The sequence below is a fragment of the Danio rerio genome, chromosome 10, assembly GCF_052040795.2.
Source record: "Danio rerio strain M-AB ecotype USA chromosome 10, GRCz13ab, whole genome shotgun sequence".
In the NCBI taxonomy this organism is placed as follows: domain Eukaryota; kingdom Metazoa; phylum Chordata; class Actinopteri; order Cypriniformes; family Danionidae; genus Danio; species Danio rerio.
Genome location: NC_141030.1, coordinates 31,650,729 through 31,722,817, shown reverse-complemented (window position 1 = coordinate 31,722,817; position 72,089 = coordinate 31,650,729). Strand labels below are relative to the sequence as shown.

Genomic DNA, 72,089 nt, shown 5'->3' with positions numbered 1-72,089 from the left:
CCTACAGACGGGGATTCTCATGCCATCACATACCCACCTGCAATCATGATCTATATCGTGGACCCATTCTCATATGAGGAGGCGGAGCCAGGGACATCACAATCAAGCAAGTGGACTCTGGGACTCCTTCGCTGCTACCTGGAGATGCTCCAGGCCCTTCCAACTCATATCCGCAACTCTGTCTTTGTACAGGTAGATATTCATTTTACTTGATGCCAAACATCCTCTATAGGTTTTTTTTCCATATTTTTGTGATTTATACCATATTTCAAAGGAGATATAAATAGAAAATATACACATATGTTGGGCATGATCCTTATATCATGAAAAGGGACGGGTTTTCTACTGAACTAAAATATATTTGCCTGTCATTGATGCGGTACATACTGTATAATTACGTTACATGAAAAATACTGTAGTAATTACTGTAGTCTTTGTAAGCATACTACAGATAATTTCTTGAATTAAACTGTCATAATAATTCTATTAATATATTGTGGTACAACACAACTGTAGTAATCAACCTCATTCAATATGCTTCAGCTTTCTACACTATAATTATACACCATGACAACAGTTTACACTAATGTTACAGTATTAATTACAGTTTATCAGTTTACTAATGTTCACAAAGAGTTGTACACATTATACACTTAACTATGTGGTTAAAAAACATGTTTAGTATAAATAACTATACTTTTCCCCATGCTGATATCTTTCAGATATCACAAAATAACAGATGAAAGCATACAAAAGTGTTTCGCATAGTCTCCATTATTGTTTATTTTTGTACAGGGGAAATGTGCTCCACAGTAATTACTGTCAAGTTTTGTTGTGAGGTTTGCATTTCTTTTTTGTTCTTTCGATGAACTTTTCATCAACATCCACCGCTGCTGCAAATCTCAATGTTCACCTTACGGTTGTTTATTCTGCCAAACTCCAGCAAAGACTTGGATTATTGCAAAACAAGACAGAGATTTCCTTGCAGCGATTACATGGCAGGGTACATTATTTGTATTCTGGATTTCGTATGTTGCTTGTTTGCATATGATTTTTATTTAGCACATTAACATATTTATACACATAGCTAGGCCTGCATATAGTGTTTAAAAAAAGTTTGTACACATGGATGTATTGAATAAATGTTGATTACATGCCGCCTTTTCTTCCAGTTTTTTAGCCAGTTTCTTGAACTTTCCCCCCTTTATGAGCTAAAACTTTTGAAAGTCTAAAGGTGTTCGCATTTCATATTTTGGCCCAATTTAAACAATTATAAACAACATAAAACAGAAATATTCTGATAGCGATTCCTATGTAGAAGAACCACTTCCTACCCTCCATTTGAATTTCGCGCATCGTCAATGACGTCATATGAAAACAACCTGTTGTAGATCTTATAACATGATGTAATATTTCAGTTTTGATGTTTTAGTGTACTGTGAATGAAATCAAGTCTAGCAGAGTGGTTCTCAACTGGGGGAGCAAAATTACTTGAATAACAAAATTGACAAAGTAATCATAGTGTTGGGCATAGAAGTGACAGTGGGAAAGGCAGAGAACCACTGTTTTAGTGTGACTTGATGTCTCCCATTACCTCCAAGTGTGTTTTGAAGTTTATAAAGACAGCTGTATAAATGTTTTTTTGTGTTTTTAGATCGTCCCCTGTCAGTATCTGCTCCAGCCTGTGAGGAGTGAAGAAAGACACCTTTACGCCCAGCACCTCAAGTCTCTGGCCTTCTCCGTATTCACCCAGTGCAGAAGACCCCTCCCAACCTCCACCAATGTGAAGTCATTGACGGGTTTCGGCCCAGGCCTCGCCCTTGACACCTCGCTCAGGAACCCAGATGTGAGTGAGAATTTTAGAAGCAAAGAAAACGAATAATTTAGACATTGTCCTACATTTTGTGATATTTGCAGTCTGTCAGTCTGCCATGTTAAAGGGCCAGTCCCAAGTGCCAACAGTGTCAAAATGAACTCTCCGATTTGAGGCTCCCAGAAGCCCATGCTTCTGACCCCTTCTTAGAGCTCTTGTACCTGCAACCCATTCAGACTCTTTAACGGCTCTCAGTGCTGTATGAGAACTCGGTGACATGTGGAGACTGTTACACTGACCTCCCTGTCCTGGAACAAAACCAAAGGGGACTCGCACAACCCAACAGTTCTCTTTCTATTATCTGCTTGGGCAGCTCTGTGAGACCTCCCTAATGGGATCCGGCTTGCATGTTTTGGCAGAGGAATCCGAAAGCTCCACTTGCTCTCCTTTCTTCACCGAGCTATTTGTAGAATCCAATTTTCTCGCTCCGCTCACTAACGCTGTTTCTCCCACCCCACTTCCTTCCCCACTCACAAAAGAGCTGTGACTACTCGGTGGGGTTTATTGATTCCATAAGAGAGGAAAAGGTTATGTTGGCATGTGCCCGGGTATGACCACCATTAGTCTGATGGCTCCACATTAGCCTTTCACATTTGTACTCTGGCCTTTGCTGTTCTTGAGTTCTCTCACCTTATTTTTCTTTAACATTTGACTTTCTTGACACAGAGACCAGAGTGTCTGCGATTGTACACGCCACCATTTATCCTGGCCCCAACGAAAGACAAGCAAACGGAGCTGGGTGAGACTTTCGGAGAGGCGTCTCAGAAGTATAACGTCCTTTTTGTTGGCTACTGCCTGTCGCATGATCAAAGGTGGCTGTTGGCAACTTGCACGGACCTGTACGGAGAGCTGCTGGAAACTTGTATCATCAGCGTAGATGTACCCAACAGGTGAATTACAACTTTCTGCATTTTCAGACATTAACTAGGATTAATTATTCACTCCACACACTTCAGGAAAAGTGTCAGGTTTACAACCGTTATTACAACTATATTTGTGACAAGTAAACGTGTAAAACTTTGTGTTTTTTGTGGTCTCAGAGCAAGAAGGAAAAAGGGATCTGCACGGAAGATGGGTCTACAGAAGCTTTGGGAGTGGTGTTTAGGTTTGGTTCAAATGACATCGTTGCCATGGAGAGTTGTGATTGGCCGGCTTGGACGGATAGGGCATGGAGAGTTGCGAGGTAATGGCTGTTTAAACGCTTTTACATTATACACAATACAGCTTGGCTTTGAGTTGCTAATTCCTCTTTTATAGTGGTTGCTGCTTGGATTTATTAATGTTTATAAAATTAAGATGTAGTTTTATTAAGAATTCATTAAGTGGCGTCCTTCCAGCCAACACACCTATCAGCATCCTGGACCAGAATGAATCAGTTTTATAATGCATATTTAAATTCACAAGATTTATTAACACTGCAGTGCAAACATGGGGAGTTTTGCCCGCAGGGAATGAATTTATGGTTTTTCTCTTCCTCTTTCTCAGACTGGAGTATTTTACTGAGCAGACGGAATCTGCAGTCGGTGTCTCGGAGGCTGAAGGAGAACTGTAAGCTGTGCGGGATCTCAGCATCTGACACTCCCAGCATTCTTAGCGCCTGCCTGGTTGCCATGGAACCCCAGGGCTCATTTGTCATCATGCCAGGTAGAATCACACTTCCTGTTTCTCTCCGTATGGTGTACATGTTCTATCCTAATTTTTATGGCTATGCTTTTATTCATTACTGTTAATGGTGTACATAGTTAACTTCTGCCCCATAGGTAGTACCAAAAATAACCGTGACAAATCTACCTGTTACCAAACAGGTTTCCCAAACACATCAAAATTGTTATTAAAATCCAAATAATAAAGCAGAATACTAAAAATTACAGCTTAAAATATATCCCCACACTGCTGTAGTCATGAGTCTTTTTTCTGTGAATGATGGCCTCAGTGTGTCATAACGCATGTGTCTGCTGTCCCAATCTGATATACACTCCTGTGTGTGCGTGTGTGTGTGTGTCGATCCAATAAAACACTTTTCCACACTCTTATTGATTCTCGTGCTGGTGTGATGATACTGAAGATCGATGGCTTTATTTGACGAAAGCTTTTCATTCTGTCATGGTATCAAGATGTATTGCATCTGATGGATTTTGCCCATCACTCACAGAGGTTTCAGAGGGGCAGCTGCGTATACAAGGATGCCTGTGCAGTGAAAAAAAACATGTTGAGCATTTTAATATAATTTTAATCAAACCCTGATTTAATGAACAATGAATCGCTTGAAACGGTGCTTATGCCCATGACTACTCATGTGTCTTTTGGCCTGGCTGAATGTTTTTATATATATATATATATATATATATATATATATATATATATATATATATATATATATATATATATATATATATATATATATATTTAAAATCTCTCTTGTTTCTTTTTCAGACTCAGTGTCAACAGGCTCGGTGTTTGGTCGCAGTACAACTCTAAACATGCAGACGTCTCAGCTGAGTACGCCGCAGGACACGTCTTGCACACACATCCTGGTGTTCCCCACCTCTGCCTTTGTGCAAGTCAACAGCTCCAACTACACACATGAGAACATTGACATTGCCTTCAATCCTGGCAATGGTGAGGGAGACCCTTTATTTTACTGTATTTTGGACTTACTGAGAGGGCGTGCATCATAAACTACCTCATTAAATATTGCAAGTAAATACAACACTAAATAAATGACTCTAAATCCTTGTCTCATCTTCAGATGGATCGGATCCAATGGGAGGCATCTTTGACTTACTGGAGCAGGAGAATGACCTGGTTGATCCAGATATCATAAACATCCTCCCTGCCTCACCCACCACATCACCAGTCCACTCACCCGGATCCCAGTACCCGCATGGAGGAGACGGGAGCAAGGTAACAGAAGCCAGTTCGTTTGTGACTAATAATATGCGAACATCAGCTTATTTTCCTCATGAGAAGCTTTCCATTTAAATGACACTAACTTTGATTATTAGGCTTCTAATGTTAAAATGATTTGTTAGAATTAAGTTACTCTTGAGCAATTGTTAGTGTAAATCGTTCATCTTCAGAATCAGTCGGGCAAATAATTTTTTGGATTTCATTCAAGTTTCAAAGGATTACTGGATGCTCTTGCAGAATAAACGGCTAAAGGCTAAAGTGCATTTTTTACTTTTGCGTTTGTGTTGCTCTGCAATAACACTTCCAAAACGCTAACTGGCAGTAGGTTTTTTGTTCCTCTGTGTTGAGTTTCTTCGCTGGTGTTTTGATTGTCTAAATGCTACCTTAATGTACAAGTGGCTAACACTTGCTCATTCTGGGGCAGGAACCTGCAAACGTGCAACAACTTTAATCATAAGGTAAACACAAAACAACAGTGTCCATCTGGAGTCCCTTCACAGGAATCAACACTTGTAAAAACTCACTCCAAATGGGTTCACATGGCTCTCACCCCCGCCCACACTTGACAGCTCAGCCAAGCCGGCCATTCATAGAGCTTGTGCTATGTGTTGTAACGTGTAGTTACATTTTTTGAGAGGTGCATGTCAGCGTCGTGTCAGCCAGGGGGAGGGCTATGTAGCCGCGTATAGGTTGCGCTGGAGCATACGCGTGTGCTTGACGTACAGATCAGCCTTAAACATATAACGCCAGAAAACTGTTTCTTCATCTTTTTTAATTTCACTTTTTATTATAATAATAATTAATAATTTAAATGTCCTACAATAAGCAGAGCAAACCATCACAAACAAATAGGAGGAAAGATCAACAAATGTGCACACAAACTAATACATGTTTGAGCACTCCATTTATAAATAATAATTGTTCAAATTATGGCTCTGACAGTTGGTAATAGCTTTTTATTTTTGTTTGAAACTCATTGCTTTATCTTTTATCTTTTTTTCAGGGTCAAAGTACAGACCGCATGGAGTCTCACGAAGAAGCTCCCAATATCCTCCAGCAGCCATTAGCTCTGGGCTATTTTGTGTCCACAGCAAAAGCAGGTCCACTGCCTGACTGGTTCTGGTCCGCGTGTCCTCAGGCACAGAACCAGTGTCCCCTTTTCTTAAAGGTAACAAACTACTCCTTGCAGACATTCTTTGGATTTCATCTCATATGTTTAGCAAAACAGGATTCATTTTTGTAAGCAAACACTAAAACCTGCAAAACATCATTTTTAACTGGCATCAAGGCCAGTCCACTGTAGGAATTACTATATTTAACATCTATTCTAGCACATCACATACAATCCTTTATTAATGTGCTCAGCTTTGTATTGAGCTGCTGTAAACGTGCAAGCTGTTTCAATTTGGATTCTGATCATGATCAATGGGGTTTCTATCATTAAACAGCTGGAAACGTGTTCTGAAAGGGACTCCAATGATTTTGTTTATGTGTGTTGTAGATGTGTAGGCTTTCTTGATGTTATTAAATCTTTAGAGTTGTAGTTTACGATAGTTTTTTGTGTGAGCTATATGCAAAGTAATTTGCTTAACAATTTTGGAGCCACAATGCTAATGCTCTTCTTGACTTGAGAAGGCAGAGGATCGCCTCCTTGTGATACTGCACCCATCTACCTGTCATGCTTTGTTCAGGTCACATGACCTTCTGATTCCTCCTCATGCAGCATTTATAGAGAATCCTGCAATGGGGGATTTTTAATAATTCAGTAAGCAGGGATTGGGCCAGACTGCTGTTGGTGTGTGTTTATAGAAGAGGAGGAGAGAAAACAGGCTGATATATATGGAGGGAATTGAGCTCACAAAATGTGTTGACATGAATTATTAAGGCAAAGCATTTGATTTGATAAGCAGCTGCTCGCTTATGGCTGACTCTTGTACACAATTAAGAAGTCGGGAGCGAAATGTTCCCTAATAAAGGAAATTGTAAACGGGGGTATGAACGTTTTTGGCGTCTTGTGTTTACTTGTTCATGGGCGTGTCAATTTAATTCATAACAGGCCTTGACAATGAGAGGAAACGCTCGGCTTTGTAGCTTGTTTTGGGTGGGCGTAGATTAATGGAGTCTGTCAACTGAACATTTCTTCTCGCCTTTCTCCCAGGCCTCTCTACACCTCCATGTGTCTTCAGTGCAATCGGATGAACTTTTGCACAGCAAACACTCTCACCCTCTGGACTCCAATCAGACCTCTGATGTTCTCAGGTAAGTGTTGAAGAAGCCATATTCTGCTAGTTGATTTCTGGTCTGTGTTATAGGATTTAATAAGGATGTGATTTTACTCAGAAGTAAGTATGTACACCCCATTTTGGAAATGAATATGTTTATCCATTTCTCAGTGAATATAGGCAATGTATTTTGGTGCATTTAAACAAAAAAAAAGTTTTATTAAACAGATACATTTATTAAAATAATATTTTAGTCAACAAACATTTAGAATTTGAAAGATAATACAATTGAATTCAAGCACAATATTGCAAAAAAATTACAACCTACAAAATTTCAGCTAAATGTTTTTTTTTTTTTTTGCTTCTCTTGATTTTTCCACCTTGTTAAATGTGTATTTAATATTTTTCTATAACATAAATTTGGCTGTACTGGTTTTGAACCGTTATTTTAAGTTATTTTGTTAGATAAGCTCCAGATTTGGCTTCAGTACTGACTAATCTAATGTACATGCACAAATATAATATTTTAAAGCTTCCTATTAAAAATATAAGTTCAAAAGATAGATTTGTGAGGGGTGTACTTAAATATACTGAGCACTGTAACTGTTTTGAAATCACAGTGAAGTACATTTTTGTGCAGAAAGTTGAAAAAAGTGCAATTTCTTGTTTTCTTTTTTCCTAACCAGTGGTTTACCATATGTGCCTTTAAATGTAGCGATATTTCGTTTTTTATTTGGGACAATATTATATATCTAGGCTAATTCTTTAAACTATGATTACTTGCACATTACTGTAATATTAAAAGCTACACTTTATAGAGCACAAACTGTTAAATTCAATTTGTGTTGGATTAACTTGAAATAAACTGTATGCATGTGAAAAAGTAGTTTTCAAACTAAAGTATAATGTAACCTAATTGTAATTTTCTACAATTCATTGTCGAATTAAAATTATTTATACAGTTGCTTTCACAACTGTTTATGACATTTATTTAAATATACATTAGATAATTGAGATTTATTTAAGAGCATCAGATCCCGTTAAGAAATTGTTTTTATAGATAAATAAGTGTAAATTTTCTGAATTTTTAGAGATGTCCTTTTTAGTTTAATTCTTGTGCAAACAAATGACCTGTGTGTGGACATAATGTTTATTGTACATGAGATTTTGAAGCTATTTTATTGATATCTGTCCAATGTTAAAACAGTGATTGTGCAATTACATGAGACATAAGCATTTGTTCATGTTTATTTTGACCGGAAGTGATACAGCAGAATAAAGAGATTTCAATCACAGGGTATCCGCGGGTTCTTAAAAAGTCAAATTCAAAAGTCAAATTCAAAAGCAAAATTTTAGGCCTTAAAGAGTCTTAAATCCACTGAAATATTATGTTGTAGGTTTTAAAACATTTTTAAAAGGTCTTAATTTTCCTCTGTCCAAGTAAAGCTACCCAATTAGTCCAACAACCATCCAATCACCAATATATATATATATATATATATATATATATATATATATATATATATATATATATATATATATATATATACACACACACACACAGTTGAAGTCAGAATTATTAGCCCCCTTTGAATTTTTTCTTTTTTAAATATTTCCCAAATGATGTTCAACAGAGCAAGGAAATTTTCACAGCATGTCTGATAATTTTTTTCTTCTGGAGAGTCTTATTTGTTTTATTTTGGGTAGAATAAAAGCAGTTAATAATTTTTTAAACACCCTTTTAAAAGCAAAATTATTAACCCCCTTTAGGCTCATTTTTTTTCGATAGTCTACAGAACAAACCATTGTTAAACAATAACTTGCCTAATTACCCTAACCTGCCTGTTTAGCCTAATTTACCTAGTTAAGCCTTTAAATGTCACTTTAAGCTCTATAGAAGTGTCATAAAAATATCAGGTAAAATATTTACTGTCATCATGGCAAAAATAAAATAAATCAGTTATTAGAAATGAGTTATTAAAACTATTATGTTTAGAAATGCATTGAAGAAATCTTCTCTCCGTTAAAGAGAAAATGGGGAAAAAATGAACAGGGGCTCTAATAATTCTGACTTCAACTATATACATATATATAAACAATTACACAATTAGGAGTTATACTCAATTAATTTGGACAAAAAGCCAACAAATATATATTTTTGATCTTTGATGTAATTGTGTCTATAATAAATATACTTTAAAAAATGTTTACTTTGTCATTTAAAAAAAGGAACATTACGTTGAAAAAGTATATGACAAATTAAAATATTTGGCTAGAAATAACTTGTATCAAATGACATTAGGAAAAGCAAGAACAAACGAGCCATTAGAAAAAATCCTTAGTGTTTAGCGCTGTATAAGTCTAAAACTTCATTCAAAATGGACTTAAAGTCTTAAATTTGACTTGTTGAAACCTGCAGAAACCCTGAATCTGTACCAATTAAGACAGAATTTGAAAGAAATGGGAGCTATTGAAAAATAACAACAACAGAAAAAGCTTACAATTATTGGATGAGAGGAGTGGTATATAACGCTTAATCACATTTTATTCCCACATTAAGACAGCAGATTAGAGGATTTTAGCATTAAGCTCCCCACGTTTATCAATAGATTAATACTGTAGTACTGTAGTTTGAATACGTGTACATTACACCTTCCAGATTAATAAGCATTAATATTTAACTGTTTCTCTTTTGTAGATTTGTGTTGGAGCAGTACAATGCCCTTTCCTGGCTGACCTGTGACCCTGCGACCCAGGACCGCCGCTCTTGCCTGCCCATCCATTTTGTGGTGCTCAATCAAATGTACAACTTCATCATGACCATGTTGTAACACTCACTGAGCAGAACTGAGAGCAGGACCTTATCAGGGAACAGAAACGAGGAGAGTGAAGAAGAAAAGGCGGATCTAAAAACAATCCAACGGAAAACTACAGTGCTGGACTTTATAAGTGCGCGAGATACGATCTGGGTAGGCAGTCACTACACCTCAGACCCAGCACTGTGGAGGAGGATCAGGCGTCTGGTGTTCATAACACTCACTCGAAGACAACGAGAGGCCTTGAAGGAGAATGCAGAGGCCAAAGAAGGAAGATGGAAGTGCTGACTGCTGGTGTTCGACATCCCAGGTTCAACGGATGCTACAAGCAATGGTAGCGCGCGGTTCCTCGGTTAGCACGGATTCGGCCAGTTCTTTAATCAACGTGTAGGGAGGAGTTATCTGTATAGAATCTGATGGAAAGGGACTTTTGATGCTCTTTAAATGAGAATGAATTCTTGGTTTTAAGACCTCTAATTCCCTGTTTCTTTTGGATGGGATTATATCCAAATGAAATGCCTGCATCTGTCTTATTTATTGTAAGTTTTTAAATGTATAATTTGTCTGATTTCTTAACCTCTTTTATATATAAAAGTTCTAGAAGGTTTGTATCGCCTTCCTGCTTTAAAGCAATTGGTCAAAAATATATGTAATCGTCTTAATTACAAAAACGAACCATCAAACGGAAAAAAACCCACTAAAAAGATGAATAAAATAAAGTTGCGGTAGGTTGCTTTTAGAGTATTATTTTTTGTAAGGGAGACACAGATTATTTGTATTGTCACGATGTACAGAGGAGACTGGATAGGGGGTTTCAGTCCGCGCCTTTGCGCGTGGACAAAATTACAGCTAAGCTTTAGCTGCACGGGACTTGTACAGCAATGAAGTTCACTGTGTTTAAAAATAAAGAGGTACATTGTCGTATATTGTATTTTATACCACACATTTAGACACAAAAACGAAAAACTGCAATATATAAATAATTATATATGAATGCCGCACCAGCATTGGGTGGCACTGCTTCTGTTTTAGGAATAAAAAGAGTCAACTTCATGTTTTTCCTGTGTTTTTTGGGTGGGGATGTTGGGATGTTTCATGAAGGCATAAAAACACCTAAAAATTTGCTTCAGCTTTCGCATCCACCCCATTGGCTCCTCCTTTTTGCACCAATTTCGAGTGATAATGAACACTTTTAGACAAGAACCAGTTTTCTTTGAGAGTGACAGAAATGTGGTGTAAACGGACTTTGATGAACGATCTGGGTGGCTGTTGGAAATGCAGTGTTTGTGCACAGAGAAAGATCAATTTCCTCTATCTTACTCTGTTCAGAATAAACTGTATGCTGATATTCAAAGACCCTGGGATTTCTCTTACTTCCCACACCAAATCTACATGCTTTCCAAATGCAAAAGTCTGATAAACAGCTTTAGGGTCAAGCACGCCAAGGCCAGACCTCACTGCATTTGTGAGGTATTCACATGAAAATCTATTTAGGGTAGGAGTATATACCAGGGGAAATGTTCATAATCATAATATGCATTATAAATGGCAATATACTCAAGTTTAACACAGATTTCGCAGATAACCACTCTAAAATGATTTGTAGGTTAATTTGCTTAATAACAATCGCATTTAGCTTTATGGACATTTTTATCTAGCCTCATGTTTGATATGGTATTGCTATGAATACATGGTTTAAACTAGATATAATGACATCTATAAAATCACAACACATACTACATTTAGATTATATATAGATTGCATTTAGACTCACTTAAAATATGAATCAAACAATTAAATGAAAATGACTTCTTGAACCTAGAACTTAGGTAACGTAATAGTTGAATGGGATAAAGCGTTCACAGAAACTGACTCCCATTAACGCTTAAATAAGTCTTTACTCTCCGTTATATACATAACGTTATATAAGTAACTTTTTGTCATTTGTATGTTATTTCCATTTTCACTTGACATGTAAATTCTTTACCTTTGCTTCAAACGTGCCACTTATTGGTGTTTTTTCATAATTTGAGGAAGAACACGGCTGTGGTGTTCGGACAATGGTGCTTCTAGGTAGGCGGCACACTAGGATTTGAGACGCAGCCAGAGTTCAGCATGCTCACAGCGGAGCAGATGATCGCTTGTGCTAAAATCATTACTTTTTCTACTTTTTAGCTTGCTAAGCACTCTGGCCGACACATGTGGGTTTAATATAGAGTAAGTGGATTGTATTAAGCATATTATTATTTTAAATATATTGCTTCATTTAGTTAAATCGGGATGAATGGATCTCTTAAGCAGGATAGCTTTAGCAGCTAGCATGTTAGCTTACCGGTGAGCTGTCCTATTTCGACCGAAGAAGATCAATTTCCTTTTCAGAGAAAATCACGACAGACCGCGGTCTTACAGGCCTCAGCGGGTTTCTTTTGTAACCAGCGGCGCTGTTGAAGTCTAGGTAAGGATAATTGTGGTTTGTTCATTATATAAAATGCATTATTTGCTTTCAATGATGTTAAATAAAGTCGCAAGCCGAAAAGTTTGTTATATTAAGCATAAGTTTCTGCTTAACGTTAGCTGTGTTGTGAATCTGAGGGCAGTTCCCACAGTTAGCATTAAAAGTGTTTTAAATATTAATTTCAACACATTTAAAGCAATAAATATTAAAATAATAATCAGAAAATACTGTTTTAAAAGCAAAATAAAATTCAGCGCACTCTTATAAAGCAGTACTGTTTATTCAAACACTATATTGTTCACAACCGACTAACTGTATGCTTAAATGTCATTGCATTACTGTCATACATGTTCACAACGTGATTTTTGTCATGTTAAGTCAAAAATGCATTGCGATATTTTTGCCAAGTTAATGACAGTTCTTTAGAACTTCATAATTCACCAGAAATACTAAACAGAATGTATTAATGTTCACACAAAAGAATATTAAACAACAATTTTATCAATGTTGTTTTTTTAAACACCAAGTCAGGGTTGTCATCATAAATAAATATTACAAATAAATCCGTTATTTGAAATCATTATATTACTATTACCTCACGCAATTCAGTTTTTAAATTCCTCCTCCCCCAGTAGCAGTTGATGGCTAGTAGACTGTATGTTTATTTAGAGTAAGGGAACCATGTTTTTAAATTATTTATTTTTAAATATGCCAAATGTGAAATGGGGACAAATAAAGTAAACTAACTTATTAATAACTTAATAATTCATTAGAAATCCTAAACAAAATGTATTATTGTTCACACAAAAAAATTAATAAGCAACAATTTTAGCAATGATGATGAATAATTTTTGAACACATCAGCAAGTTTAAAATGGCTGTCATCATGAAAAATATTAAAAATAAAATTGTTATTTTAAATCATGACAAGTTTTTTTAATATCAAATTAATTTGCATAGATTTTTGATCTTCCTCAAATTAAAATTATCTCGTTTCCCAACACTGAACAAGAAAATTATAGCATTTGCAAGAAAACACTGTTGTCATTTATTATTTTCATTTTATAATGATACCAGTAGCTTATTTTAATACAAAAAAATCAGCAAAAATGCTTACTGTTTCCTTTCCCTGTCCTTTTACTCTGCAGAAGAATGACAGACAGTGCCAGTCTTCAGTTTGTGAGCCCGTATGCATTCGAGGCCATGCAGAAGGTGGATGTAGCCCGACTGGCAGCTTTAAGTGACCCAGAGCTGCGTCTCCTTCTGCCCTGTCTGGTCAGGATGGCTCTCTGTGCCCCTGCAGATCAGAGCAATGCCTGGGCACAGGATAAGAAGCTCATCCTGCGGCTGCTGTCAGGGGTGGAGGCGGTGAACTCCATTGTTGCTCTGCTGTCTGTGGATTTCCATGCTTTGGAGCAGGATGCTAGAAAAGAGCAGCAGCTAAGGTGGGTCTGGATGAAAGAAAGTACTTTCATGTGGCCATTCCGTAGGTTCAGCTCATCCGTACATTAAATGAGAGCTTTGTCTGGCTCAGAGAGGAGGATGTTCTGATTGAGACAATCTTGATTATTTGATGATTTAAGCATGTTTTCTTTTACACAGGCATAAGGCTGGAGGATCTAATGGCGAGAGCATTCTGGTGTCTCAGCTTCAGCATGGTTTGACTCTGGAGTTTGAGCACAGTGATCCTCTCAGGAGACTCAGACTGGCTCTCAGTGAGCTGCTGGCCATTATGAACAAGGTTCAGTGTCCTTTTATTTATTCCTGCATAGGGATGCTCATTCGGGTAATTTTCCCAACCGGCGCTCATTAATCGGATATTAATCGTTAACTGGGCAGATTAAGATGAACTTATTATTTAAATACAAAAATGAATTGAGGTGTCTATTTTGGATCTGACACATTAAATATTGCATTTTGAAAAGCTGATTTATTTTAACGTGCAAACAACAGCATACAGAACATATCAACAACAGAACATCTTCAAGAAGTATTGTTTTTAACAGCATAGAAAAAAAAATTACTGAATAAAAAAGAATAAAATAAATAGGCCTGCCCTACATTTAACAACTCTTATGTCAAACTGTGACCATCAATATCCTTCATTCATATTCTCCTTTCATTTAGTTTTTTTGACAAAATAGGCTATGTCTGTAATTGCCACCCCGTGAGTTAACAAATATGTGTTGTACATTTATGCAGCTTAAAAAACCTACAGTATAAAAAATACAGTAAAAAAAAAAAAAAAAAATATATATATATATATATATATATATATATATATATATATATATATATATATATATATATATATATTTTTTTTTTTTTTTTTTTTTTTTTTTGCATCCTTTTGGTTAATCTGCTTATCTGAGCATCCCTATTTTTGCGTAATGATCTTAACTTATTAAAATACAGTCTTTTGCATTTTAAAATGGCTGCATTTTTTAGTGTTAAAATATTTGTTTTTATACTAAAGATTGTATTTTTTATTTTAAAAATATTATGATACAATAAACTGACATAAAAAGTTAAATTTGAAAAGGTTAGTGCAAATACACGCTATATTTCATTCTCTAAAAGAAAAAAAATTGTACTAAAAACAATATTAAGCACCAATTCCAAATGTGATAAAAAAAAAAAAAAAATATATATATATATATATATATATATATATATATATATATATATATATATATATAAATTGTAAAATATTTTTTCTTATAGTTTTTTTTGTGTGTGTGTGTGTTATGTTCCTGTGTTGAACAGGTGGCTGACTCTAATGGAGAGTTTTTCCTCAAGTCCTCTGAGTTGTTTGAGAGTCCAGTGTACCTCGAGGAAGTGGCTGATGTTCTCTGCATCCTACAAGCAGGTAAACAAACGTTTTTGTGTCAAGCTTTTGTTACTTGTTAGTAGCACGCCAAATATATATTTTTATTCTCACAATCGATCAGTATCATCCTTCAGTATGTCAGAAACAAAGACTTGAGCTGAAGACTAAAGAGCTAAAATGTAACTTCAGCTCAGCCTTGTGATGTGGTACTCTTAAATAGAAAACATTAGTTCTTGACTTTAAATAATTCTGGCAAGGCACAGCAAGTTTACTTATTTAGCACATTTCATACACAATGGTAATTCAAAGTTCTTTACAGGAATAAAAGAAACAAGTATAAGAAAACAAAAACAACAAAAAATGAAAATTATTAAACTATATAAATATATAAATTGCATAAAATTGAAAATGAATGAATTCTGTTCCATCAGAGCTGCCATCTTTGCTGCCCATCATTGAAGTGGCCGAAGCTCTTCTTCACGTGAGAAATGGAGAGTGGTTTCTCTGCCTTCTGGTGGCAAATGTCCCGGACAGCTTCAATGAAGGTATGTTCATCACCTACTATGAGTCTAATCTGTACATTTGATTTTTAAGACTACGTTATTCATAAAAACTAGTTAAATGCATGAGTAAATTCAGAGTTATTTGCTCAAATAAATGAACCTCCCCGAAAACTCTCCTCCAGCTTCACAAACACAATGAACATCTCTGAATTGAGTATTAGTCATGTGTTTAACTGTAATCCGATAATTTGTGATTAAGGTGCACAATTATGTGAATCACAAAATACAGGAATGCTGTGAGGTTTTTGAAGTCCCTTTTCAGTTTTGGGTGCAGCACATTGTAGTAAAATCTAGAATTGGTCACATGCCTGTAAAGATCATTCAATAAAACATTTAAGCTTGTAGACCCCACTGCTGCTCACCAAATTGTGCATTAAAGAAAACAACAAACTCTGGGGTTGTTTGTTTTTGTTGCTACAGTTAAATTTCTCAATGATAGAACAAAATATAGGAATAAAAATAACAGACATACATCAGTCGAAAGCTAGAGAGTAAAAAAAGATCTATATGAATGAAAAAAATTAAATATAAGAATAAAAATAACAGGCATGTATCAATCAAAAGCTATAGTGTAAAAATAGGTCTATAAGTATAAGAAATAAATTATCAGAACAAAAAAATAAATCTTAATGGCCTACAGGATGTATATGACCGTATAATGTCACAGATTAAGATCACAGTTTTGCAATGCAGTTCAAACACTTTAGTCACAATCAAGTAATATATATGGTCATGAGCTTTGGATCATCACCGAAAGGACAAGATCTCAGATACTAGCGACTGAAATGAGTTTCCTTCTCAGAGTGGCAGGGCGCACCCTTATAGACAGGGTGAGGAGCTCTGTCACCCAGGAGAAGCTCAGAGTTGAGAGAAGTCAGCTGAGGTTGCTCGGGCATCTGTTTCAGATGCCTCTTGGACACCGTTCCTTAAGGAGGTGTTCCAGGCATGTCCCACCGGGAAGAGGCCTCGGGGAAGACCCAGGACATGCTGTAGGGACTTTGTCTCTTGGGTTTCCTCGGAATGCCTCGAGATCCCCCCGGAGGAGCTGGAGGAAGTGTCTGGGGAGAGGGAAGTCTGGGGTGCTCTCTTAAGACTTCTGCCCCCATGACCCGGCCCCAGATAAGCGGAAGAAAATAAATGAATGAAGTAATATATAAACTAAATGGAAGTACACTAATTACCCACCAGAACTCATTGTGTTGCCAAACATCAGGCCTCCACCACCAAACTCAAAATACAAATGATGCACAATAATTGTTATTGCCTCTTATTGTACTGCTCTGAGGCACTGTGTGTAGTTATTGTGGAGGAAAAGAGCTACTGCTTCTATCTCCACTTGCAGAATTTGTTATTTATTATTGATATCACAAGTTTCCCTGAAAGTGAGGATTTTATTCTCTTCAGTTCCTCAACACCATCATTATTTATATAATAGTTATTGTTCTTTAAACAATATTAGACTCTGGGGTTTTATCAGGGCTTGAGTTGAAGCTGAATAAATCCTAATTGTAATATTGTGAAATATTATTATATAGCATATTGAAAATGCAGAATCACTAGTTTATCTAAAAAAAAAAAAGCATTCGGATGTTTATAATATATTTGAAGGTGGTCAGTAGCATTTGTTGTTTTCAATCTATAACTAATAAAAAATGCTTTCATGAATCTAATAATGTATGTGACAACTGCTAATTTGATGTCACATAACTGACACGCTTGAGGTGGTCGGTAATGTATTTTTTGAATGTGAAAGGATATTAAACTATTCTATTAAACCAGGGGTGGGCAATTAATTTTCTAACGGGCCACATTAGACTCTGGGGTAGTTTAGAGGGCTAGACCAATACAGATCATTTGTTTAAAAAAAATTATTACTTTGTAAAGACTGATTTATACTTCTGCGTCAAGCACACCCATATGCTACGGCACAGCCTACATGTGGACTCATAGCCCTCGGTGACAATGCCGCACACCTCTCAAAACATGTGACTACACGTCGCAACGATGCGTAGCGCAAGCTCTGTGATTGGTTGGCTAGGTAGCGCTGATAATTGTGTGCGGAGGTGAGAGCCACGGGAGCCCGATGCAGCTTTGTTCCCAAGTGTGGAGTCCCATGAAGGAGCTCTGGATGGAGACTGTTGTTTTGTGTTTACCTTTTGATTAAAGTTGTTGCACGTCCGCCGGTTGCCGCCTCAAAATGAGCGAGTTTGAGCCAGCCTTAAGCTAGCATTCAGAAAAAACAAAACACCAGCGAAGAAACATAAAAACCTACTGCTAACTAGCGTTTCTGAAGTGTTATTGCAGAGCAACAAAAACAACGCGCAGAAGTATAAATGCACGGCTATGCGCATTGCATGCGCAGTGGGTCACGCCGCTTACTTGACACAGAAGTATAAACCAGGATTAATTTCTATACAATGTGTGAAGCTGCCTGGTTAGTTCCTATCAAATGACTCGTGGTTCACTCGTGGCACTCTGAAATGCTTTGGGGTTTTTTAACTCGTGGCACCTGGAAAACATGAGCCTGGCATACCCCATGTGTGTCTCTTCCTATTTTCGCAATGAACCTGCTCGTTAAAAAGACGCTATAACCTATTTGAAAGTCCCCTTTTGTTGACTCGTAATATCATTCCTGCACATTGTAAGGCCCTGTTTGCGGTTGAATTTAAAATAAATAAATACTTCATGCGGGCCGATCAAAGAAGTCCATGCAGGCCGTAAATGCCCAGGTCTGTTTTAAACCCAAAGAATTACTTAATGACTTTTTAAAGACGGCATCTTATAGTTATCTGTCATTTTCAGTTTACATTTATTAAATTGCAGATTGTCTTAATAAAGTCATTTAGATGTGTGTGAGTCTTGGATCAGGGTTATATATACATTTAATTTAATTTTAACGTACCAAAATCAGTGTGTTGCGTTTTTCTCCATTGACTATAAAGCCACGTGAAACTTGGGTTTACTTTACATTTGATCTGCTTAATGTGGCGGTTGTATGATCATCCAGAGGTGGCGAATTTCCATTTTGATGAGTTCGGCTGCTGATTATGGGCAGTTTGGGCTTGGGGGCGTTTGTGTCTCTTTATGTGTATATGTGGGTTTTCCTCAAAGACGCACTAAGTGGAAATAAAAACATTTTAAAGTCTCTGCTATCTTTTCATCACTCCCAGGTCCTTGTTGAGTCAATAGCTTATTTGTGCGAGGCTCCATTCAGAGCCAGTTTGAAACGTTTCATATTATTGAATGGCCAATTCTCAAGGCTCATTACCTAGACAGGATCTTTCATTGGGAGAATATTCTGCTCAAGGCTGAATCATTAAGGGAAAGAGCTTGTCTATAGAGATACACTGTAATCAGATGCAGGATGAATTGTGACGGACTCGGCTGCGTTTTCTCTCAATCAGCTGTTTTTTTTCTTCTTCATAAGAGACTATTGAAACTAATATCATTCCTGCACTGGGTTATAAAAGGCTCTCTGTAATTCTAATCATTTTGCGTGGCAAGCTGTCATCTGTGGTTAAAATCACAGAATAAAAGAAAAACAGCTATTTTAATTCAAGGCCAGAGCTTAATTCAGAGCCAAATAAAGAAACGCTTATTTAAAGATGTTTGTGGGGATTATTTATTCCTATCTGAGCCATAACGTAGTATGTTTAGCTGTGGATAAAATTATTTTCCCAATATAGCCAAAATATTTCAAACTAAATATTTCAAAGTTAGATTTTTCCAATATCGTACAACCCTAGTGTCACTCATAGATTTGTGTGTATGCATGGTTAGTGAATGAGACCCAATGTGTCTCAGTGGGAAAAAAATTAACAACAGCGCCACACAAATTCAATGTTGAGGGGTTAAAAAACGCCCCAACACAGCTATTATTAAAATGAGAGTTTTTGCATAACTTGCACTAGGCTAGTTGTTTGGTTATTGTTACGACTTTTAAGTTTTGGTATCTAGGGTTTAAAAGGTAACATTTAAGGTGATAATAATTTGTGGTCAGTTGGTGGCAAAATATCAACACGACAACCAAAATACTGCAAAAATAAGTGAATTTATTTACAATAGTGAAAGGAAGTCAAAAAGTAATAAAGTATTATTTACAAGATCTCACAACATAAATCAATCAATATAGATTAAAGATGGTGGGGGAAACGAGAGTTAAGTGGCGCCAAATAAATGAAAGAAATATAACAAAACCCCAATTCTAACTAATAATTTCCCTCTAAACTGTCTAATACAAAATAAACAAACAAAACATCTTCAGCGTTTTCACGCTATAACTAATCTACTCTTCTAACCAAATATACGGAGAAAACTTACAGGGGGTGGCGCTCACTTCTAAACTAGTGTGTTTAGACAGTGGAGTTATCTACGTGATGCAATATGTATGTCACGTGACATCTAAACTCCTCGAATCCAAGAGAAAGGTTGAAGACAGACGTCAGGGGATTGTCACATATACACATCCAAGACGGTAACAGCGATCAACACAAGAACAAGACCAAAATCAAAACTAAGTTCACGTCAACATCACAGCACATAACAACAAGCCAAAAACACACACAAAGGCAAGCAAAGACCGCAAGCAAGGCAGAGCAAAAGCAGAACGAGCTTCCCCGCTCGCATCCCTTTTAAACTTTGAGCTCCTGTGCTGATTGGTTGTGAAGGTGATGACGTCACAAGGTGTAATTGAGATTGACGTCTTCACGGACGAATGGGATACGGGAATGGGTGAACCTGAGAACTGACAGAGAGAGGAGGAGGGAGCAAGCGAGCGAGCGAGAGAGGGAGAGAAAGAGAGCGCACACACACACAAGCAAAACAAACAGGCATATACATATGACTGTAACACCCTGACCCTCAAGAACAAACCTGTTTGTTAAAATAAACCAGAGAGAGAAAAAAAAAATTAAGCTCTAGACAGGGCATCCGCCATAACATTATCAATGCCTTTTTTATGACGAATATCCAAATTATAATTCTGGACTAGCAGAGACCATCTCATCAGTCGTTGGTTATGATTGTACATCCTGGATAGGAATACTAGAGGATTGTGATCCGTATATACAATCACAGGTAAACAGCTGGAACCAACGTAGACCTCAAAGTGTTGCAAAGCAAACAACAGAGCAAGGGTTTCCTTTTCAATCGTAGAATAATTGAGCTGATGTTTATTAAACTTACGAGAGAAATAGCTCACAGGATGGTCAATACCAGTTTCATCCTCCTGAAGAAGTACGGCACCAGAACCTACAGCACTTGCATCAATCTCAAGCTTAAATGGTGATGCACAATCAGGAGCAGCAAGAACAGGTGCATTACATAAAAGTGCTTTCACACTATCAAAGGCACTTTGACAAGCATCAGACCACACATATGATGTAGAAGGGCTAAGCAAAGATGTTAAGGGGTTAACCACAGTAGAAAAGTTTTTGCAAAAACTTCGGTAATAACCAGCCATACCCAAGAACCTCCGTAGTTCTCGGCGAGTGGTGGGGACTGGAAACTGCGAAATAGCGGTTACTTTCGCATCTACAGGGCGAACTTGACCTTGTCCAACCTCCTTGCCCAGGTATGTGACAGTCGCTTGTCCAAACTCACATTTAGCTAAATTTAGTGTTAGAGATGCGTTAGAAAGTCGTGTAAATATTTCTCTTAACGAATGCACATGATCACGCCAGCTCATGGAGTAAACTACTATGTCATCGAGATACGCGCTACAGTTTGGTATGTCGGCCAACACTGTATTTACTAGACGTTGAAACGTCGCGGGTGCGTTTCTAAGACCGAAAGCCATCGAATTGTATTGCATAAATGAATCTGGAGTGACGAATGCGGAGATGTCAGAAGCTCTATCAGTAAGCGGAATTTGCCAATATCCCTTTAGCATGTCTAATTTAGAGACAAAACGTGCCGAACCGACATTGTCAACGCAGTCCTCCATGCGTGGTAAAGGATAGCTGTCTGGGACAGTGACTGCGTTAACCTTTCGGTAATCAGTACAAAATCTGTACGTTCCATCTGGTTTTGGCACCAGCAAACACGGTGAACTCCAAGGGCTACTGCTCGGTTTTGCCAATTTATTTTCAAGCAAGTAGTTCACTTCTTGACGCATAATAGATCTTTTAGCCATATTCAGACGATATGCGTGCTGCTTTATTGGACGTGCACCATCCACATTAATATCGTGTTTTAACACATTTGTTTGGGTTGGAACATCACCAAACAAACAGTTAAAATCAGATATTAACTTAATGATATCTGTTTTCTGATCAGCAGGCAAATGTTTGAGATAGGAATTTAGATCACTCAAAATTTCTGAATTGACTAACCTCACAGATGATTGGGAAAGGTCACGAAGAATTACACCGTCATCAGCATCTGACATCACAGCAGAAGTCTCTTCCGCAACTGCAACAACAGTGGGAACAACGGATTCTGGCTTTGAAACCGGGGCATCCTTACCTGTCTCTTTGGAATGGTATACTTTAAGCATATTAATATGACATACACGGGTTTGGCGTTTTCTATCGGGTGTATGAATCATATAATCCGTCTCACTCAGTTTCTTTTTTATTTCGTACGGACCGGCGAAACGAGCAGAAAGTGAAGAACCAGGTACTGGTAAAAGTACGAGAACCTTATCTCCAACAGCGAATGAGCGCGCAACAGCCTTTCTGTCGTACTTGCGCTTCATCCCTTTCTGCGCACTGGCCAAAGATTCTTTAGCCAGTTTACACGCGGAGTGTAAACGATCACGGAATTGACTAACATAATCTAATATGTTAGTTTTCTTACTGGTCTCAACAGACAACATGCGTTCTTTTAGTACTTTTAACGGACCTCTAATTTCGTGAGAGAACACTAGCTGAGCTGGGCTAAATCCAAGCGATTCTTGAATTGTTTCTCTCGCAGCAAATAAAACCAAAGGGACTCCTTCATCCCAGTTCTTATCTGTACTCAGGCAGTATTTGCGGAGCATGGACTTAAGTGTCTGATGAAAGCGTTCAAGCGCACCCTGACTCTCAGGATGATATGCGCTTGAAACACGATGGGTGATGTCGAGTGATTGTAAAATTTGCTTAAAAAGCTTCGATAGAAAATTCGTACCTTGATCGCTTTGAATGATTTTGGGCAGGCCAAATGTAGAGAAGAATTTTATCAGAGCTTTAACAATCACAGGTGCGGTGATTTTTCTCAGGGGAACAGCCTCTGGAAACCTAGTTGCGGCACACATTATAGTTAGTAAAAACTGATTACCAGATTTTGTTTTAGGGAGCGGCCCCACACAGTCCACAATTATGTGTTCAAAAGGATCGCCAATAACAGGTACGGGAGTCAAGGGTGCAGGCGGAATCACTTGGTTCGGCTTTCCTACTATCTGACATGTATGGCAAACACGACAGTATTTAACCACATCTTTTTTTAAACCTGGCCAAAAGAAATGCTTCAAAATTCGGTTGTATGTCTTTGTGATTCCTAGATGGCCAGCAAGCTGATGGTCATGCGCCAGATATAGTACATGTTGACGATAAGGAGATGGAACAACAATTTGATAAACAGCATCCCAATCAAAATCACTACCTGGATTTGAACACCATTTCCTCATCAGCATCTCACTGTCAATGAAAAATCCACTTTTCATTTCTTTTATCACATCTTTTGTGACAGCAGAATCGAAAATAGGTGCAAGAGATTTATCCTCTTTTTGAGCAACCATTATTTTCTCTCGTGATACAGGTAACTTTAACGTTTCAGTATCAGTCACTACATCAACATTTTGTGTGTTTTGTTTTTCTCTGGATGTCTCAGAATCAGGAATTTTCTCACCAGCTAGGAGAGGAGAGAAAAATGAATCAGCCAATTCAATTACGTTACCCAACTTGCGTGTCTGTGCACGTGTAACTGCGCATGCAGGGAAAACATCAGGGTAAGCGTCAGTCAAATCCGATTGAGCACACAAATCTGGTTTTTCCGCTACCTCTAACACCGGCATTACTTTTCCTCCTGCCAGATCATTTCCAAGAATAACATCTATGCCCTTTACAGGAAGTGATGGGCGCACAGCCACCCTCACAAATCCTGTACACAGATCACTCTTCAAGTGTATACGATGTAGCGGTGCTTTGATGCAATTCATCTCAATGCCCTGAACAATCACACTGGAGCCACAGAAAGTGTCATCTGACAACTTTAACTTGTCTGCAACAATAAAAGATTGCAAAGCACCAGTGTCCCTAAGGATTTTTACCTTAATCTGATCCTCACCATTTTCAGACAACGAAATAAATCCTTCCAGAATAAAAGGTTTATAATTGTCATCAATTTTGTCATCATCAGATGCATTGAAAGCAGTGTGAGTTTTTAAAAACCCTACACTTTTCACTTGCGGCTGCTGTTTCCGTTTTAAAACCAAACAATCGGCTATGACATGACCTTGTTTGTGGCAATAATAGCACTCACGTTCTTCACGAGTTGTGCTAGATTTTGGTCTACTGGTTTGTGAAGAATTAGGCTGGGACTTCTCAGAACGTGCAGTTGCAAAAACATTCTTGTGAGTTAAAATGAACTCGTCTGCTAGAACAGCTGCTTGCGACAATGAAGTCACCTTCTGTTCATTTAGATAAACAACAACTCGCTCGGGCAAACAATTTTTAAATTCTTCCATTAACATCAGTTCCCGCAGTGAGTTAAAATCAGCCACCTTACTAGCGCTACACCACTTATCAAACAAGATTCCTTTCTCCCTTGCGAATTCAACAAAAGTCTGAGCAGATGTTTTCTTACATGCTCTAAATCGCTGTCTATAGGCTTCTGGAACAAGTTCATAAACTCGCAAAATTGCAGACTTGACATTTTCATATTTCAAGCTATCCTCAACTGACAGAGTAGAGCAAACCTCTTGAGCTTTACCAAACAACTTGCACTGCAGCAATAGTGACCAAACCTCTTTAGGCCAACGTAAAGAAATGGCTATCCGCTCAAAAGCACAAAAATAAGAATCTACTTCTGATTCTCTAAATGGTGGGACTAATGCAATGTGCTTACCTATGTCAAATGCGGTCGGAGCTGGATCAGTAGGCGGGGCCACATCAGAGGACACAGAGGCAGGAGCCGAATTGGGCTGCGCAGCTGAGCCAGAAGAAATCTTCATCGCCTCCAGATCTAGCTGTCGCAGCTTGATCACTTTTTCAGCCTCTATTTCTAGCTTGCGTATTTCTAAACGCAAGTTTATTTCAGCCTGACGTGCATGCGCTTTTTCTTGTGCCTCGTACTGCAGACGGGCTAAGCGGACTTTCAGTCGCGCATCATCTCTGTAACCAGAGGAAATAGGGGAGAACGGATCAAACACTGGCAAGCCAGCCTTCGCCTCCGCGCCGACATCAACTTGACCATTAGGATCATCCTCAGCACCCGGACTGAGATGCGCCACAGCAACGTCATCCTGGCTAATATTTTCACCAGTCTCCTCCACAACATTTGACAGAAGAAGAACACTTTTCTCATGTAACTTTAACAGTATCTTACCTTTTATTTCTGCCTTACGACTCTGCTTGTTAACAACAATCTGATAATGATCAGCAATCAGTAATAAATCCTGCTTCCTACAAACATTAATCTGCTCTAGGGTTGGTTTTGTAACAAATTCCTCCAAACTAAAAACCTCCATGATACAGACTACACGAAACAAACAGCAAGATACCCTTCCGCAAACATCTATTATGTACAATACACAAACTAACACCAATTGCCACCAACAAACACAAAACTTATCACAATTTCAGGTTTCTTTTATTAAAAAGAGATCCCAGACGAGCCCCCATTTAAATGTTACGACTTTTAAGTTTTGGTATCTAGGGTTTAAAAGGTAACATTTAAGGTGATAATAATTTGTGGTCAGTTGGTGGCAAAATATCAACACGACAACCAAAATACTGCAAAAATAAGTGAATTTATTTACAATAGTGAAAGGAAGTCAAAAAGTAATAAAGTATTATTTACAAGATCTCACAACATAAATCAATCAATATAGATTAAAGATGGTGGGGGAAACGAGAGTTAAGTGGCGCCAAATAAATGAAAGAAATATAACAAAACCCCAATTCTAACTAATAATTTCCCTCTAAACTGTCTAATACAAAATAAACAAACAAAACATCTTCAGCGTTTTCACGCTATAACTAATCTACTCTTCTAACCAAATATACGGAGAAAACTTACAGGGGGTGGCGCTCACTTCTAAACTAGTGTGTTTAGACAGTGGAGTTATCTACGTGATGCAATATGTATGTCACGTGACATCTAAACTCCTCGAATCCAAGAGAAAGGTTGAAGACAGACGTCAGGGGATTGTCACATATACACATCCAAGACGGTAACAGCGATCAACACAAGAACAAGACCAAAATCAAAACTAAGTTCACGTCAACATCACAGCACATAACAACAAGCCAAAAACACACACAAAGGCAAGCAAAGACCGCAAGCAAGGCAGAGCAAAAGCAGAACTATGGAAGCATATGAGTAGCATAATTCAATTCAAAATGTAATATGCAAAATGGCAATGCAATATGTTAAATGGCAATGTATTTCTGTATTTGAATTTGCATTTTCCAAGACATATGAGCAATGTTTGGTGCAGAATGAAAATGTAAATTAAATTACATTGTTTGCATTTCTCATTTCAAACACTGTTTTAATATGTAAATTGTATCCACATTTTAAAGCTTTATAAGTAGCAAAATTAAATTGAAAATGCTATACACAAACTGAATTTGATGTGAATAAAGTACAAGCAGAAACTGTAGCAAAATGATAATTTAAATGTTATTTGTCCTAAATGCATTTACACTCGCGTCTAGGAAACGCAGGATTACATTTTCAGCATAACAGCATGGGATGTGTGTAGCAAAATTAATTTTGAAATGTAATATGCAAAACGATAATGCAATATGTAAAAGGCAGTGTATTTCTGTATTTCAGTTAGCATTTTCCAAGACATATGTGCAATGTTTGCTGCAGAATGAAAATGAAAAAAACATAATGCATTTTCATTTAACACATCGCGACGAATGAAAGCCGATTTGAAATTGAAAATGCATTCTGGCCTGGCCACGCCCACAGACGGCCACCGTTGCTGCAAGGCAGGTTTTAGGTTATGTCGTCACAGCTGCCGCGAGGACTATTTGGGACATTTGGCAGCATAAACATGGCGAAGTCTGTTCCTCAGCGGCTTCGTGAAGCTGCACGAGCCCTCGAGCGTGAACTGGGAAATACTTTAGAAAAGCAATCACCTCCTAGCTCAGTAAACTTGGCTTAAGGTTTGATATTCGCGCACGCAGTTTTAGGGATCATCTGCAAATTACATCGACAGAACCTACAGGGGCTTTAGCTGATGTGTACTGTATGCTTGTGACAAGAGCTATTGCCTATTTCTGCATTGTATGTACCATATAGTTAGAGGTATAGTAGCTTTTCTACCTGTATTAAATCAGTCTGGCCTCTAACCATTTATTGGAATCTCAATTTTTTTCTGCTTTGCGTTACTGTGCGTTTTGGTTCTGTTGATGTAATTTGCAGATGATCCCTAAAACTGCGTGCGCGAATATCAAACCTTAAGCCAAGTTTACTGAGCTAGGAGGTGATTGCTTTTCTAAAGTATTTCCCAGTTCAAGCTCGAGGGCTCGTGCAGCTTCACGAAGCCGCTGAGGAACAGACTTCGCCATGTTTATGCTGCCAAATGTCCCAAATAGTCCTCGCGGCAGCTGTGACGACATAACCTAAAACCTGCCTTGCAGCAACGGTGGCCGTCTGTGGGCGTGGCCAGGCCAGAATGCATTTTCAATTTCAAATCGGCTTTCATTCGTCGCGATGTGTTAAATGAAAATGCATTATGTTTTTTTCATTTTCATTCTGCAGCAAACATTGCACATATGTCTTGGAAAATGCTAACTGAAATACAGAAATACACTGCCTTTTACATATTGCATTATCGTTTTGCATATTACATTTCAAAATTAATTTTGCTACACACATCCCATGCTGTTATGCTGAAAATGTAATCCTGCGTTTCCTAGACGCGAGTGTAAATGCATTTAGGACAAATAACATTTAAATTATCATTTTGCTACAGTTTCTGCTTGTACTTTATTCACATCAAATTCAGTTTGTGTATAGCATTTTCAATTTAATTTTGCTACTTATAAAGCTTTAAAATGTGGATACAATTTACATATTAAAACAGTGTTTGAAATGAGAAATGCAAACAATGTAATTTAATTTACATTTTCATTCTGCACCAAACATTGCTCATATGTCTTGGAAAATGCAAATTCAAATACAGAAATACATTGCCATTTAACATATTGCATTGCCATTTTGCATATTACATTTTGAATTGAATTATGCTACTCATATGCTTCCATACAGAACGAGCTTCCCCGCTCGCATCCCTTTTAAACTTTGAGCTCCTGTGCTGATTGGTTGTGAAGGTGATGACGTCACAAGGTGTAATTGAGATTGACGTCTTCACGGACGAATGGGATACGGGAATGGGTGAACCTGAGAACTGACAGAGAGAGGAGGAGGGAGCAAGCGAGCGAGCGAGAGAGGGAGAGAAAGAGAGCGCACACACACACAAGCAAAACAAACAGGCATATACATATGACTGTAACAGTTATATTAATAGTTAATATGGATTTTGTGTAATTTGTGTAAGTCCTGAATTTAAAGGCCTTATAAAACAGTCAACAAAGAGCTTACATGTCACTTATAAAAAGCCTAAAAGATCATAATTGGTATCGACTGATCATGATGAAGAAATCAGTAGTCAGTATCAGGATCAGCAAACGGAAAATAAAATAAAATATTTTATGAAATATTAAACTTTAAAAGTGATAGAAAGTTTGAAAGATAATTTGGTTACACTTTAAGGTACAGTTCTTGCTAATAACAAAACATTAACTGTGACTTTTAGCTCGATAAACTCCTAATCTGCTGCTTATTAATTGTTATTAACTAGTAGTTAACTTGTATTTGTTCTTCTGTTAGTGATTTTTAATTGTTCTCAGTGAACAACGTTAGTATTTTTTTATTATACACGTCAATACCAGCTCCATATAAGGGCTTTCCACAAAGCGGAAAGGTTAGGATTAGGGATGTAGAAAAAGATCATGCAGAATATATACACTGTAAAACCCTACAATCAACTTTATCAAGTGAAATAATAACTCAAAACTTACCAAAGGTTTATTCTACTCATTTGAAAAGAGTTTTGAGCTCAGTGGTGAAGGTAATGAGTTAATTAATACCTCATTACTTTAACTTAAATAGAGTAAGTTCACAGTACTCGTGTAGATTAGTTTTTAACTCAAATGGTTTGTAGCATTCGGTTTGAGTTGCCTTAACTTATTGGGTTTTACAGTACTCAGTTGGTTTGAGTTCTCTTCATTTATTGGGTTTTACTGTGCTTAAATTGTTTGATTTAAACGGATTAAGTTCACACTACTTATTAGGATTAGTTTTTAAACAAATGTTTGTAGCAATTGGTTTCCTCAAATTGTTTGAGTTACCTTTACTTACTGGGTTTTACAGTGTACTTTATAAAATCTTATAAAAAGCCAATGTCGTATTCATAAGCAGGTCATTAACCACTGGCTTAATGATAGTGAGAATTTGTACTAAAAGTCTTACCAAACATTTATTTTACGTGAAATATTTTATTAATTTTTATCTATTTGCTGTCAGTTTTAAGTTGTTTAATTCATTGTATTTTAATTAGTGAATTGCAATTAATATAAATTTATATAAATACATACAGGCATGCGTATGAAGTTTATTTACATTGATATGAAATATGTTTATATGATAAAATTTATATATACATTTAAATATCTACGTAAAACACACAAAGTATGTTAAAACAAACTTTTATTTTGGATGCGATAAAGTGGATTAATCTTTGGCCAGCATGAATTTTATTTTAAAATAGTCTTTGAACTGAAATGAATGTAATGAAACTATATTTTTATGTCATTTAAAAGCAGTACATTTATTCCAAACTCTTTCCTCTTGTGTGTCCAGTGTGCAGAGGGCTGATAAAGAACGGAGAGCGGCAGGACGAGGAGAGTGTTGGTGGTCGCCGCAGGACAGAAGCTCTCCGGCAGCTGTGTCAGATGAACCCGTCTCAGGCTCTGAACATCAGGGCCATGGTGGTGAGTGTCCGGCTCGAAGACCACCTGTCATGCCTGGTATTAGACTGCAGCTAAAGTGATCAGAGCAACGTGATGTACTGAAGTCAAGCCCTCTGTCCTTCTACAGGTGGAAGAGTGTCATCTCCCAGGCCTCGGCGTTGCTTTGACACTGGATTATAAGCCAGACATGGCAGATGAGGCGGTCAGTCCTCTGGTGTCATACGTCAGTGGTCTGCTTTTAGGCACCAATGGAAAAGTGCGCACATGGTTTAGTTTGTTCATTCGCAATGGACAGCAGGTAAGGAACAGTGGAACTACTTAAACATAAAGTGTCCTTTTTACTTATTTGGGATTGTTTAGTCAAACGTGAAAATGTACTCACTCTTGAGTGGTTGTAAACCTTTATGTGTTTCTTTCCTCAACACAAAAAGAAGATATTTTAAGGAAAGCAGAGAAACCTGTAACCATTGAAACCTGTAACCATTGACTTCAGTAGCAGGAAAAGCAAATACTGTGGAAGTCACAGGTTTCAAACATTTTTCTAAATATATTCTTTTGTTTTTCACAGAAGAAACTCATAAAGGGTAAATAAATGATGACAGAATTTTAATTTTTACTGAACTTTCCCCTTAATCATAAATACTACTGATTAGAACTTGGCTGGCTGATAAAATAACATTCACATTTACTCTTAAAAAAAGCATAACATGTTTGATAAATGTTAGATACTACTAGACGGTGCTGCTTGTTTGCACCACACAAACCTTAAAGAAGAGCTTAAAGAAGCTCTTGAATTTAGTGAAGAACAGAAATGTCTCTCCAGAGCATGTGAGGTTGTCTGTGTAGGAGGAAATGTGTAGGGCGAGAGGAGATTTTCCTCTAGTTAATCGATCAATAATGTTTTGCTATTGGGTGGATGCAAAAAAAGTGTGAAAGGGATGACAATAAAAAATAAATATATAAATGTCACCAAATATACTTGGACTGCCGTTAATATACCTATTATATAAATTGGACAGGCGTTAATATACCTATTATATAAATTATTTCTAAATATACTTATAATATAAAGTCCAGTTGGGATACACTGTGCTACAATAGTCATGGTTTTACTTATGATTATGACAATCTCAATGTATGATATTATGCATGACTGTTATTATTATGTTTTATGTTTATTTTGAGGGTATCAGGGAGCAAAAGAAATAGTTAACATGATGATTATCAATTCCAACTAGGGTTGTAACAATATACCGGTATGACGGTCTACCACGATTTGAACGTGCACGATTATCATACCATGAACAATTGCATATCAACGGTTTAAACCCTTAAAGACCGAGACAGCCGCCCGCGGCTAAAAATAAGTATTGCTCTTAAATGTTTAATAACTTTTGATCCGCTGATTCATACAATTCAAAGATTGGCATAAAGAAGAGAATCTCAGCTTTCCAGTGCTGTATAAAAAAGCGGACTTTCAGAGGCTCCGGAATCAGTGCGGTTACGTCATCAAAATTTGACAACGCTGATTTGACAAAGAAACGCTCGTCACTGTGTCTCCGGACAAACCAGACATGATACATTGATGCATTGTCCCTCCTCCATGCCCAGATTGGTTCAAACTCGCTATATCAAAACCAATAAGCATAGGTTTCACTTTTGTTTGTGGACCCACACTGAGCTTTTTGAACAACACGGAATGAGAGATAGGCATACATTTCTGCGCGGCTACATAAAACGCAAAAAAAAAAAAGTTTTGCATGAAATAATTCTCATACTAAGTACTTTTGCATGCACAGCAGCACAGAAACATGACAAAACAGTGACACAGCAAAGACGAACTGCTGCTCTTGCTGTTTTCAAAAGACACAAATGAAGGTGCAGCTGTTTGTCTGCATTGCAGACAACCATATTCAAATCCATATCCACAGACAACCATATCCATGCTGGCACATAAAACCTAAGGATGTTCCATATTGAATCTAGTTTCGTTATGTAACTTTTTATAGTATAGTAAATATTTATATCTATTTTTTTACTGAGGATTTGCACCATGTTTATTTGGACTTTGACACATTATTTATTATTTTCTTATTTTTTTATTTGTTCATTGTACAAGTGGACACATTCTCTCACCTCAGCGGTCAAGATTAAGTCCTGAAAATCTCAACATGCTTACATTTCTTCATCACAACCTAGACTGAAAAAAACAACGCTTTAAATACATGTTTACAGCCATAAACTTGGTATTGCACTTTTGGTCTCCCATTTATCCTGCTTATAAGGAAGGACAGTTTAAGTTTTTTTTTGTCTAATCTTAAAAGACCTTGCTTGTTTATTCCTTCTAATTTAATTTATTAAAATGGGAGATTTTTCAGTTTATTTTTATAAAAGACTTCTATAGTTCTATAAAAATGGTTCTTTCAAAAGTTTGTTGAAATAAAACCTTTGTTCAGTCAGAAAACGTGTTCTTATTCTTTTCAGGGTCTTTGCTATGAGAATTACTATTTAATACCGTATACCGCGAACCGTCAAACCGTGGTATTGTTTTAGACGATTATCATACCGTAAAAAATTCATATCGTTACAACCCTAATTCCAACTAATATGAAAAATCTTATAATGAAGATTTTTTTCCATCCATATAAAATGAACAAATCCATGTTCTGTAAGTTAGCAAGTTAAAGAAAAGATGTGGATGACATCTGAACTACAGTTTTACAGTCAGTATTATGGCAGAAGCAAAATACTAAACATGAATTCCTTGCTTTGTGCGCTTTCTCACAAAATGCCTGATAACTATGTTGGGTCAGTATGCAGATAGTGGGAGGCAGTTTGAAAACATTCAACCACACAATCAAACGTGTTTTCATCTACCTCTGTAAGTGGCTAAATATGAATAATCTTAAGAGAGTTTAGTGTCTTTGTGTTTAGCATCGTCCACTTGTCCACATCTTAATAGCAGATGTAAACTCTGAACTATTTGTTCACTTCAGAGAAAAAGAGAGAGCAGTTCGGTGCTGTGGCAGATGCGGAGGCAGCTGCTGTTGGAGCTGGTGGCCATTTTACCCCGCTCCCGCAGTACACACGTCCCCAACGACAGCGACATGGACACAGAGAGCAGCTCGGGTTATTCTGGCCTTCGGGAGGAGCATGTGGTGAAAGCCAGTGCACTGCTACGACTCTATTGCGCTCTGATGGGGATTGCCGGTCTTAGGTATGCTATATTTTAGGACTTTTGCACAAGCAAGGCTGGAAAACTACTAACGTTATGATTTTTCATTTTTCTACAATTATATATTGTGATTTATAGAACTTCACCAGATGACTTGCGAAAGCTTTATTAGTTTTGATTGATTGGAATGAGCTTGTAGGGGAGTAAATAATGCATAAAATGTAATGCACAAATGATATGCTTAAATAAATGCAATAGAGCAAAGATAAAACTGAAATGAACAGTGCTTTGAGGTTTTTCAGGATAATTAAATTATCTTCAGGTACAGAAATTGAATAATCAAATGTAAAGTAACACTGCAAAGTCTTTAGTGTATAAATAATTCTACACATCTTTTCTTTATTAAAGTTACTAATGGTCAGATTTCTTGTGTCTGGATGCCTTAACTTAATACTTAATCTAACTGAACGTATTGCATAGCTTTAACTTACTGCTTAAACTTTTACTCTGTTATGGTTAAACTCCATAAATCTAATCAGGGTTCTTACGCATGAATTTCAGACAGGGATCCAAGGCCTAGAAAGTACTTCAAATTAAAACATGGGCACCTGGAAAGACTAGCGCAGAAACTCCTTTGAAAATACTGTAATATTCATTTCCATATTTTTAAGATATGGTGCGGAAAAATATGATTTGATGCAGTGCTTCTTGTATGGTCTGATACCTACTAGGGCTGCACAATATAAATGTGAATCACGATTTTTTTTTGTGTTTGTTTAAAATCAAGACCATAATTTTCTCACGATTCTGTAGATGTAAAATAAAGGTTAATATTAATTGACTATTATTATTATTGTTAATTCTCAAGCATATGGTAAAACAATAGTAATATTAGGCCTATGTGTAGGTCTGCTGTTGGTTAAAATGCAAAATTTTGTTTAGTCATTATGGTGGACTTAAACAGGCTTTTAATATGTCCTGTTTGTTAATTCACAGTAAAATGATGACATCAGAACACATTCATTCATTTTCTTGTCGGCTTAGTCCCTTTATTAATCCGGGGTCGCCACAGCAGAATAAAACGCCAACTTATCCAGCAAGTTTTTACGCAGCGGATGCCCTTCCAACCGCAACCCATTTCTGGGAAAACATCAGAACACAACTATTCATAATTATAAAATAGAATTTTTATGTTTGAGACATATGCTTGTCATTTGTTATTGACAGCATTATTAGACCATTTGGTTTCACTGGTAAAATGAGACATTTGTCATTTTCAGATTTCTTCTTCAGTAAACATTTATTTTTCATGCACAACACTGTTTGTTAGCTAAGAAAAAACATATGGAATGCTTGTCGTAATCATAACTAGGGTCACAGAATACAATCTTTACTTTCACTTCCCAGTGCGGCTCATAGCTGCCTTCACTCAGAGGAAAAACATACACATGCAAATCATTCTTTCAGAGCGGCTCTCAAACGATCACTCTGTGCAATAAACTGAACGTTATTTACATCTTTATTACTTGTTATTCACAGCATATGCAGGTTCTGGTCACCGCGTTATCTGTAGTCAAACAGCTCACGGTCACGTCATGTGATTTCGCAGCCACAAATACATCATTACATTTAGACAGAAATGACAGTTCTGGGTGAATTATACCTTATAAATACAGTATGTGACACTTTTAACGCCATTTGAAGGTGTCCATGTTGATGTAAAGACTTGTGCAGCCGTCTTTACTCTTCTCCTCTGAACTTAAAAATATAATTGGCTGAATCGTAGAAAAGCTGAATTAAGATCGTGTGTAGGGTCAGTTGTGCAGCCCTAATACCCACTTAATATGGTATCTCAGCCAGGCAGTGAAGAGCGTTGTTGTTTAAAGAAATCATATCTTAAGCACAACGATTTTGTATGGGATGACAATTTACCGAAAGCCCTTGGGTTGGCTGACTGAAATGAAAAGTCCTTGTGCATATACCCCATTGTCAAAAACAAAACGAAAAGAACTGAGAAATTCTTAAATTAAAAATTTTCTATTTAAATCTTGTACAATAACACATCTTGTACAATGACAAATAATGCACATTTTATCATTGTTTCCATAACTGCACTTGAATATTACCAGTATTGAAAAAATTTCATTAAGTGACATTTTTGCCATGAAACGCTATGCGCGTGCATGCTGATATGTTCACCTGGGGCCTGTTTCAGTAAGGAGGTTCAAACAACTCGGAGTTTAAACTTGAACTCTGAGTTGATTTACCGAGAGATTAAAAACTCTGAGTTTTCGGTTTCAGAATAGCTGATCTGAGTTGGGTCAATCAACTTTGAGTAGACCAACTCAGAGTTAAGCGCGCACACCGTGACTATAAAAAGGCATTATCAATGGAGCGCAGATATTATGAGTGACCATGGCAACATCTTAAAAAAAGAGATCACCATTTCTTTCCCCAGCTGAACTTGATCTGCTCATGCAAAGTTTTAGCAAATATGAGTGTATATATTTAAAAAGAAGCAACCATCAGTGAAACAGAGACAGTTAGCCTGGGAAAACAGCTGCTCAAGTTAATGCGTAATTTTTTATTTAAATTATTTAAACAATTAAGTTTAATAAAATAAGTAATATAATGTGTGACGTTTATACTTTTTTCTAAACTTTTATACACGGTTATCAGTTTTGATAGATTTAACAGTGCACTTGTGTGTCTGCCTTTTTATTGATCAAGTGATAGAGGTTGATATAACATTAAGAACCTAAGCAGTGCTAAAAATAATTTTTAGACAGAATAATAATCCCATTAATCTAGTAACAGTACATGCCGAAGGTTAAGCTAAATATTTATGGAAAAAAGGACAAATCTTGTAAGAGACTTTGTTCTGTGTGTGACAAAAATGTAGGCAATAGCTATGTTTCCATCAAACTACAGGCTTACATAAATTTGTGCAAAACTGGAATGCCTAAAAGATGCGAATAAAGCAGCGTTTTTATCCAACGAGTCAAAGAGAACTCAATCGTCACTTCCTGATTAACTTGTACCAAATATCAACAGTATAAACAGAATTTACTGCGGTAGAACAAGCTGCGTTAATGATTTTTTATTTAATACTTGCGCCTCAGAAGACACAATGAACACGTGGGGGCGTTTGAAGCCAGACGCGGTCGATCTTGACACGCTCCAGACGCTCTGAGGTTATTAATAATATACACTAATACTGAAACAGTTAAGGCATTTTAGAATGACTAAAACAACATTTAAGATGTTCTACTGTGTGCTCAGTCAGCTGGTTTGTCCATTACACACATTTTCATCATCATCTCTAACAAACTTTTTTTTAATGTACATACTGTAATTTGTTAAGTGCACTTCGTAGTTTATGCGCATCTTTTCTTATCAAATAAAAGTTTAACCTACTCAGTTATGCAAATGTTTTATCATGAATATTTTCAAAAGTTATGTGAATCATGACGTTTCCATCAATCGTTTTTATGGGTATCTCCAAAATGATCTCTAAAATAGGTGTGTGGAAACGTAAGACTAATGCGAGAAATACGCTTCATCTTTAACAAAGGGGAGGAGACCGACAGAAACTCAGAGTTTAGAGAATAAAACCTGCTCCGGACCAGGTTAGATTCACAGAGTAAGTTACCACAGTAACTGACTCTGAGTTAAAGTTACCTTTCTTTCAGAAACAGGCTTGACTTACCCTGATTTCTTGAGTTTAACAAACCTGCCATTTTGAAACCGAAAACCCAGAGTTTCTCTCATTTCAGGGTTAAAATACTCTGAGTTTTCACTTAACCTCCTTTCTGAAACAGGCCCCTGATCTGCTTGTTTGTCAATAACGACATGGCGCAGGAGATTGGTTGCTGTCATCTCCGCAGCCAATAAGCTTGCTCCTCATCAGTTTAAATGCTCTGCGTCATTTTACGCTGTCAAGCTGCAGCGCGTTTTCGGAGACCCTCCTCCACCCCTGCTGCAGCTGTGTTCAGATCTGCTACGATGGTTATATATATGTTTTCAGCAGCATCGTGTTATATTTTCAGACGGCATGTCTGTGTATATACTAGAGGTCTGCATTCCTGCGGCTGTCCCGCGGGCGCCGCAGGACCCGACCAGATTTCTGCGGCGCGGGAATAAATTTCCGAATAAATCGTGGGAGCGGTCGGTAACGGGTTTAATTTGGGACGTGAGCGGGCTGTCTAGCAATATCTAGCAATGTCTAGCGGATATTGCTATGCGAATGAGAGAGAGAGAGAGAGAGAGAGAAGGAGAGAGAGAGAGAGGGGGAGAGAGAGAGAGAGAGAGAGAGCGCGAGCGAGCGAGCTTTGCCTGTGTGTGTGCTTGGTGCTTGTGTGTGTGTATGTTAGTGAGTGCGCGCGCACGAATGAGAGAGAGAGAGAGAGAGAGAGAGTTTTCCCAGATAGCAAAATACACTCGGGCCAGTTTCGGCTAGATTCTCGCCTGCCGGAGTCTTACCACTCAGCCCGGCTCCGGCTGCCAGACTCCGGATGCTTGTGGACTCACTGCCCGATTCCGGCCTGAATCAATCGGGCCAGATGCGGCAGCCAGATGCGGCGGCCCGAGCGGTCGGGTTCGGGCTAAAACCTGGCGGGTGCGGGATTCATAAATTTGGTCCCGCGCAGATCTTTAGTATATACTGGCAGTAGCAGGTCTCGTTACTTGCGCTGCCATAATAACCAAAGCAGCAGCAGCGTAGCAGATCTATACCGTCAAGACCAAATACATCAACATTGCAAGATACATATACATTACCATACTAAATCCCGACAGTGCTTATGATCAAAGGTTCTTTGAACATGGCTGTTTAAAATGGTCATTTTTTTGACATTTTTAATGTAAATGTTAAGTGTAAGTAAAATGTTAAGTACAGTAAGGACCTTTCATGGGGCTACATTTGTTGGTCTATGAATTACAAAGGTGCTTAAATTAAAATTAATGTTTTTTTTTTTAAGTTTTTGAATCTGGTTTCCATGAAAGGGTGGAAACTGGTCAAATCTGGTCAAATAAAATCCTGACTCATGTGACTATTGTGGATGTGCACATTGCTATATCGATGCTGAACTGATATATTGTGCAGCACCAGTGTAGTAACTTTTAACCACACATAATTTAAGCTGCTTAACTTAATTCCCCCTTAAAAGGAAATTCCTGGCTTTGTTCCACGGAGAGGTTGTAGATGTATGGAAATTAATTCCTCAAGTCTGATTTAAAATGAGTTCGTAAAAACCGTTTCCAAGTCTCATTTCAAGAGTTTTATCTCCACAGGCCCACAGATGAAGAGGCGGAGCAGCTGCTGCAGTTGATGACCAGTCGTCCACCAGCTACGCCTGCTGGAGTGCGCTTCGTCTCCCTGTCTTTCTGTAAACTGCTGGCGTTCCCCACTCTTGTCAGGTACAGCTTTTTTGCTACCAATAATCCATCCTTTAAGATAAATGAGCATTTAATGATGGGTCATAATATACACTAATTTAACGTTTCTTTACACCTGTAATACTCCAGAAGAGAGTATAATTGAGTTATTGAGCTATTCTCTACAAAGTATTCATTTTGAACTTCTGAAACGCTACCATCAAAGCTGATATGCTATGCAACCTAATCAAAGACCTTGGTCAGTTTTATTTTTGAAGAATAACTGCTAATTTGTGATGATATGCATGCTAATGATTGGGGACTTCAGAAAATTGACTGAATATATATATATATATATATATATATATATATATATATATATATATATATATATATATATATATATATATATATATATATATATATATTACTGCCTGTATTTTTATTAAAGATTTGTCACAGTTAACTGGGGAAACTATTAGCAGTTTTCATATTTTTATTTTAAGTAAATGAATTACAAAAATATATTTATTTATTAATTATTATTATTGTTTTTATTATTGTTGTTGTTATTAATCAGACAAATTAATGAAGTATTTCTATAATGCTTTTGACCTATACAATATTTATTAATAATACCTATATATATTTATAAAGTATACAAATATTTATTGTGAAATATTTATATTTTATATTTATTTAAGTATCTTTTTTTTTCTTTCTCATATTCTTCTTCTTCTTTTTATTGTACCATTTCAAAACTTTTTTTCTTTTTAATATTAAACCTTGGAGCTTTTGTTTTGGCAAAAACTGCAAGGAAACGTCACTTATTAGTTGCTTCTGTTTTGTACAGATTTATTTGTTTATTTATTTATTTGTTATTAATCAAACTAAGCAATGGAGTATTTCTATAATACTATTGACCTATAATATTTATTTTTGACCTAATTGACTTGCAGTATTTAGTCCTGCACATAAATTTAACACCTATATAACCTCAAAATTGTGCTAAAATAATGTTACAAGCCAACGACAAATAAAACTTTTTTTCTTTAAAAGAAAATGGGGAAATAAACTTACCAACCTCCAACTTTTTAATGGTAGCGAATGTCAAAAAATCTAATTCCTCACGATATGGCCTCCTTCAAGTAAAACATCAATATGAATACTTTTCATTTTTTGTCATGATCTTGCCTGTTGTTGTTTTTTTACGGTTCAGTTAAATGCACCTTCAGTAGTTAAGTACTGCTCAGTTTAATTTTCTCAAAGCCCAGATGCGTCATCATCATTGTTGTTTCTTCTGTCTGCAGCACTCCAGAACAGGAGCAGCTGATGGTAATGTGGCTCAGCTGGATGATAAAAGAGGAGGAGTATTTCGAGAGGTACGGCAAGCCTGGCTGGACAAGCCTTTCAAACCCATAACAACCAATAAATGCATTTTACAACATTCCAAATATGCCAGTTATTTTACGAGCTGCGTGACGGAAATCTTCTGGAGAAGCAATAAATAATGGGCAGCAGAGTTTTTATGCTCGTGCACCAAACGTCTGTTTATCCTTTAATCCAATCAGTTTTGATTTATATTCACATTCTTCATGTCCTGCAATAATGAGTTTCATCTTGCGCATGCAGACTTGCGTCTGTTCTAGACATGAATTCTTATTTCAGATATGAGTTTTTCAGACTTCTTGTTCTCCACAAAAGTTAAAAACAGTTGGCAAGTAATAGAGTCTCTTATATGACCCTTTTATAAAACATCAAAGTTTTTCTAATTTTATGTTAAACATATCTTTAGTCCAGTGTTTAAATGTTGGAGGTGATGAGCCTTTCCATTTATAAAAAAATTATTTTGTATGAATTTAAACTTTCGCATGGCGCCACATCACGAACCTCGCTTGACTGACTGCGCATGCACCTTACAAAACGGATGAGGTTTTTATACTTGACACGTCCGCAATAGTGATTTTCTTTAAAATGACAGGGGGTGGTCAAAGAAAACCAACCATAAAATCAGACGGATTAACAGAGAAGTAGAAAGTTTCCGGAACTATCATATCATTAATATTATTGAATTATTGATTTTTAAACTGTTTATTTTTATTATTTTTGTAAATGATTTTAATGATTCTAAAGATTTTTATAACTGTTCAAGATTTCTTTAAAATCAAACTTTGATGCATCACTTGCTTTTGTTCATATCTCAGACAGTTCTACCTATTAAAAGTTTATTAAAGTATTGATGACAACAGAGCATGGGTTGCTCTACAAATATATTTTTATTATGGCAAGAATAAAAGCAAAAAAAGTACACTTACTTAAAAATACAGATCTCTTTTAGATTTAGATCACTCCACAATTCACACATTACTGTCTGGCTAGTTTCTGTTTTCTACTTGTATGCTAAAAAGTCAATAATGGTCCAACATTTCTGACTATTATCACCTGTAAAGCCTAGAAAAATAGGCCATCAGTATATTGTAAACCCATTATCAAAGAAATAATTTGTTTTTTCAATATAGTTTTGTAACTATTAAATTGTTTTAAATTCAAAATTGTAATATATACGTCAGTTTTAAACCTATAAATGGAGAAAAAACATATTTTATGTAATTGCGAACGCGTTGAGCAGGGGTCACCAGACCTGTTCCTGGAGGGCCAGTTTCCTACAGATTTTAGCTCCAACCTTAATCAAACACACCTGAACCAGCTAATTAAGGTTTTACAAAGTATACTTGACACATCCAGGCAGGTGTGTTGAAGCAAGTTGGAGCTAAACCCTGCAGGGACACCGGCCCTCCAGGACCGAGATTAGTGACCCTTGGCGTTGAGTATAAACTAGTCTTGAGAGAGAACAAAAAAATGACTGGTATTTATGGTCTTAAGTAGTAATGTCAATTATTGCTGTCATCAAAACAATAGGACTGGATGTTTTTTGAAAAGTCTACTACCACAGGCCCTAATATAAAACCAAAGAAAAAATGGTTCAAGCACAAAACATTTACACTGAAACATGCTCAAATCTCGATCCATTACACAATTTTATGCTTATAAAAGGGGCGAAAAGAGCATGAATGATAAAATGGAAACAGATGGGGTTATGCTGAGGTTAGGCACTGACAGGCTTTTTCAATTTAATAACTAATAAGCAGCTGATGGGTTATAAGTCATCCCTCCTGCAGCTTTGCGCTCCTCGTGACCCACTGTGATTGTAGCTCTTATCCACACTCTATAAATTTAGAGATAAATGCCCATCAGTGCACGATCGTGTGTGTGTGTTTGTGGTTAGTGTTATCATAGATGTTAAGCTCACTGTAGTGGCCCTGGGGGTTGCTGTGTATCGGTTTCTTCAGTATAATAAGAGTGTTTATATTTCATTGACTATTTTTAACCCGTTTCCCTCCTCCTTCTCCCTTTTCTCTTCCTCTTATTTTTTTTTTTCTAGTGCCGCCGGAGTGTCGGCCTCTTTTGGAGAGATGCTATTACTGGTGGCCATGTATTTCCATAGCAACCAGCTGAGTGCCATCATTGAGCTGGTTTGCTCCACCCTTGGAATGAAGGTGAGTTGAAGCTCATCAGTTGGTCAGCATTTGACACATCTGTAAACCGATCAACCAATCAATTTTGACAGGCTGCGTTTTAAAATAACATTAAATGCCTGTTATTTGATATGCTGCGTTGATTGCAATGTGTGTGGAGTTTACAGAAGTTAAAATGCTGTGTGTGCATGCATCATGTGCGTATGTGTTTAATAAACCTGGCTTTTGTATGTTTTTAATTTTGTGATTTTTTTATTTTATTTTTTATAATAGTTTTGAGTTGGTGAGATTTTTGTATTTTATTCAGCTAGCCGTAGGCCTGCACAATTAATCTTAAACCAAAATCGTGAGTTGAAAAAGTGTGATTTTTAACACAATTTTCGCAAAAGAGAAAAGGGTATTTCGATTATTACTATGGCGAGGGAGGTGAGTAATTAAAACGATCCAAATAACATTACCTACAAAGCAGACGACTGTTACTGCAGAATCCACCAGCCCCTATTTCACGGCTATGGGGATAAAATTAAAACTGTAAGCTCCATCTCTGCCTTGCTTCATCGATGAATAACGCCAGAGCTGCACTAACTGACAGAGCCAATCGCAGCCCTTTCTGTTGAGCACGGGAACGCAGTGACCCATCACAGGTGTTTAAGATATCGCTCGACAACACTCAAATAGCAAGCGGGATATTTACATTAGTTCATTTGCTATAAATGCTCATGTTATTCTGTGCATGTACTTGAGTTTTGTTTGAGCCATTCAAAAAGAGTGTTTTCTTTGAGCAGGTCAAATTAAAAGCACAGTTCATATATCTGACTGCTTATATTAAAGGACAAAGTTCTATTACAAATTAAATATAAATGTATTTATAAATTTTACATTCAGATATAAGAAATCTTGTGCTATGAAGTAAAATTGTGTATGGAAAGCATTTGTCAATGCACCGTGAATGTCATGAAATCAATATGAAATATGTAACACAATCTAAATGTAAAGGTTTTAAATGTTTTCTATTTCTATATAAAATTAAAAAAATAATTTATTTAATTGAATTTAAAATACTGTAGTTATTTTCTTAATTTGTCATTACAACTGACAACTCTTTAGAAAAAAAGTGTTTAAATAAACAGAAACATAATGTAACATACTTTATGGTTATGCTTGGTCTTTCTTTGGTGCTTGCTTTAAAAGCAGCACATCAAATTGCAATTTTGATCAGGTAAATCGCAACTAGGTTTTTTCTCCAAATTGTACAGCTCTAGCTAGCCGTTTATTTGATTAGAAAAAAAAACATTGACAATGTTAATAGTGTGAAGTAATATTAGGACTTAAATTTGTCTTCTCTACTTTTGTTTTTATGTGATGGTCAAGTAAACTTTTCAGCTGTAACATAGAAAAGTATTGTACTGATGAAAGTATTTCTTTCCAAAAACATATTTAAATATCTTACTAAAACTAAACTTTATAGACAGTTCAAATGAGCACTATAATCTTGTAACACTATAAATGACTTTACTGTCTGTTTATTTTTAAATTAAATAAAACTCCTACTGACCCTAGATTCTGAACAGTAGTATATACAATAACATAGTTTGTTAGAGTATACAGTAAATAGGGAATACATAAATTAATTTAAAGATACATTCCAAAGTCATAGATGTTTTTGTCCTTGTGGGATTTGTTTTACAGAAGACTACTAAGATAAATTATGAAGCTGTAGCTAAAATGTATCCTTTCTGCCAAAGGTTGGAGACTGGGATTAAGTTCAAAGTACAAATATTTTAAACAAATATACCTAATAAGAGATTTGAGCTGTCTGTTGAACTGTCTACCTCAACATGTAAAAAGATTGTATTTGAACTTATATTAGGCAAAAGTGCTTTTTAATTGAACTAATTAGTTTTTTGTTTGTCATAACCATTAAAGCTGTTGCCTTCAGCAGTAGGTCAGGGTTATCCATCAGTGCGGCTCTCCAGAGATATTAGGTTTTTGTTTGTTCCTCTATAAAGTCCAATTTAGCTCATAACAAAGGGTGTACTTAGTCCTGTTTACTTTTGGGCTTAAATGCCAACATTGGTTAAACTCCAGAAATAGTCCTCTAGGTGGAAACATCCGTTACCCTTGGCCGGCACTGTAAACGTCTCTGAAGGATGCTGTTAATTGGTGAATTTATTGATTGTTAGCGTCCAAGAACATGCACATCCCACAGAAGGATAAAGCTTGTCTGTGTGATATGTAATTGCCCTTAGCAGAGTTGTACATTATTGATGTGGTACAGGGAGATGAGTCATGGAGGGTTTGTTTAGCCAGAATGAGTCACTTTTGGTATGAAAAACCTGCTTATTGTCTTGATTTTGGTTGTCTTGGAATTTGTTTTCTGACTTAAACTCTTTGTTTTTCTACAGATTGCCATCAAACCCAGTTCACTAAGCAAAATGAAGACCATTTTTACTCAGGAAATCTTCACAGAACAGGTGCCTCTTTCAGTGATTTAATGGTGATGCAAAGCACTCATCGCAAGAGCCCCGGTATACTTCAAACTAAATAAATAAAGCACTGAAATGGCATCAATTTGAACAAAATCCAACTAAAACAAAATTAGTTTCAGCAGTTTAAAACCGCTCACCAAAGCGAATGTTTTGTGGGAATTTGTTTTGGTCCTAAACACCTTTGAGCTACCATTAGTTCGTGATTACGTAATCAGTGGGTGTGTTCTAGAAGCTTCGCCTTCTTTGACTTCCTTCGTATCCACGCAGATTCAGACAGGAGAAAAACATCCAGCAAATCAACACTTAGTTAACAACATGAATAAACTAGAGCAGTGGTTCCCAAAGCGGTGGTCGGGAACCTTTGGGAAGTTGCGGGACAATGATAAGGGGAAGGGTCGCTTGGTAATTTCCAACCATCCATTTGTTTTATTAAAGTATTAGATTTACCATATTTTAATATTTTATCCATAACATGTAAACGAAAAACATGCAAAATAAAAAGCCACCAGCCTTTCAATTTATTTATTTATTTATTTATTATTATTATTAGAATTTTTTTTGTGACCCCTGGGCTGTTTATTTTATATTTAAGACACAGCACATTGATTTTATGGCACCAGGTTAAACTTTCTGACACCTTTACAGCACTCATGTATATTAAAAATAAATACAGGCCACAACTGAACATGGAGGATGGTCTGTGAGTGGCATTCTTCAAAATTAAATGATGAGTAGACTTGGGCTAATGGGTATGTGTGCTCTGTTATGTGCAAGGTTTATGTATTTATAACTACCTCAGAGGATATTGGGGTCGCAAGTCATTGGCTTTTTGGGGTCGCTAGCTTAAAAGTTTAGGAACCACTGAACTAGAGGAACAGAGCTGGTACAGATGAGAGATTTTAAAGGGCAAGGCAAGTTTATTTATATAGTACATCTCATACACAATGGTAATTTAAAGTGATTTACAGAAACAAGAAAATAAAAACAACAAAGAATTTAAATGATTTAAAACAGATAAAAACTAATTAAAATGTTTATAAAGAGGTTTTAAAAAGAAAAGAAAGACATAATAGTATGATCTGTCGGATGTAGAACAATGCTTATTCAGTAAAGGCCCAGCTTAACAGATGTGTTTTCAGTCTTAATTTGAATGTGCCTAATGTTGGAGCACATCTGATCATTTTTGGAAGCTGATTCCAGCAGCGAGGGGAGTAGTAGCCGAAGGCTGATTAACCCTGCTTAGACTGAACTCGTGAAATTTCTAATTTACTTGATCCTAATGATTTGAGGGATCTGTTGGGTTTGTATTTAGTAAGCATATTAGCATTTTGGATGAGCTGCAACTGTCTGACTGTCTTTTTGGGAAGACCAATAAGGAGTTTATTGCAGTAATCCATCCTGCTGGTGATAAAAGCATGAACAAGTTTCTCTAAGTCCTCAGCGGAAACGAAGCATCTAATTCCAAAGGCACAAAAACAGATAAGCACTACCACATCGTGCCCCGTCTGATAAAGTCTTAAACATTATACCTTTCAATATCTGTCCATGTCAAATAGATAGCACTGTGCATGTCATGGTGGCCCTATATGAACAGTTTTTCTCTCACAGCCCTCATTGTTGTTGTTTTTAGTAGTACATTTGAGCAGCGTGACACATTTACAACCCTAACTGCTGCAGCGCAGGGGTGTCGTAACATTCAAAACACTATATACCATCACTCAGCCTTTTCAATTTTCTTTTGGCCTCAACCAAAGATTGAAAAAGAACTTAGTTTGAAGCATACCATGGCTTTCACTAGCCTCTTTTAATAAAAAGAATGTTTTGTACGTCTCTGTGTTTGTGCGATCACTTTGACATATTGTGAGATCTGTGTAGGCACCAGAGCAAACATCTTAATTACGAACAGCTTGTCATATTATTACATGCACTATTATAGATATCCTGTCCTAGCAGATAACTTTGAGAATCTCATGCCTGCCATCTGTCGAAAGCAGCAATCTAACAAATGGAAACAAAGCGCTTTTTTGTCGTTATGGATAAGGCATCTGTTGAGTATCGTATCAATCGCTGCACAAAGGCTGATATTAAGTGGATGTTTGTGTTGTCACAGGTGGTCACAGCACATGCAGTGAGAGTGGCAGTTACTAATAACCTCAGTGCTAACATCACTGGATTCCTCCCCATCCACTGCATATACCAGCTCCTGAGAAGCAGAGCCTTCACCAAACACAAAGTGTCCATAAAGGTAACACCAAGAATCTCCTCATGTTTACTGTGCTGTTTTTGTTTTGTTAGACTTCTGAGCCTGTATTTTGCAATAAAGGAGTTTTCTCTTAAAACAGATTCACATTCTGATTCTGAGACCAGATTTTACTAAGAAATATAGAAAAGTCTTAAGTTAAGATGGGGCGGAGTTGATCTCTTACTATGGATGATGTCACCATGATTACAAATTATGCACAAATTGATTGGGTGATAGGGAGAGAGGGGGTCACTATAAGCAGTTTATTTAAGGAATTCCTGTTGAGCACAATATTATCTTGGCCATTTTTATATTCAAATTAACATTTTAAAAATAAAACAATAAAAAAAAGATTTTAAAAAGCAGACAAAGTGAAAAATTGTAAAATGTAGGTTAATGGCTTTTATTGTTTAGATATTAAATTAAAATATTTTTAAGTTAGTGTATTTTCTTAGTAAATAGTTAAACAATTAAGAAAGAAATGTATAAAAATGATAAATATGTATTGTATGTATGTATGTAGATGTTGTATGTAGAATTCTTAAACTAGATAATTATTGTTATTGACTTTAAAAAACGAGCATAAAGTTTTTGCTATCTGAAAATGTAAACATTAAGAAGAATCTTCAGTCGATCTACTTAAAATCAAACTGACAGGTAATAAATATTTGTAGCATAATCTTATAATTTCAAATTAATTGTTTTATTAGGCTTGTTAGGAAATTAATTATCAAAAAATAACTTCATAATTACAGCACAAGTTCGATGTATTTTTTGACTTCTTGTATTTTGTGAATATAATTTATGCTATATTAATTTCAACTCTGTTTTTCAATTCTATTCTGATTAGATTTTTTTAGTTTTATTTTATTTCATTATTTTTTTCTGTTTCCATAAAATTTTTACTATTTTACACTTACTATTGTGCCTTTCATCTCTTTTTTCCATTGTGTTCTCTTTTTTTTTACATCTTTGTCTGTTTGCTTTTTTGTTTTATTTTCTGCTCTACTGCTTTGTGATCCACTTGTTTGCTCATTTTTTACCTCCTGTTCTTCTATTCTATTCTATTCTATTCTATTCTATTCTATTCTATTCTATTCTATTCTATTCTATTCTTCTCTGTATGTTCTTTTTTTTGCTTGTTCTGTTCTGATTTAGGTATTCTGTTGTTAAATTATATCATCAGTTTATTTTCTATTGCATTCTCTTTTGTTCATTTTTTTTTTTCATTATTTCTTTTTTGGTTGTTGTCGCTCTTTTAAATGAGCTGTATAAATACACAAACTATTGTTATTATCAACTCCACATAGCAACCAGTAACTTACTATTCATGCTCATATACAGGAATAATATAAATGTGCAGCACTTTTTCTTTAAACATGCATTAAAAATTAGTGGCGAATAAACAACAGTTAAGAAAGCAATCATAGCAATGTAGATACATTTGCAGCAAAATTATTAGCCCTTTTGTGAATTTCTTTTTTTTAAATTATTTTCTAAATGAGTTTTAACAGAGCAAGGAATTTTTCACTGCACTTTCTATAATATTTTTTCTTCTAGAAAAAGTCTTATCTGTTTTATTTTAGCTGGGATAAAAGCAGTTTTAATTTTTAAACCATTTTAAGGTCAAAATTATTACCTCTCTTCAGCAATATATTTTAATTTGTCTACAGAACAAGCCATTGTTATTCAATGACTTGCCTAATAACCATAACTTGCCTAATAACTTGCCATAACTTGCCTAATTAACCTATAGTATAGTATAGTAGTATCATGAAAAATATCTAGTGAAATATTATGTACTGTCATTATAGCAAAGAGAAAAGAAATCAGTTATTAGAAATTAGTTATTAAAGCTATTATGTATATGTAATAATGTTATGTAATCGTATTTCTATTAAACAGAAATTAGGGAAAAATATACAGGGGGCTAATAAATAACAACAGCACGTTTATTTTTTAAGAATAATTCGGACTTCAACTGTATTTACAGATTCCTTTACATAAAAAATCATTTAACAAATTAAAAACAACCTAACAGCCCCCTCATTTTTTAAAGATGCTTTATAAGCTTTACACTTATTGACCATGGCAAAAAGTGATTAATCCCTGAAAATTCTAGCATTGGGCACCTTTAAAACCCTGCCCCACGCTAACTACACTGCATTATTCTGTTGACTCCATTCAGTGCTAGTATTGACCTGAATCCATTGGGTTCTATTATCTGTTTGACTGGCTGGCTCCTCTCCTGACTCATGGAAAGACACTCCATTGATTTAATTAAGGATGTGGTTTTTGAATGTGGTAGCGCATTGGCCGGCTGATCAGAATGTTTCCTCACAATTACATCGTCAGCCTTAAAGACTGGAATCTGCCTCCGCTAGAGTCAGTAAGCCATGTTATAGCTATCGATCTGCTCAGCTGGAAAGATGATTTAATCACCCAAGTGCCAGAGGTAGATGATTGGATAATTCACTTATTCTGAATGTTCTCTGAGAGCCCTTTTTCTTCTTCCGTCTTTCTTTTCTTGCTTTTTTTAGGACTGGATTTTCAGACAGCTGTGTGAGACGACCACTCCGCTTCACACTCAGCTGCTTCCTTTAATTGATGTTTACATTAACTCCATCCTGACCCCTGCTTCCAAGACCAACCCCGAGGCCACCAACCAGCCAATCACAGAGCAGGAGATCCTTAATGTTTTCCAGGGCTTGGCAGGGGTGAGTTGAGGTTTTGAATGTCTTTTTATAGGTCACATTGATTACAAGATCTTCTAAAAAAAATGAATAAAACAGTAAATGAATAAAACAACTGTGATTATCAACCACCCTGCAGTAGCAGAAATCTATTGAAATCAAAAGCTTAAAATCAAAGCTTTTTTGAGCTTTTTAACAGAACTGGGAAATTGCACACATCATAGATTCAGATTTTATTGGTTTGATAAAAGTATTAATTGTATAGATTGCTGTCACAAAGCACTTACTAGCACAAGTTAAATTTATTAAAGTAATTTTATGAACATTTAAATGTAAACTTTCTGCATTAATGTTGACAATAAAAATAAAATAAAATGTTAATATATTGTTGAAAAAAATCATTCTATCTTCATTCATCTTCATATCTGAACAGCATACTCATTCTTTAGAACCTTTTAGAAAGAAACATTTTTACAGACCTTTACAAATGTTAATAATATAATATAATTTAATTTGAGGCTAAATTGGCCTTAGTGTATGAGTGTGAATAAGTGTGTATGGATGTTTCCCAGAGATGGGTTGGAGCTGGAATTGCATCCGCTGCATAAAACATGTGCTGGATAAGTTGGCGACGACTGTGGCGACCCCAGATTAATAAAGGGACTAAGACGAAAAGAAAATGAATGAATGAATAATATAATTTGTGCTGGTCAAAAACTAATCGTCATTAATCGCATCCAAACGAAAAGTTTGTTTAGACATAAAATATGTGTCTAATATATATATATTTGTTATGTAAATGTGATACACACACAAACACATAGAAACAAAACTATACAAAAAAACTATTGATAGAGATTTTTTAATTTATACATAATTTGTACTATATACATAGATATTTTACATCTTAATTTAAACAAACGTTTTTCAAATATATATGTATGCAGGTGTGTATTTATCTATACATAATACATATACACAGTAGACACACATATCAAAACAAACTTTTATTTCGGATTTCATTAATCATAAAGAATTTTTGCATAGCACTAAATATAATATAATATAATATAATATAATATAATATAATATAATATAATATAATATAATATAATGTAATATAATATAATATAATATAATATAATATAATATAATATAATATAATATAACAACATATAATATTATAATATATGCTGATTAATGAGTAGCATTCATTGGTAAATAACAAGTGTAAAGATTTAAAAATCATAATTATTTAGTATTTGGCTGCTCTGTGATCTTTAATCCATTCTTGGTATAATTATGCCTCACAGAAACATTTAGTATATACATTATTCATACACTCAAAGACACTTCTGTAGATTTTGGTAAAAACATATGATGATACAAATGATTGTTTTCAGGCTTGAAATAATCTTTTATTTGTGTGTCTGTAATTTCTAGATTGTATAGTGATATTATCAATGCAACTGTACTGACATCATTTGACTGTTATTGGGCTAAATTGAGATGAGGAATTACACTGCATACTGCTATTTTTCTGTTTAATAATGTAAAGCTGCTTTGAAACATGCATTCCTGCAAGTGCAGTTTCCTTTAGCCTCAGTGTGACCTCTCTCTATCTACTCGTCAATCTGTCTTTCTCTCAGGGAGACGGAGGGAAAGTTCGCTCTCAGTACACCATCACCACCCAGTTGCTCATTCTTTATTACATCCTGTCCTATGAGGAAGCTCTGCTCGCTAATACAAAGACACTCGGTCAGTATATTTGATGTTTGGTACGTGTATGTATGTGTGTATATACAGCTTTGAAAAAAAATTAGACCACATGAAAATTCTCAGGTTTTTTGTATTTAGGTTTTGCATATGTTTTTGAGTTTAAACAAATTGTTTGTTCTACGTATTATATGGGTGACAATCGCGGAATTTAGCGGTTTTTATTTTAGCTATTTATTTTTATTTTTTCATTTATTTTATTTTTTTAAATAATGATTGTAAAACACAAACGCGGTTATGATATATTAAAACACTTGTTTGTTTGTTCTAGAAATACGTAATAGTGACAAAAAATACTAATTAGTGGATCTCCTTCCTTACGGGTGCAGCTGTGGGAAGTGTATTCTGGGAAATTTTTCTTACCCCTTCGTTTCGAGTGTGGTCTTGAAAAATCTTCGTTTGAAGGGGTGTATACCCCTTGCCCTTAGCCCTACACCTTCAAGCTAAAGAGAATTGGGACACCACTACCCCTTCACGGACATGCTAAGGGGTTTGGGATTGGGCCTAAGCCTTCCCCAGCCTTACACACGCTTCGCTTATTAGTCCTTTTTATTTTAAGTATTATAGATGTTTTAAGGCTGTAAAACCCCTCACTACACACTTTATACACTTCTCAGACAGGCTTTAACATTTTCACACTTTGCTCTCTTGTTTAACTCTCAAAGTCCAAACCTTAGAAAAGGTCTTGTATTATAGAACGAAACCAAAGATCAAAACCTGATGTCAGGCGCAAACATTTATCGCTGTCAGCAAAAAGTTCATAAAGCTTTTTAGCTTTTGTGTGGATAATGTTGGCGTTCAGCGAAATGTTCTGTTTTCCTGCAGTCACTGATCCACAATCTAAAGCAGGGTCCATCTTTAAGGGGGTCGCACAATGGATGCGCCGTGCACATAACAGTTGGAAGTAACACACGCCGGGCGCGCACATTTGCATGTAATTTAAATGAAAATATTCAGATGGTGCTCTCTGGCATGGCAGAAATATGAACAGTGTTCTGAGTCTTAGCTGTGCACCACAGACAGTCGCTGACAAGGCATAGGATGATAACCGTTTTCAAGGTATATTGTGGTTTGGAAAAGTCAAGGTTTTAAAATCGCCAAACTTTTCTGTAATACCATTCCTAAGGTATGTGTAAAATTTTTATTCGTTTTTTTAGGACAACACTGTTCCAAAATATTTTAAATGTTTCCTATAATAAAATACACTGTGTTCAATGGGGAAAAAGGTTATTGTTATTTTCTTAAAAATTTAAAAAGAACATATTTTAAAGCAGTAAGCACAATACGGTCAAACCGCGATACTTTTATCTAAGGTTATCATACCGTCATAATCTTATACCGGCCTATGCCTACCGCTGACTTGCGGCACCAGTGTGCGTACTCTGTTTACAATTCTAAAATGTGTGGCATTACATGGCACGGCACATCCGGTGTGTCACCCCCTTTATAATGGTCTTGCACCCTTCAGTTACTGCCCTTTTTGCTTCCTTGTTGGAACTCACACTGCTAGCGATCAACGATTTATGTTAAATTGGGAAGCTGAAAGCATTATGTACTGTTTAGGAGACATGGAGAAGATTGATTGACAAGGGTCTACAGCCAATCGGGATGCAGACCACAATGCGCTGTTAAAATAAATAAACAAATAAGCATGTCAAACTGCACTTAGCACTTAAGGTGCCGGAAGGTGAATCAGGTCATAATGAGGGAACACTGTACATATTACAGAATTTTAAAAACAGTGATTGAATGTGTTAATTTTAAATTAATCCAATATTAATAATGTATATTAATCATTTATTTAAAAAATTCTGGTCAAATTACAAATTCATCAATTAAAAACAACAATGTTCATTCATTCATTTATTTTCTTTTCAGCTTAGTCCCTTTATTAATCAGGGGTCGCCACAGCGGAATGGACCGCCAACTTATCCAGCACGTGTTTTATGCAGCAGATGCCCTTCCAACCGCAAACCAACACTGGGAAACACCAAAACACTCTTACACACACTTGCATACACTATGGCCAATTTAGCTTATTCAATTCACCTATAGCACCTATAGCCCGTCTTTAGACTTGTGGGGGAAACCAGAGCACCCGGAGAAAACCCATACCAACACGGGCAGAACATGCAAACTCCACACTTAAATGCCAACTGACCTAGCCAAGGCTCGAACCAGCGACCTTCTTGCTGTGAGGCGATTGTGCTACTCACTGCACTACCGTGTTGCCCAACAACAATTATTCTGAGTTTTTGTTTATAGACGTCATGTGCTTTGTTGCTCTTTTACAGCCTTTTCTTTTTGTTTTAATTTGAAACTATTCAATTATCAAAATATACTCTCTCCGCAACACAGCTTAATCATTTCATCCCCAGTTAATCTGATGCATCCATGCTTATGTAAGTTCCTGCCTTGCCACCCAGAGTGCAGTTATAACATTAGGATGAGCTTAGCTTCCTCTGCATATTAAATTGCTTCAAACTCGCACCAATCACCTGCAGTTTGACTTTGCTTTGGAAGCCTCTCATCGGTTATTAGAGCGGTTCCTCTTCACTGTTTATGCACACAGCTCTTACCAGAGTGCCGTGCTTATTTAATCTCTCTCTCTCTCTCTCTCTGCTCCTCTATCATTCTGGAGTAATGACGCCCTTTGGCTGTGCTAATGAACTGGAATACAATGAAAAATCACCTGTACATGAGCCGCACCACAGAGGCCTATTTTTAACAAACAGCCTGATAACCAAATGTTCTTTCCTTCCAGCACTTATGCAGAAGAAACCCAAATCATACTCTGCCGCCCTCATGGACCAGATTCCCATTAAACACCTCATCCGACAGGCTCAAGGACTGCAGCAGGAGCTGGGAGGTAAAGGACACCTGTTTGACCTCAAATGAACTTGTAATGAAATATGGCGACTAGCAGATGAGAAGAGAATCGTATGGAGTTGCATCACTATATGCAGTTGTTTGTTTCACATGACATTGCAGTTTTTTGTCTCATGACATTGATGCTTGTTATTGTTTGTTATTGTTGCTAAATATGTTGTTAAATATACATAAATATGCACAGAATATGTATATATTATGTACCTATATAAATGCATACTTGGATGTGATTTAATCATCATTAACCATTTGATGATATTATATTATATTATATTATATTATATTATATTATATTATATTATATTATATTATATTATATTATATTATATTATGATCCATCAGAGATTTTTCCAATGTGTCAATTTTATGTGTAAGAAAATTATTATCAGCATAAATCTTTTTTTTTTTTAAATGTTTAATTTAATTTTATCTCTCAAAAATTAAGGGGCAGTAAGGTGTTGTAATGTATTGATAGATTAAAGAATATTAAAATCAACTATTTATTTAATCAATAGTTCAGTACAAACTAGGGGTGCAACGGTTCAGTCTACTCATGGTTCTGTGTGTATCACGGGGTAACGGTTGCGGTACGGTATGGTTTGTGCTATGCTTAGAAAAAAAATGTCTACAGAACAATTAAAAAAACAATAAACATATTTATTGGTTTATAAACATCATACAATGCAACAGCTTCACACATATGACTATTGATTTGCATGTTCTTGCATTAATTAAATAACGCTAGGGCATTTTGAAAATTGTATGTTTAAATAAAGTGTTTTAGAAAAATCAAGAGAAAAAGCTTAAATTTCCCCCTTTTTCTTTTTTACATCTTGACTCAAAAGTCATAACCAATTATACAGATAATAATAGTCAACACATCTTAATAATTGAGCACTTTCAAAGTATTGATAAATTCTGTTTACATGATGCTTGCATTACCAAGGCAACAACGCATTTTTATTAATGATTTTATTCGGATTTCAGAGAGCTCTGTTACACTTATCAGCACCATTGTAGTAAATGAAACTTGAGCAAAGAGAGCCCATTCGACTCTTCTTTCTTGATTTTAGTGGGAACAGTCAGTCGAGAAGAAAACCGTTCTTAACAGACAGCGGGTAAACAAAGTGAATAGTGAGAGTAATCTGGTGCGGAAGAACACTCAGCAGGAGCGGGACTGAAGTAACAGATCTGCTGTATGTCCGCGTCCATATGGGATGCTTCTGGGTCTGGACACGGACCTCAATCTGGCTGTTAGTGACCACTGATATAGGATATCTTTGCAACAACAAAAAAGTGCATTTGTTCTGTTTTGTGTCTGTCTGAATTTACATCAAGTGTCTGTTGAACGCTGACAGCAATGCGCTGTGATTTGGCCTCATCTGCGCATTTGCGCTAAATCTCCTTCACTTGCCATGCTAAAACCCACAGAAGCTCCACACACACCTCGATACGTGAGGAACAACGTCAACAACAGATTTACAAACTAAGAGGTGATTGGACAGGTCTTTGCATGTGCAATGCATATGAAAGGTACTAGGAAGTGTACAAAGGCTTCGTTGCAAACTGCTTTGTTGCAGTTGTTTTTATTAACAAACCAATAATAATAATACATATTCAGAACCGCAAATCACAGGGCGCAGCGAACCATGGGAGGACAACGGGACAATATGTTTTTTTACAGAGAATCATTGCATACCTAGTACAAACAATATTTGGGAAATAACGTCTCAGCAATTTAAGTGCTCATATCTTTTTTACTACATGTTAAAATGTCTTTTGTATGAGACATGACAGTTTATATAATTAATTTGACCTTATTATTTATTTATTTATTATTTTACTGTACATTAATTTCAAGATTTTTATACTGAATCTGAATGAATGAACTGAAGTAAACTGAATATCTAATAAGTTTCATAGATAAATGATGTGCTATTAATTTTATTTTTGCATCATCAGTCTTGCATTCTGCTCTACTTCGTCTGCTGGCCACCAACTATCCTCACCTGTGCATGGTGGAAGATTGGATCAGTGAGGAGGAAGTGACCGGAACTCTGCCTTTACTGAGGAAGATGCTGCTGACATCATCATCCTGCAAATACTCACAAGCTCAGCTACGAGAGGGTACAAACAACTCGCCAAACTCCCACTTAGTTGAAAACCAATTGTATTCCTGATATGCCAGAGAGTGCATCAAATTGACTACATTTTCAAAATGTGATGCATAAATTGAAAATCATTTTGATAGATTCAAACAACACTTTTAGCATTTTTTATACTAACAGATGTTAAAAGTTCATTCCTGATAAAGTTACAATTTTCAAAAAAGACTTGCATTTAACATCAAGAAAGCAAAATATGTGCAAAGCATGCAAACATTTGAATCATGTGAGTGCATGTATAGCTTTGCTTTTATTTCTGAACAAAATATGAAAACAGGGCTTATATACTCAAACAACTTTATGGGCTCTATTTTGACGGTCCATGCGCAAAACGCAGGGCGCAAACGCTTTCAGGGCGTGTCAGGACGTGTTTTTGCTAATTTAAGGACGGGAAATCTGCCTTGCGCTTCGGCGCATGGTCTAAAAGGGTTGAGTTTATTTTCTTAATGAGTTATAGGTGTGTTTTAAGAATAAACAAATTAGAGTCTCATCTCCCATTCCCTTTAAGAGTCAGCTGCGTCGCGCCAAGAGCGCATTCGCTATTTACAGGACGCAAAGTAAGTTTAAGTGGAAAAAATGAGCATTTCACAAGCAAACAGTTTACAGTTTTTTAACAGAAAACTGTTAAACAGAGCATCTACTGCGTGAGAATGAGAGATAATGGATCACTTTCACTTTCGCTCTTGGAAAGGGAAACCTTTATGCACAGACATCAATTAGCCTATAAATAAATACTTTTGTTTGTTAAGCGCAAATATTCGTTTCAAAACTATTTCTAAATTCAGTTCTAATTTCCAGCAAACGAATAAATGAATAATAATAGCAAAATGTGCTCAAAACCCTGAGTTATATCCTAAAACACATGCTTTGCCCCATATGGTCTAAAACCTGACAGGTGGGCAAATCAAAGCTTGTTTTTAATAAAACAAATATAAATATGGATATAATAAATAATACTGCTAATAATAATAACATTATACAAAAGCCAATTGTTATGAATGAACTGAAAAAGCCTCCTGAGATGAAGAAGACATAAAAGCAGTGGTTTTTTATATTTATGTAGGCTAGAAATAATATGTTTTGTAATATTTTAATCTTTTATATTTATATTCTATATCTATTCTTATTATATCCTATATATATCCTTAATATTTACATTTTTTTCATATGTAAGGATATTTATTGCTCTCTTGTGCGTATTAAGCAGTGCGTAAGCGAGGCGCAACTCTGCGCCGGAGTTTAGACCGGGTTAGTTTTGGTCTAATGAAAAATCTATTATAGTTTCTCAAAATAGCAACGCGTCAGCAGTCCGCCTCAGAACGCCTTCCTTTTTAGACCAGAACGCCTATGGGCGCAAAAATGAGCACTAATGCATTTGCTTTTTAAACAGCGTAGTGCAACGCCTCAAAACCACTCTTGCGCCAAGCTTAAACTACCAAAAGACTACTGCGTCACGCCTTGCGCCCCACTGCGCCGGGTGTATGATAGGGCCCTATATTTGTTAGTTTTTTTCACTTAAGTAGTTTGTTGTGCTATCTAAAACATATGATAAGAAAATTTGTAAAATAAGGTAATGAAACAGAATGGCGTAGTATCATACATAAATGATGAAAAAAATGAAAAAAAAACTATGACTAAATGTAGAAAAGCTGTCACTCAGGTGGAATCTGTAAAGCAATTAGCACGCCTCTTCAGTACGACATGTTTCTCAAGCAAATTTCACACTACAGTAAACCAGAAAACCGCTGCACTCTATATTGAGACGCAAAAGGCCCTTTGGCACTGGAGGAGATCACAAGTGTTTATTATGGTCTATGATATGAATAGTTTGTTGTTGTAGTCTGACCTTTCATGTGCATGACTCAGTTTTGCACCTGTGGAGTAATGAGCCTGAAGGTGTTTGTGTATTCATACATCGCTGCTCTGACAGGCCTGTTTCTCCACAGGGCTCTTGTATTTGCAGACGGTGATCGGCTTATTCTATGTCCAATGATATGGAAACAGAACAAGCGATATTGACATCTTATTGACAAACAAAATCTACACCTGAAATCTATCAAGGGAAACAAATGCTTTTTTTCATGCACATGTCAGTTCTGTGATTTTTGGGCCTCTTGGCTTTCCATTTTTTTAGTTTAATGTAACGAAAACATCCAAAATACGGAAATGTTACACTTTATTAAGCTGTGTCTGTTGAACCTGACTTCATGCAATGTATGTAAATGTGCACATATCTAATTATGCAACTCATTTCCATATTTGAGCTATTTATCATTTATTTGAACATGTGAGTTTATATATTTAATTTTAATATATTTATATTTCTAATGTAATGAAAATATTGCCGATACACTTATGTATATATTTGTCACACTTAATTAATCTTAAGATTTTAATTTCAAGACATATTTTTAAAGAATAAAAACTAGTGCTTCGAATCTGACTTCATGCAAATTTGCACATCTCTAGTTATATAACTCATTTGCATGTTTGAATTACTTAATATTTAATATTTGTTTGAACACATGAGTTTATATAATATTTAGTTTTTTCTTATTATTTATTTTTTAAACTGACTTCATGCGATGTATGGAAATTTGTGCTTATCTAATTTTATACCTCATTTGCATATTTACGTTATATATTATGTATTATATATTTGAACATGTGAGTTTATATATTTACATTTGATGTATTGATTATTCTAATGTAATGAAAACATTGCCGAAACACTTATATATATTTTTGTCACCCTTAATTAATCTTAAAATTTTAATTTCAAGACATATTTTTAAAGAATAAAAACTAGTGCTTCGAATCTGACTTCATGCAACGTATGCAAATTTGCACATATCTAATTATAAAACTCATTTGCATATTCAAGTTACTTAGTACTGAATATATATTTTAATAATATAAAAATTTTAATAATTTTTATAATTCTTTCTTTTAATGTATTGATTATTCCAATGTAATGAAAACATCCTAAATGCACTAATGTGTATATATATATATATATATATATATATTTATATATATATATATATATATATATATATATATATATATATGTATATATATTATATATATATATATATATATATATATATATATATATATATATATATATATATATATATATATATATATATATATATATATATATATATATATTGTCACACTTTATTAATCTGTGTCTGTAGGTTTTAATTACAAGTCATATTTTTGTAAAGGACAAAAACAAGAGTTTTGAACATGACTTGCTATACATGCAATACATGCAAATTTGTGCATATCTAAGTATATAGCTCATTTGCATATCTGAGTTACTTAATATTTACTTTTTTTTTGAACACACAAGTTTATATAATATTTTATTTTATCTTGTTATTTATCTATGAACCTGACTTCATGCAATGTATGCACATTTGCACATATCTACTTATATAACTCATTTCCAAATTTAAACATTGTTTTGTAATAATAAAAGAAGTTTCTCGTTAAATGAATCTTCTAGGGACATTTGTTGATTACTATTAGTGCATTTAGTTTACACAATTCACCTGCAGTGTCTTGCCTCAGTTAATTGTTTTTGCCTCTGTATGGAATATATCAAATATTCAAAATAAGCAATTGTTTGTGATTTATTTTGGTTTAATAATTAGATTACCATGAAAAGTATGGAAGGATTTTCAAATGCAATTGGAAATTGTATTGTCACTTGCATTTTCAATATGTGGGCACATAAATTGTGACATAATCCAAATGCAATTGTAAATCCTGCATATTTGAATGGCAATATTAATTTCTCTCTGCGATGCGCATCTAACCTGCCAAACCTGAAAATGGAATCGCAATCCCTTTTGCATTTGAATTTCTGACATTTACACAGAAACCTGTCAATCAAATGGCAATAAATGTTACAATGAAATGCTTTTATTGTTTTTCTTAGCTTTCCAGAATGTGCTCTCCGGTGGGCCGAGGCTGCTCCGTATCCTGGAGCACCTGACGCTGCTCTCTGCGGGAGATCTGATCCCATACGCAGAGGCTCTCACTGCTAACATGGGGCTGCTTTTAGAAGACACTGTCTCTCGCAGGATCCTACAGACTGTTAACAAACTCTGGATGGTGCTTAATACTGTCATGCCACGCAGGTGAGGCGCCCTCAGATTTATTTGCTGTAGTAAAAAACGGAACGATATCTTGCACTTAAAGGTACCCTGAAGTGCACGAATTTGTTTGATGTCATTTTTAAACTGAAACATGAAGACAGGGCAAGACATTTGAGTAGCTCTTCCCTCTTTTTAAAAATAGGCAATATCATTTTTAGTCAATACCACAGTTGTGCGATGACATAAAATCAGACTACATTCACCCTAGTGCAAAGCATATTTAAACAGAATTGTTTATACCAAACGTAGGAGACCTATATACTGCATTATTGCAACCTGGTTACATGCTAATAGGAGTGAACTTTTAGGAATTTAAAGAGAATCGGTATTTAAAATGTGAATTCTTAAAAAAAAAAATGGTAGAATTAAAGATACATCTTAAAAAAAAAAATCAACTGTACTTAGGATTTTATTACATTTTATCTATTAGTTACTGTTGTTGATGTTGTTTTATTCTTTTAAAACTTTTAATTATAGAAACGTGTTATTTATAAAATGTCATTGCCTATTTTTGTCATGAAAAAGAAACTGACGTGACTATAAACTCAAAATTCTTCACATGTTAATAGGTCTAAAGAAATGTCATAGTCAAACTCACTTTTCACCGGCTTAGTGCCTACATTATAAGGAGTCGCCACAGCGTAATGAACCATCAATTACTCTGGAATATGTTTAAGGGGGCGGATACCCTTCCGGCTGCACCGTCAAACCTTTAGGCCTTAAAAAAACAATATTACAAAGTATTGTGTTCTAGATCTAAATTTTACTATGTCCATTTAATGCTACGTCTAAAACTGAAATGCTCCAACATATATTCATTTTTTTAATTTCGTGGAGTTCATTTTTAATTCCATGGGTTTTTTTTTCTTTTGCATGTTGAAACAAATTTTGCTGTATTTTTATTAATTTTAATAATATTTTATTTTATTTTATTTTGTTAAACACAACATAATTTTCTGTATTACAGTTATAAATGAGACCATCTGATTGATACAGGTTTTAGATTTAATTTAAAAAAGCCTTTGAATTCAATTTGAAAACATGAATGTGAATTTATGAAACCTTTAGAAATAGATTGTGTGTTTTCTTTTGTCAGGCTATGGGTGATGACAGTAAATGCTCTGCAGTCCTCAGTGAAGCTCCTTCGGCAGCAGAGATACACACAGAATGATCTTATGGTGGATCCTCTCATAGTCCTGCGCTGCGACCCCAGAGTTTTCAGGTTTTAACAGGCTTACAAATTTTTTTCTTCATTTTATGTCAGTGGTTCTCAGGTGTCTTGACTCCAAGTACACACACACACACACACACACACACACACACACACACATATATATATATATATATATATATATATATATATATATATATATATATATATATATATATATATATATATATATGTATATGTATATGTATATATGTATGTATGTATGTGTATGTATATATATATATATATATATATATATATATATATATATATATATATATATATATATATATATATATATATATATACACTTCCAGTCAGAGTTTGGCAAGTTTTAGATCATTTATGTTTTTAAAAGATGTCTCTTCTTCTCAGCAAGGCTTCATTTCATTCATAAAAATATGCAGTAGAAACAGTAATAAAGTGAATAATTATTCCAGTTTAAAATAACTGCATTCATTGTGACATATATTCTAACATTTAATTTATTTCTGTGATTCAAAACTAAAATTTTAGTAACATTACTTCAGACGTTTAGTGTCGCATGATCCTTCACAAATAATTTCTTGACATTCTTTATCTTTATCAAAACTGAAAAATTGGTGCGGCTTCATATATTTATGGATATCTTATATATAAATGATTCTAGTAAAAAATATAGTTTTATTTCCTATTCATGAAAGAATCCTGAAAAGTAAAATGTATTGAAGTTTCATTATATTATATTATATTATATTATATTATATTATATTATATTATATTATATTATATTATATTATATTATATTATATTATATTATTTTATTTTATATAATATATATTATTATTTTATATTATATTATATTATATTTTTTTATTTTATATTATATCATATTATATTATAATATATTATATTATATTACATTATTTTATATTATATATTATTTTATATTATATTATATTATATTATATTATATTATATTATATTATATTATATTATATTATATTATATTATATTATATTATATTATATTATATTAACATGTAAAGGACTGATTGGTTTTTCTTCTGAAGGTGTCCTCCGTTAATGGACATCACACTTCACATGCTTAACGGGTACCTGCTGGCATCCAAGGCCTACTTAAACGCCCACCTGAAGGAGACGGCTGAATTTGAACGCCAGGCTCAAACAGTATCAAACCTTGGGCTCAGTGGCCAACCTGACACACCCGAGGTCACCAGAGAGGAGCTGAAGAACGCGTTACTGGCAGCACAGGTATACACACATATCCTTTAAAATTCCTTTTTTTTTTCATTGTGCTCACTAATGTTGCACTTATTTAAACAAATATTACCAAATGTAATGAATTTAATTTCAAATTTTAATTATTCATATAATTTTAAAGCAGAATCATTACTTCAGTCTTCAGTGTCACGGGATCGTACAGAAATCTTTATGAATATGCAGATTTAAAGTTCTGTTATAATTGATTTTTATTGGTACTTAATCAGCAATAATGGTTCTATTATTCTTCTAATTCTAATTATTCTATAATTCATTTATTCTAATTATTCTATAAGTAATTTCTTGCTTCATAGTTTTGTGGGAACTGATATATACTATTTTTGATTCTTTGATATGAAGAATGTTCAAAATAACAGCCTTTATTTTAAATAGCCATTTTGTTACATAATAAATGTCTTTCACTATTAAAGAATTTATTGTGGATGTTTGAGGAATGAGAATAAATACGTTTGTTATTTGTTCTTTTGAAATGTTTTGTTTCCACAAAAATATGAAACAGCCAAACAGTTGTTTAACACCTGATGATGATGATGATAATAATATTATTAACAATAATAATAATAATAATAATAATAATAACATTTGTTGTTATTGTTATTAATATTAGAAAGAATAAATGTTTCTTGGAGAGCAGCTGATCATATACTAATTTATCATGTGATCATGTGACACTGAAGTGCTGAAAGTAATATTTCAAGTTTAAATATATATTGTATTTTTAATCAAATTAAAGCATTCCTTGTGAGCAGATTAGGCATAGGCAAAAAAAAAATCTCACTGATCCAAAACCTTTGAGCCGTAAATGCACATATTGTCATATTTGCTTTGTTTTTGTCCTCCTCCAGGACAGTGCAGCGGTGCAGATCCTTCTGGAGGTGTGTTTGGCGTCTCCTCAGGAGGAGCTGCAGCTGTCAGGAGGTGGAGCAGGAGACAGTCTGTTGAGGTGCATTCAGTCTGCTCCAGGTTTTCCCATGCGGAGGCAGGTGGAAGACACGGGGGCCCAGGGGGGACGCAAGGCAGAGGGGGGTCTGCTCAGTGACCTGAGGGAGGTGCAGTGTCTCATCTGCTGCCTGCTGCACCAAATGTTCATCGCAGACCCCAACATCGCCAAACTAGTGCACTTCCAAGTAATTACATCTCTCAAGTGCAGATCAGTCATCTCTGTTATGATCTGTGTTATGAATACTTTTTTTGTTAATGTGTTACGTGTTTAGAGTTAAGTTTTAGCAGGAATTAATTTAGTCATGTGGGAATTGAATAGATTGATTGGGGAAAAGTGGTTTCTGTATGACAGGTGGTTGGAGGTAAGGGGTTAGAAGTGGCCGAACAGGTTACACAAGTTTTGATTTGTTTTTTTTTTTTTTATTTTGAAAGTAATTAATACATCTATTCAACAAGGATTCGTTTAATTTAATTGATCAAAAGTGACAGTAAAGACATTTGTAATGTTATTCAAGTGTTTTCTTTTTCAAATGAATGCTGTTTATTAAAACTTTGTTGATCAATGAATTGATAAAACATTTCTGCAAAAATATTAAACATTGAGATTTTTAACTTAGATTATGATGAATTGATTGAAGGATAAAGTTACTCCAGTCTTTAAAGAAGAATTTCTCATTTTAAGAGGTATTTAAATATAAATGTTTTATTTTAAATTGTCATACTATTTAATTATATTACTGTCTTTACATTTCAAATAAATAATATTGCCATCAAAGCAAAAATTTACACAGTGTTCTCCCTAGGATTTTTTCCAGCTGTGGCGGCAGGCCTTTTACACAGATCTACCTACTAAGTATGGCTTTGTTTCAATGACAAATGTCATGAGTGCTGTGTTACAAATCGAGATCGCATTCATATAATATGAGCATGCCAATCACTTTGCTTGCGCGCCGATTTCCTCTGTTCGTGCACAAAACTTCTTGCACACCCTAAAGTATACACTGCTCAAGTGCAGATTTTCTTGGGCGCTCTCAAATAAACGCTACTCAAGTGCGATTTAGTGCGTTTATATAACAAGTATGTCTCCAACATTTATTAGATTTGCTAGGAATATTTATGAATGTCTCCAATAGACCTATTGAGTGGCATCAATGCTTCCTGAAGTAAAGTAAATCTGCTATAAATTCCAGCAAGATAAAGTCATTGTATGCAGAGCCATACACCTTTATCCATAAAGTATAATTATGAAAACTGTGTTCATCTTCAACTGTTTAAAGCTATGTTGTGTTTGCTGGCCTCATGCAGCATGCACCATTCAGTCAGTCAGCATGTCACCTTAAAGGGTTAAACAAATAACGCACAGCACTACTACGGTTACAGAAAAGTGGCGACTGTTGTAATTCACTTACCTTTTAATGCATTGTGGGTTTGATTGTAACCTATTAAAAAAACGACTGAATGTTTTGAATGAGAAGCTGTAATGTAGCCATGGTGGGATGAATTTTGATATGGCGCCCCATCATGGAAGAATAAATGTAGTGGAAACCATGATACATATATTATAAAATTGTAACAATATTTGACAACATTTTTTTTCATTGACATTAGACAAATCCAGCATAAAAGATTTATTTACAAAAAAAAATTATTTACAAAAAAAAAGTTCTGCCAGTAAATAATTAGCAAATTTAGAAATCATGACTCGGAACAATTTTTTACATTTCAGTTGAAGTGTCAAATTCTTTTTCAGATCAGAACGCTCTAAATCTAAAGTTGTAATTGGCTTGTTAAGGTTTCCTGAAGGTTTTGTAAATGTTTCCACAGGGTTATCCACAGCCTTTGCTTCCTTTGACGGTGGCAGGAATTCCTTCCATGCACATCTGTCTGGACTTTATCCCAGAACTTCTTGCTCAGCCACAGCTAGAGAAACAGGTAAGCAACTATCAGTGCATCTGCCTGCATTGTGAACTCGTTTAAACCTAAACCTAAATAGTTCTGGGAGTGCCAACTTTATTGAATAAAAACCTTAAATTGTCATCCCATGTTTAGGAAATAGAAGTAGGAAAATTCAATTATTTAGTATGTTTGCATTCAAGTATACTCAAGAATGCAAGATGTTTTATAGCTTTATAATGTAACTTAATGTAGGACTGTACAGCTATAAGTTAAAGCATTAAGTGTGTGTTTTCCACTTAATGAATATCAGACACATGGTGAGCCCTTAGGGTTGACCTGTGGGTATGGTGCTAATGGCACCATGTTTTGTTTTGTCTGTCACAGATCTTCGCCATACAGCTGTTGTCCCATCTGTGCACCCAGTACGCCCTGCCCAAATCCCTCAGCGTGGCACGTCTTGCCATTAGTGTGATGGGTACCCTCCTCACAGGTAAAAAAAAAAAACTCATCTGTTGCTTTATCTCTTTATCCTCTTCCTTTCATTCTTCATCATGATCTCTGTTCTTATTAATTTATTAGGGCTGGCATTTTATTAAAGAGTGTCTAAAAATAACATTGATAATTGGAGATAGCAGACCATTACATTGAGTTTTTTTTTTTTTAAACAAAAACCAACTTGTGCAAACTTATCCCATTATCTTTGTACACACTGCCCTCTGCTGGTCATTTGTAACAGTCAATGTCAAACCCTCATCTGCAGTGTTTATAAATTATGCATCAGCTGTCCATTTATTATGTTTTATTGAATATGGTTCCAGAGGAGGGTTAAAATCGCTGCCCTTTTGTATTGATCACGTATATTTTTTGTTCTCAAAAAGCAGCATAAATCTTCTATTTGTGTCTATTATTCAATATGTTCAACTAAAAAGCTGATTTGTCTGTCTTTTGCAGTGCTGACTCGTGCCAAGCGCTTTGCATTTTTCATGCCGACGCTGTCATGCCTGGTTTCGTTCTGCAAGGCTTTCCCTCCACTCTTTGATGATGCCATGTCGCTGCTGGTTCAGGTGGGACAGGTGTCTGCTGCTGATGTTACCACCAAGGCCAGAGACATCGACCCTTTTATCACCAGTGAGTATTATTTGTTGTTTTGGGAGATATGGGTTGTATATGGTGGAAATGAGGTTGGATTTTCTATCATTTGAGTCAGTAGAAGAGCTTTTTAATAGAGTGAGTTTAAATTTTAAAGAAACAAAGCTAACATTCAAATGCAAATCTCATCAAAACCTTAAAAGCTTTGATTTAAAGTATTTAAAATTGTAAAAGCTTTACATAATTTATAACGGCTTTGACGTGCTTAATAGAGATAAATATATGTATGACTTATAATATTTTCATTCATTTTTCTTTGGCTTAGTCCCTTTATTCATCAGTGGTCGCCACAGCGAAATGAACCGCCAACTTATTCAGCATATGTTTTAAACAGTGGATTCTCTTCCAGCCGCAACCCATCACAGGGAAACACCCATACACTCTCATTCACACACATACACTACAGCCAGTTCAGTTTATTCTATTCACCTATAGCGCATGCCTTTGGACTGTGGGGAGACCAGAGCACCTGAAGGAGACCCTTGCAAACCGGGGGAGAACTTGCAAACTCTACACAGAAATGCCAACTGACCCAGTCGGGACTCAAACCAGTCACCTTCTTGCTGTGAGGCGACAGTGCTAATCACTGAGCCATCGTGTTGCCTTGTAAACATGTAATGTATAAATTTATGTAAGATGCATACTTTAATATAATATCTATTTTTCCTAGACAACTTTTTGCTTTATAATAATGGACATTTTCAAATGGAGTTTAATATGGAATCGTTTATTTATTTTAAATATTTTATACAAAAATATTCATAAAGGCTGCAACACCAAACCTCAAAAAATATAAATGTATTAACTTGAAAGCCATGTCAGAAGCATGTGACATTTTGAGCATATGTAACCTCACCGGTCCTACACCACCCAACCCGCTCCGAGCTGGTATCGTACCGGCGACCTTCTGCATGGGAGTCGGTTGCTCTACCAAGGAGGCTAAAGAGATCACATTATGATTATATGTGATCATTAAACAGTGATAATATTTCACAGTTATGATAATATAATATTGTTAATTTGTGAGAAAATATTTAACCAGAATTCACAAAACACAATCACTGAAACACAAAGGTCTTTTTTCAGTTTTCATTAACATGTAATTATAATAATTATTATAGTATTTGTATTTATTTTGGTAATAGTGTTCCTATTATTAAATCACTAAATGTGGCACTGGGTGGCATGGTAGCTCAGTGGTTAGCACTGTTGCCTCACAGCAAGAAGGTCACTGGTTCAAGTCTCGGTTTGGCCAGTTAGCATTTCTGTGTGGAGTTTGCATGGTCTCCCTCTGTTTATGTGGGTTTCCTCTGGGTGCTCTGGTTTCCCCCACAGTCCAAAGATATGCGCTATAGGTGAATTGGGTAAACAATATTGGCCATAGTGTATGATTGCGTGTGTGAATGCGACAGTGTATGGGTGTTTCCCAGCACTGGGTTGCAGCTAAAAGGGCATCCGCTGTATAAAACTTATGCCAGAATAATTGGCGATTCATTATGCTGTGCCAAGCCCTGATAAATAAGGGACTAAACCGAAGGAAAATGAATGAATGTGGCAGTGCACTGTATATATTTGCATCTAATCTGGACCAAAGATCCACATTGCAAACTCATAATACCATTGTACACTTCATTTACAAGAGTTGGATCTTGATTATCAAGTATGATGACCCTCTTTGTCCAGATTTTATCAGACTCGCTTTACCAGACAAATACAGTCTTCTGTTTTAAAGCATTTCTATGCCCTTTTCATCTTTTATCTTTAATCTAAGCATCAGCAATATGAGGTTATCATTTCACAGTTCATTTGGCAGCGTTTATCAATTTAGCCAAATCATGCAGCTCTAGATTTGGATCTGATCTGCTGTGCTCTTGTGTTCAGGGCTTCAGTATCTGAAGGAGAAGCCACAGGAAATAGCACCATCAGAAAGCAAACTCTGTCTGCCCAAGAGATCAGCAGAAGAGCTGAGCAGAGCCGATCCAGACGTCCAGCTGTGCTATCAGATAGAGGCCACTTTCATGGACATCATCAGCTCCAGCACACAGGCATTGTGACACAAACACACACAGAATGGGTTCATTTTGTGTTTTGAACTATGTTACAGGACTCTGGGTAATGGGAATCTATTTGAAATATTATAATGCAACAGCTGTCAAAGCAGCGGTTCAGTTTAAAGGGATAGTTTACCCAAAACTGAAAATTCTGTCATCATTTACTTCATTCATTACAAGTTATTTTGATTAAAAATTTGGAAACCTAAAACCATTGACTTCCAGGGCATTTGTTTTTCCTGCTATAGAAATTCATGGTTACGGATGTCTAACATTTTTAAAATTATTTTCTTTTGTCCTGAACAGAAAGAGGAAACTCAAAGTTTAAAACCACTTGAGAGTGAATAAATTAGTGAGTAAATTTTCAGTTTTGTTTAGGCTGTCCCTTTAAGGTCAGTCCACTTAAAACGCTGAACATGAGTTCTCTGTTTAAATCCTCCATATTTGGCATCCCAAATACCACAAGTGATGAAAACCTCTGGAATGAAGGTAAGGAAGGAGAGCATAATTTGATACAGTAAATTGTACTTATAGGGTGTATATGAATAGTTAAATCACAGAGTGCCGTTTTTAAATACAAAAGACACGATGGACTGAGAGATGAAAATAAGATTGCAATTTCATATTCTGTTGCCAGAGAAAAACCACTGTCTATATTTGAGTCAAAATCACATTCAACTTTCCTGGAAGTGAATTGGATGGCAGTTTTCTGAAGGATTTGTGGAATTCAGGTCACAAAGCAACTTGCTGTAGAGTTAGAAAATTTCCAAATGGTGTGTACTAATTTGTTAGTTGAGTGTGTGGCCTGTTGTGCGTCAAGGACACTTAGCAAATTATATTATTGGTCTGTTTTCTAGACCAGCTTTTTTTTTCTTTCAGATCAAATTCACCTTTTCCTAAAGTGTAACATCTGGATTTTTGTTTGTTATCTTGGTTTTGTATACATGTTTATCTTATGCTTTGAACTTTTGTATTAAAACATCTTTTCGGAACTTTGTTTACTCATTTTGTTGATTGTAGCCTGCTAATGGCTTAATATTGTTGACTTGAGCTGCTGTCAGACTGGACTTTTCTCCCAATAGACTTCCATTCATACGCACGTGACTGCGTCAGAACGGAAACGCAAGTTTGTGCGTCAAGTTTCACAGTTTGCTGCGTTGCAGAGATCAAGCTTGGTGGTCTCTGACCCGTGAAATCGCATCACATGACTGCGTGAGACCAATCGAGGATCAAAACATGACCTGTCTGAACAGAAATCTAAAATATGGACCAATCGCTCGCTTTTTTAAATGTCTAATAATCTTGTTTATTCCCACCCCTTTTTGGAGCGCTGTACAATTGAATTTTGCAAGCACAAACTCTAGTGTCCGCAGTTTCAATTATTTTATCATAGACAAAAACTACAGTCTCCATCTTTATTTAGCACAAATGGAAAAGAACGCACACTACCAGCCGAAAGTTTTGAAACATACATATATATTTTTTTCTTGTTAAGGAAGTGGCTTTCTGTATAAGGGTATATTTATTATGTTGTTATATTCTAAATGATTATTTGAAAAAGTGGCAGAAGGTTGATTATTTTTTTTAACGAATCATCTGTTGAACTGCATCCCAATCATCACAAATACTGCAGAAGACCTATTGGGACCCGCATGGACCAAAGATTCTCACAGAAATCAGTCAAGTTTGGCGAAGGAAAAATTCTGGTTTGGGGTTACATTCAGTATGAGGGCGTGCGAGAGATCTACAGAGTGGATGCCGACATCAACAGCCTGTTGATATTTATGCTGCTCGTTACATTACAAGCGACAGGAGAGGGCAAATTCTTCAAGCTCATTGGAGTCATACACAATATAAATTCTTCTTCCACTGCAGCTTGACTTTATATTCTATACTGTATATTATTTCTGTAAAGTAACAAGATTTTTTTCTAAGCAAAGTCGGACCTTACTGTCCTAATTAAATAATTAAACATCAAGGCATGATCATATTTTATTTTGGGAAAATAAGTGTAATCTAGAGGCCATTGCCTTTCATAAAAGCCACTTCCGATACCAAATGATCAAGAAGTCAAGTTATTATTTGTTGTTCCTAAAACTTGGATAGGCAACAAGACTTTTGTCGGGTATAATTTAAATAAATAAATGTGAATTTTTCTTTCTTAAATGTAACTTCATTATTAATGTTTTCCTTTTAAAAATGACTTGTATTCTTTGAGGACATGTGTAATTGGTCAACACTGACAGTAAAGATCTTTATATTTTTAAATAATTATTTTTATTTAAAATAAATTGTTATTTTGACTTTTCTGTTCAATAAAATTCCTTAGAAGTAAAAGTAATGTACCTCTCTTTCTACAAAAAAAAGCAGAGAAATACTTTTTTAACATGGGAGATAATAACCTGAACTTTTTGATTTGATCTACAGGAATATTTACATTTTAAAATACAGTCAAAGTATTTTAATTTAGTTAAAATAATATTTTACAGTAAAATATATTTTTTTCCAAATACATGCAGCAAGCATAATCAAAAGAGGTTTATTTAAAAGAAAGAGAAAAAATGAAATGCATTTACATTAACGGATATTTTATCATGTCAGCTGTTACTCCTTCATTCTTAAAATGTGTTGAAAATGGAGTTAAATCTAACATCTATCCAGATCTCCGTCCATGTGGGGGCGCTCTTGTCACATGCAAAAATGCAGCTTTGACAACCTGCAGTTCATATGGAAACACTTACCTATGATCAATGTTTGGAGCACAACAAATCACTTGGCCAGCCACATGCTACTTTTACTCTGGTACAATTGCATTCTGTATTATGAAGGCTTGAGAAAATGCTCTGATTTAATTTGCAGTCATTTTTGGCTCACAAAATAAATCCAGTAAATACAAAAATGGTCTTTTTCAGAGCCAAATTACACCATGGGGTTTGAATCAGGGTTGTGTACTTAAAAATAGGGTAACTAACTCATTTCTGCTCATGTTATGCCTTAATAAACAATACTCTTTTTCACGCTCACTTGAAGACACTGATGAGTTTTTTTTCTCTGATGTGAAGTAAGTGCTCTTAAACAAGCATGCCTAAAAATAACCAAGGCATCCATCGCTTCTAAGTGCACATCTGCCCATAGGGTGATCCTTGCATGTAAAACGAGTGCGCAGAATATGCATCCACAGTGT

At 35.6% G+C, this 72,089-nt stretch overlaps 2 protein-coding genes and 1 long non-coding RNA gene across 6 annotated transcripts in view; 2 read left to right on the top strand and 1 right to left on the bottom strand.

Moving 5' to 3' along the window:
* The window catches only part of med13a (mediator complex subunit 13a), an 89,133-nt gene extending 78,259 nt beyond the window's left edge, over positions 1-10,874 (top strand). For 3 of the 4 annotated variants that reach the window (XM_087268696.1, XM_087268697.1, NM_001281468.2), the window contains 10 exon segments: positions 1-192; positions 1,655-1,846; positions 2,540-2,763; positions 2,914-3,056; positions 3,359-3,517; positions 4,307-4,492; positions 4,623-4,777; positions 5,787-5,951; positions 6,942-7,042; positions 9,704-10,874. The exon segment at positions 1-192 is cut by the window's left edge and continues 28 nt beyond it. In XM_087268696.1, the coding sequence (XP_087124822.1) occupies positions 1-192; positions 1,655-1,846; positions 2,540-2,763; positions 2,914-3,056; positions 3,359-3,517; positions 4,307-4,492; positions 4,623-4,777; positions 5,787-5,951; positions 6,942-7,042; positions 9,704-9,836 (1,650 nt within the window). In that variant the 3' untranslated portion in view covers positions 9,837-10,874. 4 annotated transcript variants of the gene reach the window in all.
* Positions 10,875-11,898: 1,024 nt separating this feature from the next.
* ints2 (integrator complex subunit 2) lies at positions 11,899-69,897 on the top strand. Its single transcript, NM_001020542.3, is given in 25 exon segments — positions 11,899-12,276; positions 13,425-13,721; positions 13,879-14,017; positions 15,043-15,145; positions 15,538-15,651; positions 29,752-29,882; positions 29,989-30,159; positions 32,858-33,078; positions 38,329-38,454; positions 39,723-39,794; positions 41,855-41,969; positions 44,354-44,422; positions 46,548-46,682; positions 49,220-49,396; positions 51,022-51,130; positions 53,913-54,017; positions 56,000-56,164; positions 60,155-60,356; positions 61,471-61,596; positions 62,636-62,837; positions 63,713-63,994; positions 65,634-65,741; positions 66,090-66,195; positions 66,657-66,833; positions 68,736-69,897. Coding segments are annotated over 24 exon segments (3,621 nt in total). The 5' UTR covers positions 11,899-12,276; positions 13,425-13,428; the 3' UTR covers positions 68,909-69,897.
* Positions 32,858-39,787, bottom strand: LOC147842111 (uncharacterized). Its single transcript, XR_015501281.1, has 3 exons — positions 39,493-39,787; positions 36,860-38,484; positions 32,858-35,235 (listed from the first exon to the last, which is right to left on the bottom strand). It is a non-coding gene; the product is annotated as an uncharacterized LOC147842111 (long non-coding RNA).
* Positions 69,898-72,089: the final 2,192 nt, after the last annotated feature.